We start from the raw sequence: 72,089 nt of genomic DNA on the forward strand, positions 1-72,089 counted from the left end.
CAAGTCTACAAAAACCTATCTCCCTTTTTAAACAGGTATTACCAAAAGTGAGATATGTGCATGTCTTCACAGCCTGTTTTTCGGACTGTGTAAAGTCTTGTTTTTGACATCTTTGTGCAGAGAATATTGTGAACAACTGGAGCTGAATTTTGGGAAACTGAAGGTTTATCTCAAAAATATACTTATATACAATAACCTCTTTCACGTTTTACATATATATCTCAGATTGAGATATACAAAGGTATCAATGCACCCCAATGTTGCAGAATTGCTGGAGCAGAATGCACAAAGAAAGGATGCCTCATCATCAATTAAGAGTTGCTATCAAATTCGAATTTATCTTCTTTGTCACCATAAATCCATAAAAATAGTTCCAAATAGATTCTTTGGCTTTGGATGTCCTTTATTTAAGTTCTATTAATGTAAAATAGTTTGAGATATTTGTAAACCAATCTTCATATCTTTTCAAGATATTTCAGTTTAGAAATTGTATAAATACTTCTTCATTTGAAGTATTTTGTGTGCATTCAAAGACATTTCTGTAGACATTTCATATCAAGTCAAGGATCTATTGTAGTCAAGACTAGATTGGCTTCGTGGATCATGGAATAAAGTTAAAGACATTTAACAGGGTTCTTGTGCGCAGTGGAAATCAAGTAAATATTATCTCTTCATTTTATTATTGTTTTCTCTTCATGTTTATAAATATTCAGATGTGTCTCTATGAAATCTGAATGGTAAACAAGGAATAATATTTCAGAATTAGCTTTATTGCTCTCTGTCTTAATTGTTTACTTTCTCACTATTTTCTGCCAAACTATCTTCGGTCCATAGTAAACGATTCTTAGTTGCCCTTTGCTACTGATATCCTTCTGTTCTTCATATTGATCCTAGTTTAAGGATTCTTCATTGCCCTATCACCCTAGTTAGGACTACATCATCCATTTAAACCTGTAGATTTTCTTTTTGTTGTGCTAGCCTACCTTGTGAACTCTTCCTTTAGTAATTGATCAGATTCAGTTAAGCCCCTCTTTGATTGACTCCATAGCCCAATGGCTTGAAGGCCTGCTCTGTCCATCTATTCCCAGAATTCCACCACCTAATCAAAATCAAAACCTCATGAGCACTAAGAACTAGCCTAAAATCCCACCCAAAACAATGTGAAATTATAAAGAGAGAGCCCTCTCTGGACTTAGGTTGGCTAGAACCCGAGTCTAAAAGATTCGTTTATGGTTACCTCGGAAATTTCTTTCTTTAACATTTAGAAAATTTTGAGTGATAACATAATCTCAGTTATAGCAAGAAGAATTACAGTAGTGGAGTCATCCTTATGAAAGTATTTTTGTTGAGAACATTGAAATAGACTCCCATAAGCACCAAGTTGATTCAAATCCAGTTCCCAATGAAGCATTAAATTTGCATGTAGATGCAGAAATTCAGCATGCACTTCCCAAGCCCATCAACAGACCTTGAGAAGATATTGTCCATAACAAGCACATAACTGGTCTTAGATATTACAAGGATGTGTCCTTTCATTTTCCATATTAATCAATGCCCATCCAATTTCAGAGTGTTGTATTTATTTATGACAATTCATCTTCAGTTCCAGATTCTAGTGCTCTTCCACAACAACCACAACAGATTGTTAAATGCCAACATTATGACAGAGTTGGCCATGTGAAATACCAGTGTTTTGACCTTCATCCATGTAAGCATTTTCATAAAACCAGTCATTATTCAATCGGATGCTTCAAAAACAAGCCTCCTGCAAGAAAAAATATTCGTCTTGGATGGTTTGCTTTTTGGTAATGGGCTTCAACATCCAACAAGATATTTTAGTCATATGTCCGAACTTGTTCTAGTGTATTTAAAAGTCTTGCAGTTGATTTTTCTCCATCATCTCACCTTGTATCTGACAAGGGGGGAAGTGATGGTCATCTTCAAGCTTGAAAGCCACATCAAGCGAACCTGAGCTACAACTTGCCATACTCGATTCAAAGTTTTAGCCAGAGACAAAGATGCCCCTGAACATGCCTTCGATTGGTGATCATCCTTAAACCATCTATTGGGGGTTGAGACATCTCTTCAAAGAATTGGGGATACTTCCTAAAGAAAAATACTTCAGCTTGTTGCCATTTTTGGAAGAGTTCCAAGAATTGCATTAAGCATTCCAAAGTTGGTGGTTATCATTAAACCACAACAGATTGTAGACCTCCCTTTTTTAGGATGAAGGTCTCCCTCTCCAAAAAATTAGGGACACTTCCTCTAGAAAAATATTTCATCTTTTTTCCAGACTTGGAAAAGTTCCGAGAACTACACTAAGCATTCCAGTGTTGGTGGTCATCCTTAAACCATCCCCCTTATACCAACATTTTAGAGAGCACATTCAGCTTAGTGTTGCGATGAATTTTTGCATATTTTGTATTACAACTCTCTTCTTGGACTCATACATACCCGTTCGGATCAATGGTGGAGTGTTGGACACCTAATCCTAAGGGTTAGTGTGGAAGTTGGACAGTTAAAGGGAGTCTAGGAGACCACTTGGAATATGAATCCAAGGGTCACACCATGTACTATAAATATATATCATCTCAATAATATATGTACTCTAATTCTTATCTTCCACATTAGATGTTTGCATTTTGTTAGTGTCAACGAGTTCATCATGGCATCAGTGATCAAATATGCTCTTATAAGGTTTTGTTAGGGTGTCAAGTCAAATTTTTTTCATTTCATTGAATCTTCAAATAAAAATTTGGTCACTAGTTGTTTTGTCTAGGTCACCACTGCTCCCTTCACTTACTCATGGTCTTCATCACTCATCATAATCATTTTCTTCTTCGAGGTATCATTTGTTGGCATTATGATACATGTGTTGTCCTTGATGGCAACTCACATAGATGATAGTTCATAGTGCAATAAGTTAACAACAAAGGATTACAGATCAAACTCCAGAGATTGAAGAAAGAGAGGTATACGTTGTTCCACTTTTTCAAAGTAGCATATACATGCAGGAGCACAGAACAAAAAGAGTGTCTACACATACATGCAGTTTCATAGAAGGAAAAATGCGTATGGGATGGAAAATCAAGGTTTTGGTCCAAGGTATTCGTCCGAGGTATTTGGTCCGAGTTATTGGTCCAAGGTATTGGTCCGAGGTATTTGGTCCGAGGTATTGGTCCTAAGTGGTTTTGGTCCAAGGTGTTGAGAAAGGCCTAAAAATATATAAGGAGGAGAAGATCATTAGGCCATAGTGTGCAAGTGAATGGGTTTCTGAGGAACACTTCTGATGTATATGTTACATTGCAGGGGCTATGATTATGAGATGATCTAAAATATTTTGTGCACCTTGGAAACAATGTTATATCAGGATCATAAGAACTGAAACGACTTATCATTGCATGATCTGATGTTGATTGGGCTAGATCTGATTTCTTATGCATGATTTATTATGTAAATGACCAGATCTCGATAGACTGAAGTCTGGAATAGTTGTGATGTTTTAATTTAGTATTTGCAGATTTGTACGCTGGTTCACTTTGAAAAAAGCACATATACACACTGGTTCGACACATTGAAGTAGCGTATACATTATGAAATATGATGTTTGAAGTTGCACTTGGTTCTGGTGGTTGATGCAGAGTTCTGGGTTCTACTTTGTGTTCTCGTGATTGTGTTCTGGTGATAGGGTTTTGAATGTTCAGATTAATTGATTGTGTTTTTCTTAACTGATGATGGGCTTTCAGTGATTGTTTTTATTGCAGTAGTGATTGATTTTGAGCTTCAATGTTTTTGCTGGGTCCAGTATGAAAATTTGATGAAACATGGCCTTTAGATTTTTGTGTTGTGTTCCAAGAGTATCGAGTCTAAAAATTAATCAAACGTGGTCCCTAAGGAATAGAGAAGGTCGTAGTCTTCTGTAGGCCTTCACCTATGTATTGGTAAACATATTGGCCAGTACAAGAGCCAGGGGGTGTTATAGACATATTTGGGCACTTCAACCCCAATATTATATGTCGATAAACTAGGGCTCTTTAACCCCTAAAAGTGTTGTTTCATACCCTGAAGTATCATGATCAACTGATTACATCATTCCCGAAAAGTTCCACCGGAAAAACCATCCAGAACTGGCCAAAACAGGACCATACTGACTGCTCCACTATCAGGGTACGATACATACTGACTCCTACACTAGCCAGGTGTGATGCATACTAAAGAGGCCTTATGTAGGGTGCGATGAGCGAGGATGGACAAATGTCTGAGATAGTTTGCTAAGTGGATGCTAATGGAATCTTCTAGAAACATATCATATGACAATTGCCTCTCTAAATTCAGCCAAGGATGAGTAAGAGATCCAAGAAATCTCCAAGTGGAACCAAAAAAACAAGTGGAATGACACTAATCAAAACCCTAGAGATGACTCACACCCTTGCACACATCTATAAATGGATCCCTCATCTGAGAGATCTATGGGCTGGAATTTTGTAATTTGCAAGGAAGTGTTGATAATTTGACGTTGAGAGAGAGCACTATATTGTTGGTGTGGTCTTGCTTTTCATGAGGTGAAGAGGGCTTTGATGTTGGGAGGATGATGCTAGATCAGACAGTTGGGTTGTAATTCTACCTTCTATTTAATAAAGTTCTTTGAGTTTTCTTCCATACGACTGCGCAATTGTGAATGTCATTGTATGTTCATTGTATTTATAATTTTGCAATGCTTATGATATAATAGATCAAGATGCTTTAACGGTGTTTTGTTGTTGTGTTTCTACAGGTATTCTCTAAGTGGGATAAGTAGGAGAGGATTTGCAAGCTCTCTCGAGGGGGAGAGAGATCAAGCAAGGAGTCAAGTGGAAGATCCAGGTGTTGTAGGGAAAAGTATCCGACTCGGATGACCCTATCCCACTCTAAGGGTGACAGTTCCTTAGCAACAACTGTAAAACAAACTACTTAAGGTTTTCTTCTTTATGAAAGCAAAAGAGAATGGAGAAATGCACTAACCGTTGCCTTGCGCTTAATGTCGAATCCAAACTCTTCTCTTTGGCCACTTACTCCTAGCTCCTTGTCCTTTTGCTTGCCCAGCTACAATGAGATCCTGCACAATAACAAAGAAGGAAACTACAAGAGGCATGCAATCATAACTGGTTCATGGATTAGTGTAAACCAAACATGTAATCATCACAATATATTATTGAAACAAGAGCACATAGAAGAACCTCAATAGCTTTTATTAATGAAGAAGTAAAGGTTCTGAGAGTATTACAACCATTGAAGGCTCCAACCCAGCAACACCTCCCAGCAGAAAGAATTGCTCTTATTCACCTCTCTCAAACAATCACCCAATAACTCAATAATGAAACCAACAGCATATCATTACTTTGCACAAAATTCCAGCCTCCTGAGCTCATAGGAGAGAGCTCAATATATAGATGAATTGAGAAAGGATGAGTCAGCTTGCAACTGATGTGTAGCTGCCTTGTGTCCTCTCTCTCTTCAGTTAATCTTTAGTTGATCTTCAGTTCTTGAGTCCACTTGGAGAACTTTGCTTCCACTTGGAGAAACAGAGCCTCTGACTCATCACAAGGCGAAATACCTGATCCAAGTGTCATTTTTGGAAGATTCCAAAGCAATGACTCATTGTGCCACTTGTCCCATCTCGCTCAGCGTAGGTGGCCTTTGTCCCACTTGCTTTGCAACGCAGGTACACCATGGAGCAACTGAGTTTCAGCGCAGAAACCTAGTGGAGCACCTGCTTTGATTTCAGGATTGCTTGTTTTTGAGTGTTTTCAGGTGGAGAACTGATCTGAGAGCTGTTGGTTTGCTGACCTTGTTCCTCTAGGGGTAGGAACATCATGCTTAGGGAACTTTGGATCCCTTGGATTATTGACAATTCATGCTTGTTGCTGTAAGGCACAAAATTGTCTATAACAGATGCCCCCTAAAGTATGAGGTCGTTTATCGGGTGAAATGCTTTATTGAGAGGATCCGAAGTTCATTCAATCTGCTGAGAAGTGTCCTGTAATAAGATACAATACAATACATTATTTTTCATACATTTTCATGATCTAGCTGAGGCGGGCATTCCCATGCTCAGCTTTATAAATACATTTTGGTACATAGAACAGACGATCGTCTGATTGTAGACTGATAATTCTCTGCTGAAATTATCATCCTTTGAGAAGGATGATCATCTGCTGTAATGATGTACATATCAAATGTCTTTATGTCCTGAATATATATCGCAGCCCGGATGGATGAAACTAGATCCGGGGTCTTCAATCTCTTCCGATCTTCACTCGATGTACAAGTCGATCCATGTGAGAATTTCTTGAAGTCGAACACGGAAAGACATCGCTTGATTACCAGTCAATGATGTAAACTGTTAACAAGCGCGAGAGGAATCACCGATAAGGATGATGACCCTCAAGGTATGGCAGTACAATCCACATGGTGGGAATAAAGGACTTGGCGTCGACCACCATGCGAAATCTTCTGGTCGAAGGTCATTGATGTATACCTGTCGCCGGAAGTGAGAAACTTGCCATTGAGGCATGCAAGCTTCAAAGTACTGAAGGGGGTGTTCCTAGATCAACTCCTTGGATAATGAGCTGATGTCGACAAGGAGCGATCCGTCAAAGGAGGGCCTTAATGAATCCCACATCAGTGACACGGAACGGAGCTAGTGATTGTGATGAGGTGAAAACAAACTGTGATGTATGATTCAGGGTGGCGGTCATGAAGTGGATGAAGGATAATGTATGGTAGTGGGTGGAACACGGTTGACTCTTTACAGAACCACATCTCTTGAACATATAACGACACTGATGTGATGGATTGGTAGCATTACCCCAATTGTGGATGGTGTGGCGAGGACCATGGTTATGAGACCGGTGAATGAAACAACCCAACCCGATGTGATACGGAGGACAAAGTGTCATGTTCAAGAGCGACTTGCTACCATTAATGCTGTGAGGTTCTCCCAATTTTTCCCCAATCATTGCTGACCAGTACCTCTTTATTTTTGTCAAGATTGAGGAGGATAACATATGCTTGTTCTATAACCTGCCCTTCGGGCAAGCCCATCGCTATGTTTTAACGAGCCTAGCGATAGGGAAACTCGTTCTCGTCTAAAGACAAGTTTGTCGCTATTTAATCATTTTAACGAGTCTAACGACAAAGAAAACTTGGTCCTTTTCATTTTTAGAGAGTCTGAAAAGGTACGAAAAGTTAACTCCAAAATTCCTTTTTCGTCTTCTAATCCCTTAAGTCCGAAAAAGTATAAAATAATACAGAAGGGATGCATTTTCGATTTCTTTAACGAGCCGAACAAAACAAGCGCTCGATCTTTTTGTGTAATAATCCCTCAGGTCCAAAAAGATTAAAATCTAGAGGAGGGATAGCTCTTCTTGTCCTTTAACGAGCTGGAAGGCCAAAACCCGGCAAACTTTTCATATTTTACGAGTCAGTGAAAAGAGCTCAAAGAAGACTCGTCTTTTGAGGAACGAGTGATGAACAGGGATAGCAGCAGATTCCAGGTACAGGTTGGAATTCTCCAATCACGGCAGTGTCACAAGGATGGCTAAGTGGAATCACTCTTCGCAGCTGTTCCTCAAAATGGGTAAACAAACATATGGAGGTGAACGATTGGCCAAATGAACGGATGGAGGTGATGGCATATAAACACGACCAAGGGCTTTTAATATGGCTTTCAAAGGTTACATTTCTCGAGGTTGTTTACCGGTTCATTTTTTCTGGGTGAGCTTGAACTGTTAGGGAAAGATTGCTCACAATTTATGTTTATTTTTTAACGAGCATGAACTCTACACAAAAACTGCTCGATTCTTGCGTTTATTTTTTAACGAGCATGAACATTGCTAAAACTGCTCGATTTATACCAGTCTTAATACAAGGAATGCTTTAGGTGAGGTAATCTTATTTAAGGAGCGATACCTCACTAATTACTCCAATTTGGCAGGTTTTAACTTTTGCCCTTCATCCTTTCTTTATGCAAGCTGGAAACGGCTAATCCTACGAGTTTAACGGGTTAGACCTACAGGTTTAAATGGAGGACCTAAAAATTTAAAAAAAATAAATAGTCGTCCCGTGCTTGCACTCCAAAAGGTTTGCATGCCCCCAGGTATAAAGTATAATTTCGAGATTCTGTCCTCTTACTTATTATCCGAAAAATGGTTTTGTTTGCTGCCGCAAACTAAACTCTCTTTTCGGCGATGTCTATCATTAGGTTGCTAAGGATGGTGACTACTTGTTGCAGCAATTTCCTCTCTTTCTTTGAAGACTGCCCCTACTTCTCTTTTAAAACATATTGTTTTAATGGGTGAGGCTTGACATTCAAAGATGGTGCCTTCTTGCTGCCACAGATAGATCCCCTCCTTAGGAGAGCCCACTTCTTTAGACAAAGGGAGCGATTCTTCCGCTTCAACATAACTTTGACAAAAGAATTTTATCCTAGAACAACCCTCTCTTCCTTTTTCGGATGGGGTACGGACTAGTCCATTCTTCTGCGGAAATTAACTTTATACCTAAGGTTTTCTCTACCCGAGGCAGGCCAGGGTGCATGCCCCCTGGGTTCCAATTCTTTTCTTCTCGAATTACTCGCATTCATCGGGAAGTAGAACCGGGGGCGGTGGCATTCCTTGAGTGAATAGACCGTTAAGGGATGGTATTTGACTATTTGCAATGCGTGATCCTGGAAATGAAAGTTGGTCTACGAGCTGGACCATTCTTCCTTCGTGCGGAAAACACATGACTCTAAAGAGTGAGGACACTATTGCCTCCATGCAATATATATAGTCTCGTCCAAGGAGTAAGTTATAAACTAAGGGTCCTTGGATGACCATGATGTTCATATGAACTGTCTTCCCTTTCAATGTAATTGGAACATTGGGGAGAATCCCTAACGGGTGACTGGTTCCTTTATCAAAACCTGATAGATTTCTCATCTCAGGTAAAAGCGCCGGGCAACCCAGTGCTTTCCAAGCAACAGAGGAAAGGATACTCACAGATGCCCCTTCATCAATGATAGTTCCAGCCATCACCATTCTGTAGATTTGGACTATGATTTTGAATGGGATACTGGCTGGTAACCGGGGTCTGCCTAGCTGATTCCAATCAAAGGATACAACTAGGTTGCTTGGTGGTGGGACCGAATATACGGCCGGATATGACCCTGACGATGTTCCTTCCTGCGATAAAGGAATGGGCGCATTGCCCTGACGCTCATCAAAGTCTGTGTTGATGAAAAGGATATGGACGGTGTCATCTTTATCCTCTTCAGTGAGGGTGTCATTTGAAGATGGGTCTTCAATGACGGAGTCATTGGATGATGAAATCTCTGAAGGAAGAACCGGGTCAACTGCCGTTTCGACCTTTAGACTTTCGTCTGGTCTGGATTCAGTAGGTTCATTTTCAATGACCAACACTTCAGCTGACCACTTGAGCGGGTCAGCTGGATTTTCAACTATTGAGGGATTAGGCGTGAGTTTTTGGTACCCAGGAGGAAGTCGTAACGGTGAAACCGGACGATCTTCCAAAACTCTCTTTGCCTCATCTAAGAATGGACATTTGCGGATGGCGTGATCGCCTTCACACAATATACAGGGTGATCTTGGTCTCCCTCTTCGTCCTTCACTCTCGCTAGTTGACGGACTGCAATCAACATGACTACCAGAGGTTGATGCTACCGGATTGTGCAACCTTGGGGACCAGTCCCTTAGTATCCGGGGAATACAAGGACAATCACGATGGAAGTGGGCCCCTTTGCAAATGACACATGGCGATTTAGGCCCGGTCGGTGCAGTGTGTGGGTTTTTGTCAGCTGTCTTTTGCTTGCCCCCAGTCGCCTTCGCCATAGGCCCCTTCTGCTTCTTTTCTCTCTTCCTCTTTTCCATCTTCTCCATGGGAGGCTGACTTTTGCCGGCTCTACCTTGTGAAGATGAAGGATCAGAGGAAGAATTGTAAGAAGTGGAAGGCTGGTGGGTAGTTCTAGATTGGTCTGACTGTTGATTCGACTGCTCAGGATTAGTGGTGATCTGGACTACATTAGTTGAAAAGAGCCATACAGGTAGGCCAATTGTCAATCCTGGAAGTGACAATGTGGCCATATGAGGCGCGCCAACATCTCCCCAAGAGGAGAAGGGATTTGGACTTCCGCCAAGGTTACTTCCTTGGTTGGTGGGCTCCATACTTTTCAACTGAAAGATCAACGTGGGAATAACAGGTGATTATGTTCCGCTTAAAATAAATTTTATTAACGACGCTTTTAGACACAAACTTGCTTTTTCATGTTTTAAGAGTCAAGAAAAAGCTAAAGATGACTCTAGTCGCCTTCGATGTTTTAACGAGCCCGAAGTGACAAATGCTCGGGTGGACTTTTTCAGTTATAGAGTTTGAAAAAGGCCAAAAGAAACTTCTCTGGAGTTCTAGGCAGAGGGTGTGCCAAACTTTTCGCGAAACCACAGAATACGTTTTACGGTACGGGTGGTCGATCTTTGTGAATGCTGTGTTCACTGCATCGCGATCAGTAGGGCGGCCGACACGGCTTCCTATGGATAAAGGATAATTGCCTATAGGGGTCTCCCAATATATACTCGACGGTACGTGGGAGCACAAGTCCGTATTAGTGCCACCGACTCTCAGGAGGAATCACCCACCTTCGTAGAGATCGACAGTCACTATGTTTAACGACGCCGGAACACGTCTCTACCTAGACCTCTATGTGTTTGCGTTATGTTACAAAGCGTTGTTATGTAAATTGGATTTATTTTAATGTTGATCTTGCTTAGCAGTTTGCCTTTAAGGATCACCACGAGATGTATATAACAAATTCCTGAATGCAGTCTAAGATGAGAAGCAAACTTTTCAATCTTTCAACTTTGAAAACCTTAACTACTGAGGGAAAAGAAAGGCAAATATTTTCACACAGATCACAGAGCACACACTAAAATGCAATTTTTTCCTAAATCGTCAAGCAAACAGTCAAATGCAAAATGCACAATGCATGTATTTTCTTTTCCCTTTCTTAATGTGGATGGATTACAAAAAGGAAGTGGTTATATAACTTTGATTTCGATTTAGAGCGAAAACAAACAAGTTTGTCCAAAATCAAAAGACACCTTAAGATTCACTTGCTTAATCACTGGAAATACATGAAATCAAACCATACTGACGAAAGTAAAATGACTAATCAGCTATGGACAACAAACAAGCTAACTCTTTAGACCAGCAAAATGCCTAACACAGGTTCAGATCTAAGAGGCCAAAAGCAAGACTAGTTTACTCTTCGTTATGGGAAATTGTAAATGAGTAAGAAATACAAAAAACAAGTACAATTTCGTTATATAACAGAGGTAGAATGATGGCAAGTAATATTGGTTTCAAAACAAGCACAAGACTGACACCTAGCAGCAAAACTAAGTGAAAACATGCAAGAGAAAGGAGGAAACCCCAAATGCACTAAGCAAATTTGGGCCAACGCAGGTTCTGCACAGCCAAACTGGCTCTCAGCGCAGGTAGCCCCTTCGGGACCTGCGTTGCAAAGCAGGTAGCCTGTGTACTACCTGCTTTGGAAAACGAGAATTGCGTTTTCATAGTTTCCGGGTCATAATTTTCTCAAAAATGCACGGTTTTTGCTCAAATCAGAAGCAATTAGTCAAGCACACTCAAAGGGATGATTAGGAAGGTGCAAAGCTATCACTAAGAGCTTACAAGGATCCTTGTAGATCAGCTCTTCAAATCATGAATTTGCTCAGAAAATGAGCAAGAGTAGCTGCCCTCTACTTCGCTTTTGATATAGTCAAAAGCTTTTCGATTTGGTACTCTTTTGTTCAGGAAATGAATAGCAAAATACTACAAACACAATCAAACGGATACGAGTCCCCAGCGGAGTCGCCAATTTGTTGTAGGGAAAAGTATCCGACTCGGATGACCCTATCCCACTCTAAGGGTGACAGTTCCTTAGCAACAACTGTAAAACAAACTACTTAAGGTTTTCTTCTTTATGAAAGCAAAAGAGAATGGAGAAATGCACTAACCGTTGCCTTGCGCTTAATGTCGAATCCAAACTCTTCTCTTTGACCGCTTACTCCTAGCTCCTTGTCCTTTTGCTTGCCCAGCTACAATGAGATCATGCACAATAACAAAGAAGGAAACTACAAGAGGCATGCAATCATAACTGGTTCATGGATTAGTGTAAACCAAACATGCAATCATCACAATATATTATTGAAACAAGAGCACATAGAAGAACCTCAATAGCTTTTATTAATGAAGAAGTAAAGGTTCTGAGAGTATTACAACCATTGAAGGCTCCAACCCAGCAACACCTCCCAGCAGAAAGAATTGCTCTTCTTCACCTCTCTCAAACAATCACCCAATAACTCAATAATGAAACCAACAGCATATCATTACTTTGCAAAAAATTCCAGCCTCCTGAGCTCATAGGAGAGAGCTCAATATATAGATGAATTGAGAAAGGATGAGTCAGCTTGCAACTGATGTGTAGCTGCCTTGTCCTCTCTCTCTTCAGTTAATCTTTAGTTGATCTTCAGTTCTTGAGTCCACTTGGAGAACTTTGCTTCCACTTGGAGAAACAGAGCCTCTGACTCATCACAAGGCGAAATACCTGATCCAAGTGTCATTTTTGGAAGATTCCAAAGCAATGACTCATTGTGCCACTTGTCCCATCTCGCTCAGCGCAGGTGGCCTTTGTCCCACTTGCTTTGCAATGCAGGTACACCATGGAGCAACTGAGTTTCAACGCAGAAACCTAGTGGAGCACCTGCTTTGATTTCAGGATTGCTTGTTTTTGAGTGTTTTCAGGTGGAGAACTGATCTGAGAGCTGTTGGTTTGCTGACCTTGTTCCTCTAGGGGTAGGAACATCATGCTTAGGGAACTTTGGATCCCTTGGATTATTGACAATTCATGCTTGTTGCTGTAAGGCACAAAATTGTCTATAACACCAGGTTGGCCCATTTTGCCTCTCTCTTATCCATCATACAATAGAAGCAACCCAAAATTTCTTTGTTTGTTTGCTTCTAGGATAGCTGCCAATCCTAGAGGGCTATTTGATCGAAAACACACTAGTTTTCCCAGAAACAGGGGGTTGGAGCTCCCTTCCAGTTGAAGCTAGAAAATGGGTGAAGGTTGGATCCTTCTATACGTTGGCGCCTACGTACTAGTAAATAGATCGGCTAGTACAAGAGCTAGGGGGTTGTATCTCCCTTCCAGTAGAAGCTGCAGAATGAGAGAAGGTTGTAGCCTTTTGCAAGTGGGTGCCTACTTACTGGTATGAGTCTACACTAGTACAAGATTGTAAATAGATTTTTCTTATATTAAAAGAAGACAGAAGCAGGTGGTTTTTATCCTGCATTTGGTTTCCACCTTAAATCTTGGTGTTCATGTGTGTTGCTTATTTGTTATGGTTTATTTTGTTATTACTGCACATGGTTACTATTTAATGTTTAATAAAGTACTGATGCACTGATTAAAGATCAACATATGATGAAGTAATTGAATCATAAGTTCACTGGATATATGTTGCTTGCCTTAAGAATAGTTGTGTGCACACACAAGTTCCCTTCTCTAAAGTAGCATATATAAATATGATTATGGAAATGAAAGAGTTATTGATTTGTAAATACTGATTCACCCTCCCTCTCAATATTATTTCCAATAATTGGCATCAGAGCAGGTCCTTTGGTAGAAACTTGATCTCTTGAATGAGATCTATAGAAACAATGGGAAAGAAGCTAAAGAAGAAAGCATCTCAGAAGAAGAAGACAACTCAAAGGAACAGTGATAGCAGGAGAGACAATTGGCCATTAGGTGGAAGCAAGTATTCAGATTCAGGATCACCTCGGATTGAAGATGAACTAGAAAAAGAGGTATCAGGTACAAAGTTTTGGTCTTCTAGTGATACTTTTCTCTATTTAAGCAATGTTGACGATATTTAAAGTGATCATGAAAGAAACATAGAGGCAGAAGTTAAAAGACTCGCAAATAAAGTCAGAGACCAACAAGATCTATTTAAGGAAAGGGAGTGTGCCTTCAGAGAAGAAGTTACTAGATTAAAATCTGAGTTGGAGGAAGGAAACAAAGTAAGGAAGAAGTACAAGGAAAAGGAATATCAATGTCAAAAGTGGCAGGATGAAGTGACATCATTAAGAAATGAAATAAATGAAAAGAGTACAACAATCTAGAGACTTAAAGATAGATCTAGTTACTATGAAAGTCTTGAAGCTAAGATCCTCTCTCTAAAATAAGATCTTGAAAAATCAAATAAGCAGATTGAAGAACTACCTCAAGCAGATGAAAAACAAGAAAATGAGATTCTCAAATTAAGGCAATAGGTGGAAGAAGCAAGAAAGGCTGGAGAAATCATGAACAAGAAATATCTTGAAAAGGAAGAACAATATTAGGTTGAGGTAAATATCTTAAAAGATAAATTAGAATAAAAGGATAAACTATTATGCTTTCAAGATAGTACTAGGACTTTGGATAATATTCTCAGTAGTCAAAGGTCTCCTACCATCAAAACTGTTCATGGTTTCCATGAATCTATTGAAGGTGAATCTAGCTGTAATGAAAAAACTGAAATGCTCAACAAGGAGATGAGAAGTCAACCCCATCAACAACCAAGGAAAGAAAGTATTCAAAGAAAATCTTTACTCCTAACTATGGAAGTGATAGTCAATTATTTCCTCTGATGAATAATGTTGAATGTTTTATATGCCATAATTTTGGACATGTTGCAATGAGATTCATAAGTAGAATGGTTCAAGACTGTCACATAGAAAGATCATCAACTTCCAGGTACTTTAAAGGATATCGTTTTTCTTGCAATATGTTTGGTCACAAAGCCATTGACTGCTATAGAAGAAATACGAAACATGTAAGATGTTATGCATGTAACAAGTTTGGACATATAACAAAGGAATGCAGGAGCAAATTTCGAGAACCATACCAAAAGGAGAAAACATCGTCACACTCGAAGATATGGAAGAAGAAGGAAGTACAGTTAGAAAGATGTGGCATAGCACAGTGTATAGAAATAACAGACTCAGGGGGAGCTGAAAGTGCGAAACTGCAGTGTTCTAAATCTAATACGCAATTTTCATGAAGACAAGTTGCGTATATGTGCGAGTTCAAAGCTGCATAGTTTCATATATGTTGGTTTGAGGAAAAAATAGTGGGGCAGACTCATGAAATGGGTCCGATATGGTTCAGTCAGTTATCAAATATTTACTCTGTTATGATTGATGATGATTACAGTCTGCTGATAATATGTATAAGTGCTCTTGGCCCTCATAAGTTGTTAATGACTTGATGTATATCTGATTGATGATGATGCCTTGATTATTCTTACTGATATCTGCAATGATCAGATTTGACAGTGAACAACTGTTGGCTTGTTGGGGCCTGACCTAGGTTCAAAGTTAATTAGCCAAAGAAATCTCGGTATTATTGGCCCTTTTGGCAACAGTCTACGGAACGCGGACTGAGGTCTCACCAGAAGTAGTATGGGAGGGTGCTAGAACTAGGTTTCCACACCCTGGAGATGTCTGATCAGTTCACCTAGTCCATATTTTGTCCCTGCGTGCAGGTTGCTTCGCGCACTTTCCCAGTCCTCACAGCGTGATATATTGCCTTTGCACAACCCTACCAAGGAGATGTGCACCGTGCTCTGCATTATTATCCAAAACCTTGCTTATATCCCAATATTAGTTAATTATCTTTTCCTACTTGAGTGCTTTAAGGTATACTTAACAACATAGGAACTTCATGCAGCTGTGTGCAGTAAATAAACAATATATTTGCAAATTATATCAATCATGCATTAAACCAAGAACAGGTACACAAAATTATAGCAAAACTTATCTTTATTGATTATTCCCCAGTTAGAGACTCGACTTGCCCTGCGCACTCAACCAGAGGGGTCCATGCACTCATTTGTGGACTACTAGGCCTCTGCGCACTCAGGTGCAGAGCCTCTCCTACTCTACAACCCATAGACAAACTCTACACTTTGACTCCACCACTTAGACTTCTCATTATTCCTTCATTATTCGTTTTTCTTCTTTTACACTTAGAGCCTCGCTCTATTTATACAATCCAATGGTCTGTGGACCATGGGTAGGTCTATCCAGCTGACATTATATTACAAAAGTAGGGCAGAAAAACCTATGACTCTATCATACTTTTGCACCCCATGCCCACAATTTGTAGAGCTTTACAACAAGATTTGGTCAAAACTTGGGCTTTAAGCCTCAAAAAACACATATTTCATTAAATTTGTAATTAAATAGTGGATTTAGAATTTCATAATAACCAAGTAACTCAATTCTAGTTATCTCCTTGTAATAAAAAAATTCCAATTTTAAGGAAATATATGTTAAAACATGCCTTGGGGGGTTTCCATGCCCAACAGGCCCCCAAAACAAACATCATGACTTGCCCTTGAGTCACTCTGTTGGCGTGACGATCTTTGCGTGGAGTCCCTCCAATTGTTCTCGAACTCCAGCAAGGTTAGAAGGACACTAAGTCGCTACTTGCTGGATCTATTGCATACACTATTTTGAGACCTCCATGTTGGGAGTGCTTCTTTGCATCAGGATGTGCATCCCCTGAATGTGTGCGAGATTTCCTTCAATTTTTTTCATGATGGTGAAGGCCTCGTCGATCCAAGGTTGAATGCACACCTTCAGGACTTCTTCCTTATGTCGTGTCGTGACCACCTACTCCTTCAATGCTTTAGCTTGCTGTATCTGTGCAAGCCTCTGAGTGAGGACCACCGTCTACACAGTTCCTCAGACACTGTCATAATGCTATTGGAGTTCTCGTGCCTCTATCTCTTAGTGTTGGATGTTGGGTACCTCCTACAGATTTGTGAGGACCTCAAGTGATACTTCCAACATAGTGGTGTTGTCTCACACTACACCGCCAATCTCCTCCAGTCCCGTTGTGATAGCGCTAGCGCACTATGACTTCCGGGGGGGTGGACGGTTGTGCCTTCAATTGTAGCTTGGCGATCTAAAGGTTCAACTCTAGTTGAACCTTTGTCATTTCTTCCCTTGCCTCGCAGACCCCTACTACTAACCTGTGGATCTGCGTCTCTGCTGGCATGTCATTGGGATTGTCAGCTCCAAGATTCTTTGGCAAGCATCATCTCTCACTTGTACCAATTATTGATTCTGTGACACCACTTCACCACGCTACAAGCTTAGTTGTTATGACTTTTATTTTTTGCTCACTGAGGACTTGGAGTGTGTAGCTCTTCTTAGGTTGCAGCTCTGTATTTATCCCATCCTACAACACATATAAGGTCTCGCACTGGAGTGCAGCTATATTGATACTGAGACCTTTCAGCACACTGAACGAAGGCCTGTCGACCTCATTTGTTGTGAGTAATGACCCTTCCAGTAGCACTATGGTGTTCGTCATCGATGTGTGCAACATTTTCTTTGCTATCATGGAGGCGACTGCGAGATTGGTCAAAATGGTACCAACTTGAGGAGGGCGCTCCCGTAATTCCTACAATTATGCTCTGAGGGCCCCCAAAACAATCTGGTTCTCCTGCATGAAATATTGGAGAGCCTCATTGGTGACATCGCGCACCATCTCACCAATGTCATGTAGATCACCCTTAGTTAGGGTGATTGGGTCAATAGACAACTTGGATACCTTGACATTCTTACATGACCCTGCCTGCTCTGCTGGGTGTTGGCACTCTAGCTATATCGACACGGTTCATGGGTCCACACCTCCCTCTTCTATCTCTGCTTCCTCTACTTCATGCCCCTCCAAAAGTGTTGTTTGGCCCTTACCCGCCTTCATGGCTGCTTCCTATGCGCTGCTACTGCTGCGGCCTTTTCCTGCTCAACTGATTTCTGTGCCACATCCCACGCTGCCCACACGTCTACTACCGCTGCTTCCTTCCTTGGTTTTTCGTCCAACTATGCGATGCGCAGCTTGACCTCATCTTTCTTTCTTTGTGTCGTCGACTTCTCGATCTCTTCGATGTCTGAGGTGTGCCACTCTGGTGGTCATGCCTCCAGTACATTAAAAATGAAATCATCGGTGGCTACGAAGGGTAGCTTTACCCACTACTTGGTTGGGTCCTTGCGTACCCTATAAATTTTATGCATGTCTGCTTTGAATTCTGCAAAACTCTGCAGAGTGTTGTAGACAGTCAGTGACAACTGCGGCTTGTGGTTGATCCACATTCTGAGGTTCATTTCCATGAAAACCTAGAATGTTTTACTGTCTCAGATCCTCTTAGCATCCTTTGTGGCCCAGAGCGAAGTGTACTTCGCGGCCTCTGGCAGATCCCTGTCAATTATGGGGAATTGACCCAGAGCGAAGTGTACTTCACGACCTCTGGTAGATCCCTATCAATTATGGGGAATTGACTATCCTCTGGTAATTCCCCTGCCACGAGCACTATGGAAAACAGAAGCCATGCATAGTGGAACATTTTACCCTATTCTTGAGCTTTGCGACAATTTTCTAAAAACTCGTTGCAGAGGAACTCAGAACAGTTAAACTAGACCCCCTTTGTGCACTACTCAGCCAGTGCTACCACCGGTGTGGGTACTTTGTTCGTGCGGCACTTGCGCATGACCTTTCCTACCAAGATTTTGGTCACCATGTGCACTGCTTTCTCCTTGATGCTAGAGACGGCGTAGCCCCTCTTCTTTTTTGCTAGCTTGTACATTTTCTTCATGGCTTCCACGATGGCTGATTCACTCCCCTTCCCTTCTGATATCTCCATGGGGTCCTCTCCTTTACATGGACGTCGGTAGATGTGGTGAATCAGGTCTTCCGTGATGGGGATTGGCTCCTCCAGCCACAAACACCCATCATGCACCAGGTAGAGCAGCTTCCTGATGAAAAAAATGGTTTTTGGTGTGCGGTGGAAGTGCGGCACCTAGAGAAGATTCAGGAGCCCAGCATTTTCCACTTCGTGCAACCACTTCCGCAGTTCTAGCTCTGTGACCCCAGGTGCGGTGTTCTGCTTGGGCTTCATGAGGTTCCTGGTCTCAAGGTAAGGGAGCTTCTCATGATGAGCGAGGTCCCAAACTTCAAATTTCAGGCTCGGAACGCATCCTAAGTGTGTGCCTTCAAACATAATGTTGTCTTGGAGGAGCGGGGTTTGGAGAGAGCTCTTGGTCTCGTCTAGGTCCTTGGGCACTTTAGCCTTCCCTTTTCGCCAGGAAACATAGGCAGGAAATTTTGTCATAGGGTGCGTAGGCTGAGTGTCCTCTTCCATGCCTTCATCCTCCTCCTCTCCAATGATAAGATCCTCTAGATCTTCTTTTTCTTCATCGGTCTCTATGGTGACGACTTTCCCCTTCTCCTCCATTGACAGCTTGGTGTGCAGCGGGTTTCATGGGGACACATGTATGGGGACCATTTCTTGTTTTTCCTTCTTGGGTCTTAACATGCGCAGTGATTTCGGGATTTCTGCCACAATCCCAGCACCTTCCGAAACATCCCCCACAGTCAGTGCCTGCGCGACCTCCTCAGTGGTTATTTTTGTTATCTCCATAACATCCTTAGTTGTTGTCATTTTATCTGTGCAGAAATCTATCACTCGCGATCTCAGGGTCTCAATTAACGCTCAGCACTCGACAATTAGGGCTTTTCTCAATAGCTCAATTCACAAATGACCAAGTTTTGTTTGTTGGGCAGCCCTTTGTAATTTATAGTGCTTTTTGAATTTGAATTCAACCATTCCCCCCAAATCTAGTTCATTAATGCTCCCTTGGTGGTAGATTTTCCCAAATCTTGCCCATAAATCACGTCTTAAATGCTTACCGCCCACTCCACTTGGCCTCAAGTCAAGCATCCCGTCATGAATAGTGACTTCAACAGTCACTTTCTACTCAACTCGCATGGTAGCACAACCCCCATGCATGGTCGCGAACCTTGTGACTGTTTGCTTCTGCATGTAGCTCCAACATTCCATAGGTCTTGGGCAGAATAGTATATAGTCTTGTGCTCGCTTTCAACTTCCTAGAGCGCTCAGACTGTTCCTCCCTTGGCTAGTCAGGTGGTCGGGCCACCTGTGTGCAGTTTCCTCTGGTCATCCAACATTCTTCTTGGGAAATACCTACCTTTTACTATTACCAGTAGTGTCGCGCACCTTATCATCTGTAGCGCATCAACCTGGTTAATTCTCTTAGTAATATGCGGTCCAAGCCAAGGCATCAGATTGATCAATTCACATTGATAGTGATAAAACTTTTCAGCATGATCATGCACACCCTATTTTATCATTGTGGTCTTCTTATCGAGAAAATAGTCCCTTATCTCATCTTCCAACTTCTTGACTTCGGCTTCTACCAAAGCGCTTTTCTTCCTTAATCGCACCCTTTCTTTTTCAAGTTCTTGGAGCCTAAAATTTCCCTGTTGTATTTCTGCTTTTAGGTTCCATGAACTATCATTGCTATTGGTGCGATCATGCGTGGTTTAAGTTCTCCAAGTACTAGAGGGCTTACTTCAGTTGCTTCATAATCTAGCCTTGGTGGCACCTACACGGTCAAGGTTTTGCACATGATCCTATATGCCAAGAGAACCGATAGTATGTGCAGGTCCCAGTCAACCCACTTCACCCACTGGATCGTGTTGAGTGCTTCATGTACTTTTTCAAAAGCTTCTGCGTGAATATGCTTCTACATTCTTGGTCTTACCATACTTCCTGGTCCTAAACAGAGGGGTCATTTACGCCATTGTCTTTACCGCACCTGCGTCTTGATCATTTCTCCTACTGCAATTACTGTGTGTATCCTTGCAAGTTGCATACCATATGCTTGTACCTACCTGGAAAGGTGGGCACGCGGGTCGTTTTTTCCATCATACTTGTCTTTTAACTACATCTGAGGCTTCCTAAATCATAGGTGCATCATCCTTTAGTAGTCGTGCTAGTCCTCAAAACTCTTCTGGTGCGTACCCCACCACCTTGTAGGCGTAGCACGCAGTACCCATTTCAGAGTGCCTAAACATTGTTGTTCCAGCACTTCTTTTTCAAATTTGTTCAAGAAATCATCCACCTCGCCCAACTTGTCATACGTAGGTAGGTGTCTTACCTATATTGCTACACAATGCAACGACCATGTCATCATGTTACAGTTAAGCGTGGTTACCTTGAGTAACTGGTTCTGCCATCGCTCTTCCCAAGAGATTCATCCATCCACATTTAGATTTACCCAATCTTTCACCCGCACAGTTATCTTGTAGATGCAGTCCATATCATTGTCATTGTCATTTTCGTGCACTGGTTCTATGTAGCGTGATCCTTCTGCAAGGTCTAAAGGTACCACTATGCGCAGTGACTTTTTCTCAAAGATCATCTTACGCTTCTTTAGATTTATTACTCCATTCATGTCAGTGGCCCAATCTATTCCCAATAACGTAGGATAGGGATTCCTATCATCCACAATCTCTATCACTTCGAAGTCTACTAGCATGCTCACTCCTTCAATGTCTACTGTGATTCCCCACAATCTCCCCATAGGTAGGATCTTTTGCTAGTTCACCATTCACAGTTAGATAGGACACCATTGCAGTGTAGGCCTGCCCATGTGCTCCCATGTCTACTTTGGCAGGATGTTTGCTTATGATCCTAGATCCAAAATCACTTGATCCATCTCATATTCCCCAATCTATGCGGTCAATCGCATCTCCCTTCCTGTTCATGCCGTGTGCTTCCCAAGCTTCTGGACTACGTACGATTCTCCTAGTGCAGTCCCAACGCATCTAGTTATGAGTACTTGCAGCCCCTTTACAGCCTTGTTGTCACGGAATAGCTTCATGCATGTCTCCAAGAACGTAGTGAGCATAAATGGGTCCATTTCTAGCTCTAGTCTGTCTTTACTTCCTGAAGTGGAGGCATCTACGAAGCTCCTCTTAGCTTCCATGAATATCTCCTTAGTGCGCTCCAAGTCAAATTCTAGTTCCTTAGTTGGAGTCTTGTGAACCTAGGTACTTTCTTCGAGCTGTTTTCCTTTGTCCTCCTGTGTCACAAGACCACTTCGGAGCACGATATTTACATTGGGGTCTTCCTCGCGTGGCTCAGACCTCATCATTTGTAGGTTCTAAGTCGGGGGAGACTAAAGTTCTCCTTTATCGCGCAACCTCGCTATCAGTGTGGGACAATCCTCTGTCTCATGATCAAACTGTGTGCAATATAAGCATGATGGTCTCATTGGATTTGTACAATCATGAGCATAATGCCCCAACCCTCCGCAATTGTAACATATCAGCTATCCATGACCTATTCTTGGTCCCATTCCACCTCGACCTCATCCGCGCCCCTGAAATCTAGTTCGTGCCATCCCTGCATTCTGGTCAAGGGGTTGTGTTTAGGCCTGAACTCTATAGGTAGGAGTTTGATCCATCATCAGCTCAATTTCTATAGGTGCGCTCATCATGGCCTATTGATCTACATAAATTACAGAACAAATGCTATGAATTCTGCGTATACTTTTGTAATAGATGGCAGTTATCTATAGCATTCTTTCCTCCTGTTTGACAAATCATGCACCATAATTCTAGCACCGCACTTGGTCCTACTTGTGCCTCCAGTCTTAATGGCATTGGTCCTTCTCCTACGAGGTAATTCACGAACACTAGGCAGTTGTCCTTGTCGTGCCCTTGGCCCTTGCACTTTATGCACCATACCTCGTCATCCACTTATGGACAAGCCATCCTATCTTGTTTCAAACTCTGCATCTCAAGGCACAAGTTTTTCAACTGCATGTGAATCTGTTGGACTCCCAGGTTAGGATCTTGTATCAGAGTGTCATGCAATCTCATCGCAACCTCCAAAGCCTCAACCTAATTGGTTAGCCTTTGTTGTGATAGTGCGTTCCGTAGATGCGGTGTTAACAAGGCTACAAACCATTCGTGGTGTTGCTTGTCTGTTAAGGTCATGTTCACTTCGCGAATTTTGCACTTCATTCTTTGATCCAACTCCCACAGGGTTACGCCTGGTAGCATTGAGATTTCCTGGAATCCAATGATCGACTGCGTCTCCAAATTTGGCTTGCTAAATTCTTTGTTTAGTGCAGTCTGGATATCCACTATCCTCGCATTCAAATTAATAATGGAATGCTTAATGTACCAAGTCAGTGCCTGATCCTAAAGAGCATTGACCAATGTTGCCTTCCTTATATTTTCATTCATGAAACCATGTGCTTCCCATACATCTTTTATCATGAACCAAAACTGGTCTAGATCTTCATTCCCTACTCCCTTGAACACTGGTAGCTTTATCGCGCTGGCCATACTACTTCACGGTGGTGGTGGAGGTGGTATGCGTGAAGTCAGGGGTGAATATAGTGGAACTAGTGGTGGTGTGGGTGCGGGTAGTATGCATGGAATTCTCTACCTTATTAGGTTGATCATACTTCTTGGCGAAACCTTCGTGATCTCTTCTTCTCCCCCTCGCAGAGGTGATATCAAGGGGCTAGTTTCTAATTCTATGCTACCTTCATTTCTATAGATTTTCCCACTCCGTGTAGCCCCAAACATCAATTTATTCACATAACCTGCTTTTCACACAGTAGCAGTTTAATCCAAGTTTTCAAAGATTTAACATACTTACCTCGCGGTCTCTTGAGGAAGCATCATTTTGCCTTACTATAGCTGACTAAAGTATCTACCGTGAATTGAGTGATGAATCTTCCTATGACTCTATCCAACTAGTGATTGACAGTGCACACGATCTTATCTTCTGATGCTTCCAGTTTTTGCACCAATTATGGAGTCCACACAATAGGTTTGTCGAGTTTACACCTTCCTTGGCTATCTACTAGCTTCGTAATTCACTCATACAACTCAGTAGGTAAGAATGCAAAGAAAATTTCATGGATTTCCATATATAAGTAGCAATCTAACCACTCTTCCTTCGATAATCACAGATTCTTGTTTTCCTGCGCTGCGAAGTCGTGAACCTTTCTATCTAACCCTCTTCAATTCCTTTCTTTGTCGGATTCTAGTGATAGGACATCAGACATATCTATGTAGATCCTGGTCCTGGCAACGAAACCATTTGTTGGCTTGTTGGGGCTTGACCCAGGTTTAGAGTTAATTATCCAAACAAATCCCAGTATTGTTGGCCCTTTCGGCAATAGTCTGTGGAGCGCAGACTAAGGTCTCACCCCAAGTAGTATGGGAGGGTACTAGAACCAGGTTTTCGCACCTTGGAGATGTTTGATGAGTTTGCTTGGTCTGAAGTTTGTCCCTGCACACAGGTTGCTTCGCGCCCTTTCCCAGTCCTCGCGGCCTGATATACTACCTTCACGCAACCATACCCAGGGGTTGTGCACTATTCTCCACGTTATTATCAAAAACCTTTCTTATATTAGAATATTAGTTAATTATCTTTGCCTACTTGAGTGCTTTAAGTTATACTTCACAACATAGGACCTTCATATAGGTGCGCATAGTAAATAAACAATATATTTCCAAATTATATCAATCATGCATTAACCCAAGAACAGGTACACAGAATTATAGAAAATATTCTCTTTATTGATTCTTTCCCTAGTTACAGACTCGACTCGCCCTGCACACTTAGCTGCAGAGGTTCGCGCACTTAGTTGTGGACTACTAGGCCTGTGCGCACTCAGCTACAGAGCCTTCTCCTACTCTATGACCCACAAACACACTCTACACTTTGACTCCACCACTTAGACTTCTCATTCTTCCTTCATTATTCATTTTTCTTCCTTTACACATAGAGCCTCACTCTATTTATACAATTCCATGGTCCACGGACCATGGGTAGGTCTATCCAGTCAACTTTATATTACAGAACTAGGGCGACAACCTTGTGACTCTATCATACTTTTGTGGCCCGTGCCCGCAATTTGCAAAGCTTTACGACAAGATTCAGTCAAACCTTGGGCTTTAAGCCTCAAAACATGCCTTGGGGGAATTCCATGCCCAACAACAACTGGCACGGGTTCAGGGGGAACATATGCTTCTAATAATGCATTGTTATCATTATGGTACATGAAGATAATTATATTTCTTGATCCACATAGTTGTTTAATTCAGGTGAATCTTTTGATAATGAACGTATACATGCTATTGATCTTGATGCTGCTGATAGATGTTGATGGTGCAGATCATATATGGTGTATGATAGTCGTTGATGAGTATCACGGTCTTGTTTAGATTGTTCGTCCATGTTATAAATGTCATGAATATCATTTGATATAAATGTCATGAAAAGACCTAATTTGTAACCCCATTATCCATGGGAAGGATGATGTAATAATTTCTATTTCAGTCATGTATAAACATTTGGTATATCCCCACTTGGTTGGGTGGATGAGTAAAAATTGGTGTATCCCCACTTGGTTGGGAGATTGATGTATGTATGAGTCATTGGTGATAAGAAGGTCATACTCACATAGCTGAGTTATAGAGTCATGATTTTCTTTTGGAATTTTTTTTTTCAAAATCTACATGCGATCAGGGGGAGAATGGATGGTTTAGTTCATCTCATCATGTACAAAGGGGGAGCTTAATCATAGAATTTAGCATGTACTCAAGGTGAGCATGGACAACATAATGTATATCAAAGGGGGAGAATATATTGGTCTACCCTTTACCCTCGATGTCAAAGAGGGAGAGTATCTTGGTGTTGTGGTTGCCATCAAGTCTAAAGGGGGAGATTGTTAGTATTATGATATAGGTGTTGTCCTCGATGGAAACTCACATAGATGATTGTTCACAGTGCAACAGGTTAATAGCAAAGGACTACAGATTAGACTCTAGATATTGAAGAAAGAGAGGTATAAGCTAATCCACTTTTTCAACGTAGTGTATACACGTGGGAGCATAGAACATAAAGAGTGTATATGTATACACACAGTTTCACAGAAGGAAAAGCACACATGGGATGGAAAATCAAGGTTTTGGTCCAAGGTATTGGTCAGAGGAATTTGGTATGAGGTATTGGTCCAAGGTATTTTGTTCGAGGTATTGCTCTGAGGTATTTGGTCAGAGGTATTGGTCCTAAGTATTTTTGGTCTGAGGTAATGAGAAAGGCCTAAAACTCTATAAGGAGGAGAAGATCATTACGCCGGAGTGTGGAAGTGAATGGGTTTTTGAGGAACAATTCTATCTGAAGCATATGCTATGTTGCAGGGGCTACGATTATGAGATGATCTAAAATATTTTGTGCACCTTGGATACAATGTTATATCAGGATCATAAGAACTTAAATGACTTATCATTGCATGATCTGATGTTGATTGGGCTAGATCTGATTTCTTATGCATGCTTTATTCTATAAATGTTCCGATCTTGGTAGACTGAAGTCTGGAATAGTTGTGATGTTTTAATTTAGTATTTGCAGATCTGTATGTTGGTTTGCTTTGATAAAAGTGCGTATACATGATGGTTCGGCACATCGAAGTAGCATATACATTATGAAATATGATGTTTGAAGTCACACTTGGTTCTGCTGGTTAATGTAGAGTTTTGGGTTTTTCTTTGTGTTCTGGTGAGAGCATTCTGAAAGTTCAGATTGATTGATTGTGATTTGCTTCAGTCATGATGGGTTTTCAGTGATTGTTTGTATTGAAGTAGTGATTGATTTTGAGCTTCAATTTTGATGATGGGTCTAGTATGAAAATTTGATGAAACTTGGACTTCATATTGTCGTGCTGTGTTCTAGGAATATCCATTCTGAAAATTAATGAAACATGGTCCCTGGAGGAATAGAGAAGGTTTTAGCCTTCTCTAGGCTAGTGCCTACGTATTGGTAAACATATTGGCTAGTACAAGAGCCAGGGGGATGGCACTCCCTTCAAGTAGAAGCTGGAAAATGAGTGAAGGTTGGAGCCTTTTGTAGGCTAGCGCCTATGTACTAGTAAACAGATCAGCTAGTACAAGAGCTAGGGCGTTTTAGCTCCCTTCCAGTAGAAGCTGGAGAATTAGAGAAGGTTGTAGCCTTTTGCAGGTGGGTGCCTATGTACTGGTATGAGTCTACACCAATATAAGATTATAAATAGGTTTTTCTTATATTAAAAGAAGACAACAACAGGTGGCTTTTGTCCCACATTGGGTTTCCACCTTAAATCTTGTTGTTCATGTATGTTTCTTATGTGTGATCGTTTATTTTGTTATTACTGCACATGGTTACTGTTTAATGTTTAATAAAGTACTGATGCACTAATTAAGGATCAACCTATAATGAATTAACTGAATCATAAGTTCATAGGATATACATTTGTTGCCTTAAGAACACACAAGTTCCCTTCTCTGAAGTAGCGTATATAAATATGATTATGGAAATGAAAAAGTTATTGATTTTTAAGTACTGATTCACCCCCCTCTCAGTATTATTTCCAACATCATATCTTCATTTAAGTGTCTTGGGTCATGAAATGGTTAAATTCCTCATTTTAGGTCATGGTCTAGGGTTTCACTCCATGTGTCATCATGATAAAATATGTAAAAGAAAAACATGTCCATCATGTAATTCAGTGGGTAAAGGGAGTTAGCATCTTAGGGAAAGAAAAATAAAGGTAAAGGTACTGTTTTATTTCAAATAAGACAATGTTGCAATAAACTACCTCGTCTCATCATTCCTCACAGGGACATTTTTTTCTTAAAACTATGTTTATGATCAAATGGAGAAGAATTCTACAAAAGTGAAAGATGTTTTTGTCAATGATAGGCCAAGGAACAAAAAACTCCTTCTGTTTAGGCACAGGTATTATGATTTGAAATAAATGCCCAAAGTACACTTGGTATGGGAGAGTTGTTGTACTTTTGGAAATCTTTCCTTCAAGACCATTTTTTAGGGGTTTGGCACAAGTGTTGGTAGCGCTTAAGGACACTATTATGTAGCCGACATCCTAAGCTTTCCCATGGTACCTTAAGATCATGATTTGGATTAGTGGAAGGAATCCAAAAGTTCTCTCCAAGTTGTCACTGTGCTTTTGTCAGAGACACCCTAGGTTTTTGGAGTGACTTGGGGAAAATCCATTTTTCTTGCTAATGGAGTCTCCAAATTACATGCTCGAGGAGTTCATCTTATATCAGGCTTCAAGAGATTTCCAACATGATATCAAGTTATCCATTTGGAGTAGTTTAAGGCCACCAAAAGTGGTTTGGAAGATGGTACTGCACTGAGAGACACTTCGTTGCACTTGGGAGGCCAGCGCTACGCTCAGGTATACTACACTGCGTTTGGGCTACAGTACCTCAAACTTGCTCGAAACTCACCTAAATTGAGTTCTTAAGCTTTCTCACCTATGTTCTTGCAATCCTAAGCTCAACAATAAGTAAGTACACAACCTTACTCACGTTTTCATTTTGCAAGATGAATTCAAGCCAAAGATTTCTTCATTTAGGGTTTCTAGTGAATTTGTCATGAAATGATAATAGGTTTGATGATGGTCATTTGGTTTTCTTGATTTTAGACATGTAAAATATTATCTACACCTTTAAACATGTCCAATATGCTATATGAACCACTAAACCAACCTCAAATCATTAAATTACTTCACTAAAAGTGAAACCCTAGCTCATTCCAAAAGAATTTAGACAGTTGTCCTAAAACCTCTATTTTTCATTTTTTACAAATACTCCTTTCCTTCTTTCCACCTCATTTCATTTTCATAAGTTTCTCACTATCCATATCCACCTCCTAGAATTTCCCTTGCAGTTTTTTCCTCTCCACCTACCCATCATTTCATTTTTCACTCATCCCTCACTGTTTTTCCCCTTTCCTATCATCTAGGGTTTCAAAAATGAAATGATATTACATCACCAAGCCATCACCAAGGCACATCAATGCAACCTATGGAAGTAGGGTTATCAAACAAATCAAAGGAGATTCCTAAAGCACCTAAACCTGAGGTGACTAGGATGTACAAGAGAGGAAAGAGGCTTGTTTTTGCTTCTCATGGTGAGAAAGGGGCAAGCCTTCTACATCAGCAAAACAAGGACCATCAATGCAGGGTAAGGACATGGTTGAGCATGAGTTTGAGTTGGTTGACCTGGAAGCAGAAGATGAGACTTATAGCATACAGCAAATGATCAAAGAAAAATATTATAAGATCAAGGAACTCACAATCAATATGGCAAGAGCAAGATACATCATATCATTCCTAGAACAGGAAAATAGTCAATTGAAAGCAGAACAATTGATCATGGAGAAAGAGAAAACCAAACTATTGCAACAAGTCGATGAGGGAAAAGCATTCATGGAGACAAACGAGCCTAAAGGAACAAAATGTAAAGGCAAGAGAAAAAGGCCAATAACTAAAGGGCTTAAGAAAGAATTATAAGAAGAAGAAGAACACATTTTACTGAATGAAGAGCTAGACCTAGAGGACCTAGAGCTAGACCTTAGAGGTGAGTCAAGACAAAGAGTATTGGCTGAACAAGGTCAGTCAACATTTGGAGAAGCTTCTAGAGAAATCCAATATAGTCAATCAGTTGCTAAGGCACATGGCACACCATTACCAAGCTCAGAATATGATTTGTAATGTCAAGGTCAAGAAGCTTGAAAACAAGCTCAAAGAACCCCAAAATGACCAAAACTATGAAGGAAACTTAGAGATGATTGATGAAGAATATATGAGGGTTTAACAGGCATTATGTTACATCTCTTGGCCAATTTTGAGGAAATTCTGATCAGTTTTGGTTTTTTGCAAATCTTGATGCCTAATTCAGAAAATCAATTGTTCCAGGAGTGCAGCACCTTGGTGTTGCACTTCATGAATCCATTTCAGGAAAACTCTACACTTTTGGAAAGCTCTTTCCATCCTCTAAAAGCCCATTTTCTCATATTTTCCATAGGAGGCTCACATTTTTACAAAAGTGGAAAAAAGTGGCAAAAACTAGCTTTCTAGACCCCTTTTTGACAGGCGTTGCGCTCCTGGAGCGACCTTGGGAGAATGGATTTTTGAAGGCCTTCCCATGGGTCATTTTCAAAAATTAAATTTTTTCTAGAAACTAAACTTGAAAATATAGTTGTTCGTTCTCTTAGATCTTCATTTGGACCTTAGGAAGGCACCTGAAAGTGAGATCAATGTCGGCAATACGCTTCTGTAATTTCCTATGTTTTTAATTGTAAATTTCACTGTGTAAATTTCTAGTTTTCCATTTGGCTTAGTCAAAGTCAAAACTCTTTATGTAATGGAACTTGTTTCGAGGCTAGGTTATGTGGGCATGAATAAATGTATATGATAGGTTGTGTTTTATGTTTAATATGCCTCATTAAGAAAGAAAATGCCTAAACAAACTCTCCAAGAAGTGCTTGAGTTTCACCTTCTCACTCTCACATGTTGGTTGAGAGAATCTTGGAGTCAATTCCACCACATAGGAATTAGACTCCTGAAGCTGGGCAAGTGGTCTAAGAGAGTCTATATGTATCATTTGTCTTTCAGAGAGAAGGGTTGGAATTTTGTGGAGGAGGCTTGCATGAAATGATCTTCTCAGCTAATATAGAGACAGTTGCAACTATTTTCAAGGAACTCTAGCCCAGTGAGTTCATGGTGTTTGTTATTCTTTCTATCTATATTCTAATGGTTAAATCATCTTTATCCACATGTTTTTTTTTTCTATGGATACCTTGCAGTTAAATAGATATGATTCTTGATTTCGAGTTCTGTTTATATGGTTTTCACAGTTGTGTTTATGTCTTTTAAAAGCTAATGAACTCATATTTGCTTATTCTCATTAGTCTCTTCTAAAATTTGTATTCTATACTAAATTTCAAATATTCCAAGTACACCATGGACTTCTGTTACCTAGCTCCTTTCTATATTTTCTTCTGCACTCCTAAAACCTAGACCTAATCATGGGCTCCAAACCCTAGTCCAGAAAACCCTAAAATCTAAAATTCACCAACGCACAAACAATCATACATATCTAGCCTAAAAAATTGGTTATTTAAAGCTATTCATTGATTAAAAAACTTTGAGAGATCCCTCTTTGGCTCAGTAGGGCTAGCTACTGTGCTGAAAGTGGTTCGAGGTTACCCTTATCGATCTCCTCCTCAGCCTAGGAAATTGTAAGGGATAACATTTTTTACGTTGTTGCCGGGGAACGAAAGATCATATCTTCCTTGGGAAAGTACGACAAGGATCAGATCTGATTCTTGATGGTGAATAATGATCAGACACAAGAAAAGTTATGAACCTTTCACCTGGTGACTCTAATGTCGAAGTACCCAAGGTTCAGAAATCTCATGGCGACTCCACTGTTCAAAAATTAGTGGTTTGAATAACATTTTTGGTGACTTAACTATTTTCAAAATGGATTCAACTACTCCAAGGTATGCTCCTATGAATCAAGCTCATATTCCTGGTTTTCCAAATCGTATTCCTTGCATAGATTGGCAAATAGGGTTGCCAAAGTTTAAAGGCTGGGACATATAAATGTTTAAAATTTAAAACACAAAATTAAGAAATAAATAAATAAATTTTAGTTTAAAATGTCTTTTTCTATTAAAACCTTAAAAAAAATAAAAAAAATAATAATAAACATAAAATAAAAAACCATAAACAACCCAACAAATATACAATAAAATAAAAAATGAATAAATAAAACATCATAAATAAATTAAATAATAATAATAATAATAATAACACAATGCAAAACCCACGGGGTTTCACTCAATGAATTTCTAACATATCACATGGGTTCGTGGCATATTAAACAATACCCTTAATTTGAATACATATTGGAAAATACCTCTAAAAATCACATTATTTAACCCCCTACCAGTGCGAACCCAATACACCTTCCTAGTTTAAAAACACCTACTTTCATTAGATATTGTAGGTATCCATTTTTTCATTAACATTTTTTATACCAATTTATATTTTTTCATTAACCTTGGGCTCCAATTTTTATACTTTTCAATATAAAAACCTTTACCCCCTATATATCCCCCAATATACTATGTCATTTTTTCTTCAATAAATGTCCCCCAATATGAATCCACGTGGTATGATATTGCTCCCATAGTGAAGCCCCATGGCAAAACTCTAGCTTCAGTCCTCCACTTCTCCCTAACACCATGGAAACCCATGTAGAGCATCATGGAAACCCATGTATAGAAAAAGCCACTCTTCTATGTAATGTGGTATAGTATTTCTCCCACAGTGAAGCCCCCATGGAAAAACCCTAGCTTCGATCCTCCACCTCTCCCTAACACCATGGCAACCCATGTAGAGCATCGTGGAAACCCATGTAGAGCATCAACCACTCTTATATGTAATGAGTTGCCGTGCTCCAAAGGGGTAGAGGGATGGGAGTGGGGATTTAGTTGTTGGCATCACCCCACCCTTTTGCATTTTTTGAATTTGTTTTTTTTAATTTTTATGGTATAATTGTTTAAGGTTTCTTATTTCAACTTAGGGTCGATGAGGATCTGTTTCAACTTTTTTTATTTTTTTAATCGATGACCTAGATTAATTTTTCAGGGCAATATGCTCAACATAGGCTTGCAAAATGGTCCATTTTACAATAAGATGTGAACACATGTTTTTTCTCAAGTTAATTTAGATTCACATGGCTCTCCACCCACCAATTTCCTAGGGATTTGAGATTATTCCTATTCTAATAAGTTCATATTCTAATTAGATGGGGAAATTAATATATAAGCAAAATTTATTTAGCAAAATGGTCGATTTTACAATAAAGTGCGTAATTATTTTTTTCTTGACTCATAATCTTTTTATATATACTTAATCAGGTAAATGTGTGCTTTGGTAAGAAATTATTAGTGTCACAATAAAAAAAAATTGTTATATTTATGAAGTCTTTGGCTATATCAACCACATTAATATTTTTAATGTGGTTGTACTACTTATTTTAAATTTCCAATTTAATTAATTTATGTTTTTCTTCTTAACTATTTTGATTGTTATTTATAATTTTTTAATATTATTTTTAAAATATATATATTTAATTTATTTTAGTTTATTTTCTAATTATTATTTAAATTGTCTGTGTTTTTTCTTTTTTTAATTTAGTTTGTACAAGTCTTTTTTTATTTTCTTAAAATTGTGTTTCTATTTTTTAAATGTCTTTTAAATGGTTAGTTTTATGTTTTTTAATTTAAAAAATTTAAAATACAACTATAAATTTAAAATTTACATTATACATGTCTTTTTTGTTTGAAATGTTATATTTTTATATTAAAAATAAATAAAATTTATGGGGCAGCTTAATTGACAATCGCCATGTTATGAAGTATTTAGGGTTCAAATCTTCATGGGTCAAGCCAACCAAAAAATATTAAAAATAATAAATAAATAAAACTTTAAATGGCATTACTTTCCCATTTAGAAGCTAGCTTTATGTTTTTATTTGAGATGGTACCCAAAATTAATGCTACAAGTTCAATCAATTAGTAATTTTAACCCTAAAAATAAAATTTGTAGTATGTTTGACTTGCATAAAATATCAGAAGTGTGAAATATGCTAGAAACCAAAAAAAATAGCACAATGCAAAGATAGAAAATGGAAATATTCTATTAAGATCCACAACAATATTTTTCACTTGCCTCTTCAAGGGGGCAACCTCTAGTAGAGTTGAGCTCAATTACATAACACAAGACAAGGCTTCCCTTGCTATCTATGACTATATATAGTTTCATAAGATTGAAAACCCTAACTACTTATGGTCCCTTGCATAATACAGGTTAACCACTTTATTTATTGGCTATGGCCCGTTTATTCATCATCCTTAACTAAAATAATTAATCATAGTCCCTTTTTTTGAACAACCACTTACAATCATCTTTAATGTGGATAATTGTCATGTCCACTAGCACAATTGGTTGAGGATGGGCCTCATTAGCAAGGTGACCCACAATAAAAACTCATGAGCGGTAGTTGTGCCTTGTGTTAGGGGGATGAGACATGCTAAAAAAATCCAGTCAGCTGAGGGCTGGTGTGTCCCAGGCCAGGTGCGATACCTAGGTGATTTTGATAGCTTAGATGCCCCTAGATCGCGGCTCCTCAAGCCAAAGGTCAAGCCTGAAGGATCACAGACAACTTGACAAAAAAAATAAAAATCATTAATGTGGATAATTTTTTATGGGCTTTGTTTAGTAGACTAACTAATCATGACTCTTATGGGGGCCATTAGGCCTACTACATTAATAAAGGGGTTAGTGTCAAACCCTAACGAAAGTGATGCTACCACTAGCACCACTTTTTAATTTGAAATTCAATTTTGGCTAATTTTTAAGGTTTTCTTAGTAGTAGTGATATTGGTCTTTTGTTGAGTCCCATGGGGATACACGAGTTCGTAATCACATTGTGGTGAAGTTCGTTTGCACGGCGTGCTCCGTACTAAAGGTCACGGGTTCAAATCTCCCAGACTAACCCGGAGCTATGGAGAAGGGTGAGCGCAGTCTCCCAGGGGTTATAGTGGTGGCGACCAGAATTGAACCCATGTTACATGAGTTGCAAGGCTATCCCAGTTGCTGATTCCCCTGTCAACAAAAAGAAAAATATTGGTCTTTTGTTGGTTTTTAATGTCATAGTTGAAAAATGTTGTAAGTTTGACCCTAAATGATTTGGATTTAAATAGGAACGCAACAAATTATAGAGATAACTATAAACAAAAGGATGCAGTGGAAATAATACTTCATTTCATTAATGTAAAGTACTGAAATATGCTTACAAACAACAATCGAAATAAACTAGCTAGGGCAATGGTAGCTTATCTCTGAGAAGATATGTGGTGGCTACATGCCTCTGAACTGTATTACAATGAGGCTCAGAGGCCTATTTATTGTTGAAAAATAATGGAAAACCCTAAACATCCAAAAACCTAACTCTAGAAGATGAAATGCCAAACTGTGGGCCCCATTTTGGGTAAATTGGTACATCAACTTCTCGGGGTCGTAACTTTGGCACCCTAACTCTGTTTCATGCGTACAATAGCTCGTTGGAAATATCTATCCGAGAACTATTACTTCAAGAAGAGAAACATCGGTCCATGGACTCATGTTGCTCCTATATTTCCCAAAAAACGTTGTTTAGAGCTCAAAATGGCTCTGTAAGTTCAGGACCCAAAAAACTGCTAAAAATAGTAAATTGTGCTACAATTAAGGAAACTGAAAAACTGAGAGAGACAGTTGTGGGGGTCCAATAGGGATAGGTGGGTTGCCACCAACATCCACCTGGATAATTTCTCCCCCTTAGGATGCAATGGTCCCCATTGCATTGAGTTCCTCCATTCGCTGAACTTGGTCCTTGGTGAGTTGTTCTGCAATCTCTAACGTGTCCCGTAATGGTAGGAAGCATGGTAGAGGGCTGTCCACATTGAACACTTGGTGCGCGAAGGAATGGGGGAATGTTGTGCTCCAAAGCATTGTTTCCCACAGCCTTGGTAATGGTGTAAGGACCATGTCAAAGTGGTCTGAGCTTCTGATGGGTTTTGGTAAGGCGTTCTTTCTGCTGATGCAACCAGAATTTGTCCCATAACTAAAACTTGTGTGGTACCCTTGTGGGTGAGGAGAAGATGCTCCTGTGTTCTTTCATGACTGTATCCCTCTCTTGCTGTTGTTTCTACATGGAAAAATCCTTCGTGGGGGTCATAGATGTGGCTACGATGTTCCCCTTACTTTGCAAGCGAACCAGACATAAAATGAATTTCCTAGTTTGGGAGATGAGCTTGCTTCCCTTCTTAGCAGCAATCAAAGAGGTGGTGGTAGGTGGGGCTACCTCCGGTATCCTGTATAATCAATTATCCATAGAAATAATAATAGCGTGAGGCCTTGACTCATGCACAGCATGTCACCTCCATAAGTATGGATGGCCTAATAATACATCACAAACATCCAGAGGTGTAACATCACACAATACCTCATCTGTGAAGCCCTTGATGTTGTAGGGAAGGCAGCATTACTAGTGTACTTGAAGATCTCGTCCTTTGTGAAGCCACCCGATACTGTATGACTACGAGTGCGGTGTAGTCGGTAGGCCCAACTGCTTCATGACCTCTGCTGAAATGATGTTCTTCTAGATCCCAGTGTTAAAAATGAATTGCAACGATCAACCTTCACCCACATTTGTGAGTGGAAAAGACGCTCCCCCTCCTCTAGTTCTTCAGGCTCATTCTTCAAAATCATGGTGGTGGCAACAGTGATGTTGGGCTCTGCATCAATGATCTTCTTCCCTTTGCCATTCCCCTTGTTGGGCTCTAACTCAGGGTTGAAACATGCATCTGATTCTGAAGCCTTCAACTCAGCCACTAGCGACTGCTTGGTCCGACACACTCGTGTTGTGAGTGGGGCTCTTGTCAAACTGACACCACTTTCCTGTGTCCTTTGACCTCGTGGTGTTGTTATTTCCTTGTAGCTTCGACGGGTTGTCTTGGATCACCCCGCCTTGGCTTTTTCCTTTGGTCTTTAGATTCAAAGATCCAAAGTCTCGCTTCTTTTATTTAAACTTCTGCTTGATTTTGACAGCATAATGGTACATCGTGCCGAGCGACGAGATGTTCAGGAACTCCATATCTTCCTGGATGTATCTATGTAGGCAGTTGTGGTATTGGAGACCCAAATGTAGCTCGGAATCCTTGATACCCAACTGCATGCGAAGGGTATGAAAAATGTTTGTGAACTCCAGCACATCCTGGTCCCTTCCCTGCTGCAACGTGGTCCACTTTATGTATTTTTCCTCATAGATTTTGATAGGGTAGTACTGCTCCTTGATGGCATCACAGAATGAATTCCAAGTGGGTGTGGCTGAAAATAGTGAGCATGTACTTTCATCCTTCTGCTCGGAGTAGGTTTCCCACCAGTCCTTGACATGGGGGGCGGCTTTGAGAAGAGAGAAAACAATCTTTTCTTGACTCAAAAATTCATGAACAGAAAAATACCCTTCTAGTAGATTTAACCATTTATCTAAAACATTGCATCTATTTGACCCTAGAATATGGGTATTTAAAAATTAACTTGTACCTTAAATGGTGTGGTGTTTCCAGAGTAGCTGTTGGAAGCCAATGCGTTACCTCTGGGTAGTCGCTGAAGGATCTGGGCAAAGTTATCCATCATCGTGTTCCTTTGTCACTCGAGGGCTTCTTCGAGAAATATTTTGATAGGATCTCTTTCCCCCTCTTTATTTTCATCTACCATGGGAGGCCATAAGAATTTGTGAGGCTGGTCTTGCAAAGGTTCAACTAGTTCAAGGCCTAACTCCATATATCCCGACCTCGTTGGGGACATGCAAATAAAAATAGAGAAAGAGTAGACTGCTTTGATACCCCTAATCCAGATTTAAACAAGAATGCAACAAATTACATTGATAACCATAAACACAGAGATGCAGCGGAAATAATACCTCATTTCATTAATGTAAAATACTGAAATATGTTTACAAACAACAATGCAAATAAACCAGTTAGGGCAATGGTAGCTTATCTCTGAGAAGAGATGTGGCAGCTACATGCCTCTGAACTATGTTACAATGAAGCTCAAAGGCCTATTTATTGTTGATAAATAATGGAAAACCCTAAAAATCCAAAAACCTAACCCTAGAAGATGAAACGCCAAATTGTGGTCCCTGTTTTGGGTAAATTGGTACATCAACTTCATGGGGTCGTAACTTTGGCACCCAATATCCATTTGACACGTACAATAGCTCGTTAGAAAGATCTATCTGAGAACTATAACTTTGGGAGAGAAAAATCAATCCATGGATCCATGTTTCTCCCATAGTTCCCAAAAAACAACCTTTAGGGCCTCAAAACAGCTCTGGAAGTTGAGGACCCGAAAAACTGCTAAAAATAGTAAACTGTGCTACAATTAAGGAAACTAAAAAACTGAAAGAGACAGTTGTGGGGGTCCAAGTGGGATAGGTGGGTGGCCACCAACATCCACCTGGATCGCTAAAAAACAGTGCTACTAGTAGTGCCACTTTGTGATTTAGGGGTTGATTTTCATGTTTTTTATGTGAGAATATGGGCTTCAAGGGCTAGAATTCTCATTTTAACATCGCAAATCTCATTAAGTTGGTAAATTTATTTTTTGTTTACAAATCCATAATAGTGAAATCATGTAAAGGTAACTCTAACCAGTATAAAAGGTATAGAGAAATGATAGACAACCTTAAGATAACTAGCCAAAGCCTTATGAAAACAGGGATAGTAACAAGTCAAAGAAGGACACTAGAATGTGGTGTGAATTCCATAAAATGCCCTAGGACAACACTGATGAATGTCTTCTAAAGTGGTCATTAATGCCCAAGAAGAAATATTTTGAGCTAGACTGTAGCTCAAACTCTAATATGGAGTGTGATAATGGAAATTGGTTGACCAATGCAAGACCTAGTATTACCATTGCTACGTTAAAGATCTAAAACAATGCCTAGAGGCACTTAAGAAAGGTAAGCACTTCTTACACTCATAGATGAGGGAGAATGAGACTCCATTATATTTCATTGTTGATAGTGATAGCCAAGAAAACTTAATCTTAATTGAGTTTATCAAGAGGATGAATTTATTGGCAATGTCACACCCCTAGCCATACACCATTGACTGGATAAGCCAAGGACGAGGCATCTGTTTCAATTATTAATGTGGCCTACCATATGGCATCATGCTCTTCAAAGATGAGGTATCATTATTATGCTTCCCACTAGAGTTTTGTGATGTCATTTTAAGGCAACCATAATTATTGAAGAATTGTGTTGTTTGTGAGTATAAGACTTATAATGTCATTATTATTTTGGGAGATCAACTTTATATGCTGTCATAGGTAGTTTTAATTACCACACTCTCATTCATCTCAATGAAGTGAAGTAAAAAGCTAATACCTTAGACCAAAATCTTTTTCCTTTTCATGATTTAGTCATAAGATGCATATAAAATCACTACAACCACCATGGCCTCTACAAGATTTTATTACATAGGAAAATTAGGTGGAAAAGGGAGTGCCAAAATATAGTTATATATTTACTTTACCTCCAAGGGTGTATATACATTAGTAGGGAAAGAAATTAATTGATTTAGCACCTGGATCTCATGTGTCTAATGGCTTAGTGTTAAATTATTCCTTCTTGAGAACGAAGAAATCAAATTCTATATTCGAGACCTCATCAAAAAGGGAAACATTCATATGAGATCCTAACCTTGAAAGAGCCCAACTATGCTAGATCAAAACAAGGATGGGACATGATGAATCTGAATTGATAACATAGCTCTAAAAAAAATCATATTTAACAACCAATATCCAATTGCTTGGAATAACAACGTTCTTAATCCATCCAAGGGTGCCAAGTTTTTTTTGTATGATTTATATGAAGTCAAACTACCACCATGTAATGTTTGAATAAGCTAATTTACAAAAGACATTAAACCTAATGAAGACCTTTTCAAGTAGTTTCACATGCTTTTTGGATTAACTAAAGTACTGAAAACATCTTGATGGTGACAAATGATTTCTTGTAGTTACTTATAAATGTTGTTATGTTTGTCTATTTGGATGATATCCTCATCCATAGAAAAACACATGAAGAACATATTAAGCACATTCAATAGGTCCTAAGACGCGTCCAACAACACAACTTACATGTTAATATAGAGGAATGTTCATTTAAATGAAGATATTTTAGTATCTATGATACATCATATATGATTATTGCATGCATATGGATCAAGAAAATATCTAAGTCGTTCACAATTGTTTAGACTCAACAACTCTAACAAATATCTATATTTTCTTAGTTATCACCAGTGGTGAGCACCAGTAATGTAGCAATAATGTTGCAACTCCTAGGCTGCCTACTTTACTCTTATCAACCCAGTAGTTCGTAACAAACTTGGAAGCATCGATGTTGTATGCACAAGTACTAGTTCTTACTGCAAGTTGTCACTTGGTCAACTGGCACAAGATCAGTAGAAGCTCAAGCCAACTTCTATGAATTCCAGAAGAAGCTCTATATGTGATGAAAGGAGACAAAAATTACTCTACAGATGCTACTCTAATTGCAGAAAAGAGAAAGACTGAAATGTAAAGAAAACCTAGTAAACCCTAATTAACCAACTAATCCTACTTTTGAAAAAAGCACTATGAAAACCATGAAAGGAATGCCATTACCTACTCAAGGAAGTAAGCAACATCTAGCTAAGATATTTTTCGAACTAAATAAGCAAAAAAATCTTTTTGGATTTTTATGTATTTTTATGTGAATTTGACATGCATGTAATTTATTGTGTGTGAATGTGGCAGTGAATAGGTGGCATTGGAGGGTGGGTTTGGGACTCGAGAGGATGTAGGATGGTGTGGATGGGTCCTAGGAGGTCTCAAGTGATCTTCTAGAGGCTTTTCCCACATTCAGCCTTCAAAATAAAGCCTACAAGAAAATCTACAGGAGGACACAGGAAATCTAAAAGAGGAAAACAAGGCAACTACAGGCGGCCTACAGGAGGAGGTCGAGAGAAGTTTTCACTGCTTTTAGGGTGTAAGAGTGGGTGTAAAAGGTAGATGAAGGTTAGAATGAGGTATTAGGGCACCTAGGGTATACCAAGAATCACTAGGAGAGAGAAAGGTGAATGGGTTTGCTCAAGGAGAGAGGAAGAAGTTCTATGGAAAATGTAGGAAACTAAGGCAGAATTGAGGGGAGACTTGGGTGACATGTAGGGAATGGATAAGATGGAAGATGGGATGGCTGATAGGATGGCCTACTGCTAGAAGAGATATGCTGCATAAAAAAATTGACAGTCAACCAAGGAAATCAAGCAAGCAATTAAATGAGTGCATCTAGGAAAACAGAGTTTTGCATCAAAATAATCTAAACTATGATATATGAAAGGAAATGCTGAGAAATACTGCAATAAGGGAAAGCATGAAATACGACTATTGCAAATAAAGAAGTGAGCATGATGGAGAAGATATAAAGCAAAGCAGAACTAGACTATTAACCTACTAAAAAGATGTAAACACTAGAAGTCCTATGAAGGAGGAAAATCTGTGTTTTTGGGGCAGCAAGAGGGTCTTTGCCTCAAATAATGGTCCCAAAGGGAGGAAGAGAGGATAAGGCACTCTTGTTAGCCTTTTGAATCTTCTTTTTATCATTTCTTGACCTACTATAAAAAGCACAAATGGAAGCAAACTACTGAATCATCAAAAGCAACCTATTCTTAACCATAAAAGAAATACATCTGACAGCAACCTAATCTACAAATTGAAATAAAACATACAAATAAAAGTGAAGAGGAGCTTGGATGCTTGGATTGGGCCCTAACCCAAGAGATTTAGCCCTCTGAGGTAACTCAATGCTAGCTCAAAGGGGATTCCGTCTTTATTTCCAAAACAATAGCTGGAATACGTGAAACTGTCAGAAAATAATAAGCTCGAAGTTGGAGCAGAGTTTACATAAGAAGGAAATGCAACAAAAATTCGAACCTAGTGAGGGCCTAGGAATCTCTACTTATACAAATGAAGCTACCAACATCTTCCTTAAAATCATGGAGGCTTGGCTCCCAAAACTCGAGATAATCATCAATCATCCTCCACTTGCTCGGTTGCCTTCTTAGTGCATGATTCGGCTGTTTGTACTCCGAGCTGAATGAATGGGAATTCAAAGTGAGGGGTAGTAAATGAGTGGCATTCCCTCCTATAAGTCCTCTCCTTTGTCCACTTTGAGTTATTTCTACCATTTTTCCACTAGATCCTTGACTTTGACCTCAAAATTCATCAATAAATTGCATTAAACACATGTTAAACCACATGGCATCATAACTAACTCAACTCACTCCATAATAATAAATATAATTAGAAAATCATACAATAAGCTAAGAGAATGGTTGATTTGACTAGGTTAGGACGTAAAATGAGCCCATATAATTACCCATTTATGAGGTTCATCATCACCCGCCTACTAAATGTGTTGTTCATCCTCTGAGCAACTTAGTCCATCTCCTCATCTTTATGGCCCTGGTGGCCTCCCTAGCATCCCAAGCTTCTGATGCGGTTCGCTCTTCCTTGTCATAAAATCCTGCCTTCCTATCTATCTCTTCCCACTGCTCCTCCTCCTCTTCTTCTTCTCTTCTGCCTTCCATCATGCCTAACAGCAATGGGGGACTCAGTTGGAGGCCAATCCAGTTGACCTTCAGCCTTTGCATGGAGCTCTTGTACATTGGCACTCTTCTTAATGCCTCCTTCATCCTCATGGGGGAATGATATTCACTGATCTGCAGACTATGTGGTAAGCTGTTCCATCTCCTCATGCATGCATGCACACAGTCATCCCCAAGTAGCCTTTACATATCCTCAAAGTGTGAAATGGCTTGGGCTTGATATTATATCTAGGGGAAATCTGAGGATTATTGGCAAGCAGGTTGTGTGTGCTGATGAGTGCCATGCAATCTAATGGCTTAGCTCTTATCATTAATGGCTCATTCTGCTCTTTTATCATCAATCTTCTTATTTTTGTTGCCCTCAACTCTTCAAGGTTCATCGATGTGGCCATGGCCATTAGTTGCAGGTCCCCTAGCCAGCATTAGGGTCCCACACATTCATGTCTGTGAGGGCCATGTTATGTAGGTAGAATTCTTCCATCTTTGCATTATCCTCTAATGTGCTATGGTCACACAGATCCATAGACTACCTGTAATCTTGGAAAGACATTGTGCCTCTTTGTGCCAAAGTCTTTATTTGGAATTATAACCATTGGACCTTGAGATAGAGGCCATAGGATTTTGCTGATGTTCTACATTCCAATGCCTCCATGGATAAGCTAGCCATGCATGCCAGTTGGGTCTCTTTCTCTTGCAACTGCCTCCTTAGCAACTCATTTTTAGTTTCAAGGTGGCTTCTTGTAATTGCTTCCCTGTGTTTGATAGCACTCAACTCTCTACCCATTTCTCTGAGTTTTTTTTCCATATGGCCAATATCCTCAACTCATTTGGATTTGGCTATTTGCATCCTCCTATGTGTTCTTATTCTCTCTTTCTCTAATTCAAAGAATAGTGGAATTGCAAATTTTTGTGGAATTATCCTTCCTCCCTCCAGTGGATTGTAGTAGGAGGCAAGACTAGGCTGGGGATCAGGTTCTTGTAGCTTTGTTTCTTCCTTCTTTACCTGTGGATATCCTTCCATCCTTTCCTCAAGATTTTGTGTCTCTTGTAGTTTTGACAATGTCTCCTATAGAACTGTCTTAGCCTCCTATATGACTGTTTTTGGGTCCTGTAGTTCTACCTTTTCTTTCCATGTGGGAGATATAGGAGTCCCCCTTTCATATGTGATAGGTGCCTTGGAAGGGGATTCTTTCCCTTTAGCAGACGGTGAATCTTCAATTGTAATTGGCACTTTTGAAGAGGGTTGAGGTTTGCCTGTTTTGATTCCTGTGCTCTTCCTATCCCTGAAATACATGGAGGCCTACCTTTTCCTCTTTTTCTTTGGCTTGATTGGTGTACTAATGGTAGTGAGGGCAGCTACTACATCCCTTTCAGAGTCTCAATGGAACCTTCTCCTTCTTCTGCCTTTTTTGCCTCTTTTTCTCCTCCTTTTGTCTCTTTTTCTGTCTCTTTTTGCTCTGTTTCTTTCTGCTCTCTTTCTTCAGATTTCTCCTCCTCTATGTTAGTTTATTCCTCTTTCCTTTCTTGTTCTACTAAGTCACCAGTGGCTTGATCCAGATTTAAACAGGAACGCAACAAATTACAGAGATAACCATAACACAGATATGTAGTAGAAATAATACTTCATTTCATTAAAATACTGAAATATGTTTACAAATAACAATGGAAATAAACCACCTAGGGCGATGGTAGCTTATCTCTGAGAAGAGATGCAGTGGCTACATGCCTCTGAACTATATTACAATGAGGCTCGAAGGCCTATTTATTGTTGAGAAAAAATGGAAAACCCTTCACATTCCAAAACCTAACCCTAGAAGATGAAATGCCAAATTGTGGGCCCCGTTTCTGGGTAAGTTGGTACATCAATTTCCTGGGGTCGTGAATTGGTCATATTATCTCCGTTTGACGCATGATAGCCCATTGGAAAGATCTCTCTGAGGACTACGATGAAAAAGATGATCTTTTGACAAAAAAATCGCTAGAGGTAGATTTCCCAAAAAACGTCGTTTAGGACCTCAAAACGGCTCCGGAAGTTCACGACCCAAAAAACTGCTAAAAATGGTAAGTTGTGCTACAATTAGAGAAACTGAAAATGCTGAGAGAAACAATGGTGGGGTCTAGTTGGACTTGGCAGGTGGCCACCAACATCCACCTGGATCATTCCTCCCCCCTTAGGAAGCAATGGTCCCCATTGCGTTGAGTTCCTCCACGAGATGAGGAAACTTTTGCTGAACTTGGTCCCTGGTGAGCCTCTTGCCCTGGTGAAGGAGTTGGCCTACCTTGACAACTCGATACAGTTGGATATTCTGTTGGCGAGTGTTCTCGATTTGTGTATCCATGATCAGATCAGTTGCATCTTTTTCCATGCAATCTGGGTTTAATTCTGTGGGTGTGAGCTGTTCTGTAATGTCGAATGTGTCTAGCAATGGTGGAAAGTATGTCCGAAGGTGGTCCACATTGAACACTAGGTGCAGACCAAGGAGTGGGGGAATGCTAAGCTCAAATGCATTGTCTCCCACAACCTTAGTAATGGTGTAAGGACCATATCAGAGTGGTCTCAGTTTCCGATAGGCTCCAGTAAGGCGTTCCTTTTGCAAATGCAAGAAGACTTTGTCGCCCACCTGAAACTTGTGTGGCACCCGATGTTGGTCATGTCGCTGCTTGTACTTGGCATTTGATTTCTCCAAGATGTCATGGACCTGCTAGTGAATATGTTGGATGTGCTCAATGAAGCTAGTTGCCTTATCTGTTTCGGACTAGTCATGAGCCGAATCTATGTGAGTAGCTGCAAGTGGTATGGCCACATCAATGGGCCATAGTGGCTGGAATCCCAAACCCACCTGGAAAGGGCTGTGGCCTGTCAAGCTGTGAAGAGCTCGGTTGTAGCTGTGCTGAACATAGGGGAGGCTATCGTCCCATGTGCATAGATGGTTTGAGTTGCACATGCATATAATGTGCACAATCATCCTATTGACAACCTCTATCTGGACATCAATTTTAGGATGGAAGGCTGTGGACTTAGTGAGTTTGGTGTCCAGCATTGACCAGAGACTGGACCAAAATGTACTGAGGAAATAACTGTCCCGATCTGAGATGATATACTGTCGGATCCCAAAGTGCACCAATACTTGTTCAAAGAAGAGTTTAGCAGTGGCTTCTGCTGTGATATTCTTCTTGCAGGCCGCCATAATGGCCATCTTTGAGAACCTGTCGACGACCACAAAAACACAGTCATTTCCATGCTTAGTGGAAGGAAGGCCTGACATGTAATCCATGGAGATGGATTCCCAAGGTCGACTAGGGGTAGGGAGCTAGGCATAGAGGCCTTGCTTCTTGATGATCAGTTTGGCAATGGCACAGGTAATACATGATCTGATGTACTTCCCAACATCTTGTCAAAGATTCGGCCAATAGAAATACTTTTGCAGTACTGCCACTGTTTTCTCGACCCCGAAATGCCTAGCAGCCCGACTGTATTGTGCTTCCCAAATCATCTTGGCACGCTCGCTTGAAGGAAAACAAAGGTGACCCAGGTGGCATAATAGGGCACCCTGTAGGTGAAAATATGGAACGGAGGTGAAAATATGGAACATGCCGACCCTCCAAGAGTGTCTGGTATGTGTGGCTAAAATCTAGGTCACTTTTGTAGAGAAGTGGCCAATCAGAAGTCTCGTGCCCACAAGAGTTAAGCATGGTGGTTAATGCCATGATCGATGGTCAACTGAGGTAATCTACAACATTATTGGTGCTACCCTTCTTATACTTGATATTCAAATGAAATTGTTGTAGGTATGTAGACCACTTCTAATGGCGATCATTCTGCAAATTCCCTTGGGTCTGTATGAATTGCAGGGGTCGGTGGTCTATGTGGATGACCGTTTCCTTCCCAAAAATGTAATGCTTCCATTGTTGGTAGGCCTACACAATGGAATACATCTCTTTATCATAAGTGGGATACTTCCGGACTGTGTCTAAAAGTGTTTCACTGTGATATGCCACTAGATGCCCGTGTTGAGTAAGGACTGCCCCAATAGCATAGTTAGAGGCATCTGTCTCGACCTCAAATGGCTGTTGTAAATCTGGTAATGGGAGCACTGGTGTCGTGCAGAGGCGATCTTTCAACTCTATGAATGCCTTCTGTTGAGATTCAAACCAAAAGAATTTTTCTTTCGCTCCTCCCTTGGTGACTTGACTCAAGGGCCAAGTAATATGAGAAAATCCCAACATGAACCTGTGGTAGAAGTCGGCAAGACCTAGAAAGATGCGGAGGTCTGTCAGAGTGGTTGGAGATGGCCAATCCCGAATGACTTGGATCTTGGCTGGATCCACATGCACCCCCTGTTCATCAATAATGTATCCCAGATACTGAACCTGGGTCATGCCAAAAGTTCATTTCTCCAAATTGGCACATAATTTGTGTTGTTGCAGTGTTTGGAGAACCCGTCGGATGTGGTGGAGGTGCTCTTCCCAACTCTGGCTGAAGATCAGAATGTCATCCAAGTATACCACTACAAATGAGTTGGTGAATAGCCACAAGATGTCATCCATTAGCCTCATGAAGGTTGCAGGAGCATTCGTCAATCCGAAAGGCATAACCAACCATTCGAAAAGGCCCTCCTTGGCTTTGAAGGCAGTCTTCCACACATCAGAGGTTTCGATTGGTACCTGGTGATATCCTGACTTCAAATCGATCTTGCTGAAATATTTCACCCCCTTTAGTTGGTTCAAGAGGTCATCAATCCTCGGGATCAGGTACCTAGACAGTGATCTTGTTCAGCGCCCGATAGTCAATACAGAGTCTCCAAGTCCCATCCTTCTTTTGTACCAACACGATCGGGCTCCCACAAGGCGATGAACTCGGACGGATGTGACCTTTCTGTAGGAGCTCCTAAATCTACCTCTTAATTTCATCGTTCTCCAGAACGAAGCTCCAATAAATGGGTCCATTGGGTAGTGGCACACTTGGGGTCAGATTGATGGAGTGCTTGACCTGACAGTGTAGAGGAACCCCTGCGGGGGAGGTGAAGATGTCCTTGTACTCCTCCACAACCTTGTCCATCTGTAGTTGTCATGCGAAGGGGCCCTGTATGGAGGCCGTGGCCACCGTCTTCTTCTTTCCTTGAGGGTGTATCATCAGGAAAACAAATTTCCCGATTTTGGAAATGAGCTTACTACATTGTTTTGCAGTAAGAAAAGAGATGGCGGTAGGCGGTGCTACCTCTGGTATCCTGTACAACTTATTTCCCAATGTAATAATAACAGCACGGGGCCTTGATTCATACACAACATGTCGCTTCCACAAGTATGGTTGTCCTAATAATACATCACAAACTTCAAGGGGAGCAATGCCACACAATACCTCATCCGTGAAGGGCTTGATGTTGTATGGAAGGTGACACTGCTAGCTCACGCGAAGATCTCGTCCTTGGGGAAGCCACCCGATGGTGTATGGTTGTGGATGTGCTGTGGTTGGTAAGCCCAGCCGCTTCATGACCTCTGTCGAAATGAGGTTCTTTTGGCTCTTGCTATCGACAATGAACTATAGCTGGGATCCCTTTACCCACATCTGGGAGTGGAAGAGACACTCCTCCTCCTCTGGATCTTCGGGTTCATTTTTCTGGATCTTGGCGGTAGTAACAGTGGCGTTGGGATCTGCATCAATGATCTGATTCCCTTTGTCATTTCCCTTGTCGGGTTCTGACTCAGAGTCGGAACATGCATCTGATTCTGAAACCTTTAGGTCAGCCACTAGTGACTTCTTGGCCCGACACTCACTTGTGTTGTGAGTGGAGCTCTTATGGAACTCACACCATTTTCCTGTGTCCTTTTTCGGCTTCGCGGCACTATTCTTTTCTTGCAGCTTCGGTGGGTTGTCTTGGGCTGCCCCACCTTGGCTTTGTCCTTTGTTCTATGGTTTAGGGGCACCTTTCCCTTGCTTTGGATTCACAGATCCAAAGTTTCACTTCTTTTGTTTAAACTTCTGCTCGACCTTGACGGCATATCGGTATGTTGTTCCATGCGAGGAGATGTTCAGGAGTTGTATTTCTTCCTGGATGTACTTGTGCAGGCAGCCACAGTATTTGAGTATCAAATGCTGCTCTGAATCCTTGATACCCAACTTTTTGTGAAGGGTATGGAAAAGATTGGTGAACTCCAGCACGTCTTGGTCCCTTCCCTGCCGCAGCATGGTCCACTTTATGTATTCATCCTCATAACTTCCAACAGGGTAGTACTGCTCCTTGATGGCATCCAAAAATGAATTCCAGGTGGGTGCAGCTGAAATAAGTGAGCCGATAGTTTCATCCTTCTGCTCACAGTAGGTTTCTCACCAGTCCTTGACGTGGAAGGTTGCTTTGAGAAGAGCGAAAACAATCTTTTCTCGACTCCAAAATTCATGAACAGAAAAATAACCCTCTAGTAGATTTAACCATTTATATACGACATATGCATCTATCTGACCCTCGAATATGGGGATTTCAAAATTAACTTGTACCTTAAAGGGCGTGGCGTTTCCAGAGTAGCTGCTGGAAGCCGACGCATCGCCTCTGGGTAGCCGCTGAAGGATCTGGGCAAAGTTGTCCATCATCGCGTTCCGTTGTCGCTCAAGGGCTTCTTCGAGCAAGATTTTGATAGGATCTCCTGCCCCCTCATTTTTCTTCTCATCTTCCATGGGGTCATCGGGATTTGTGAGGCTGGTCTTGCAAAGGTTCGACCAGTTCAAGCCCTTACTCCTTATATCCCAACCTCGTTGGGGACATGCAAAGAAAAACAAAGAAAAAGAAGACCACTCTGATACCACTGATCCAGATTTAAACAGGAACGCAACAAATTACAGAGATAACCATAACATAGATATGCAGTGGAAATAATACTTCATTTCATTAAAATACTAAAATATGTTTACAAACAGCAAAGGAAATAAACCAGCTAGGGCGATGGTAGCTTATCTCTGAGAAGAGATGTGGTGGCTACATGCCTCTGAACTCTGTTACAATGAGGCTCAAAGGCCTATTTATTGTTGAGAAACAATGGAAAACCCTTCACATTCCAAAACCTAACCCTAGAAGATGAAACGCCAAATTGTGGGCCCTGTTTCTGGGTAAGTTGGTACATCAACTTCCCGGGGTCGCAAATTGGTCATATTATCTCCATTTGACACGCATGATAGCCCATTGGAAAGATCTCTCCGAGGATTACGACGGAGAGGATGATTCTTTGATAGAAGAATTGCTAGTGGTAGATTTCCCAAAAAATGTCACTTAGAGCCTCAAAACGGCTCTGGAAGTTCACGACCTGAAAAGCTGCTAAAAATAGTAAGTTGTGCTACAATTAAGGAAACTGAAAATGCTGAGAGAAACAATGGTGGGGGTCTAGGTGGACTTGGCAGGTGGCCACCAACATCCACCTGGATCATGGCTTCACCTTCTCCCACTTGTTTCTCTTCCTTCTCACTGCCAGCAGGATTGATATCATAAGTTAGAGCCTTTATGTCATCCTCAACTGTCATGTTTCGGACAACTTCCCATGCTATAGGGAGTGTAAATGTATGGAGGGCTTCTTCCACTAGGATTTTGATTAATCCATGTTGAGCTAGATGCTCTGAATTCCCTACTTGAACTTTAGTGCTGGAGTCAATGAGGGACTACAGGAGGAAGTAGGTGATGCTGAGGTTCTGAGGTGCTGGAGTGTCCATGCCATACCTTAATTCATGAAGGATTCTAAAGTGATAACCATAACAATGTTGTACCTCCCTCACAGGAAATGTATTTGATTATTTGGTAGCTAACCTCATCAAAAGGATATGGTATGCTAGCCCTTATAATGCCATTTTTATCCTCTATGGGGGTTTCATTGTTTCGGAAAAAAAATTCTTAGCCGCCTCGCCATTTGGTTTCTCATCCTTACTCCAAGGCAGCCCAAGAGGAAGGGTAGTGACCCTACTGATAAATTCAGGGGTTATCTCCATGGAAAGACCTCTGAAGGTGACAGTGGCATGGTTTCCTGTGTGGGGTACCAGAGAGAGCAAACTCTTGGGTAATCTCCTGATCAAACCCTTGAAATTTCTCAAAGAAATTCATCCAATTTGCCCTGGTGAAGATGTCCACCACTTGTGGATGTGCATGGAGCCTAGTGGAGTTAGTGGGCTCCTTTCTCATAAACCGTCCTATCATTTTGTTTATACTTTTTTTTGGGAAACCAAATGTGGATATGGAGACAACAATTTTTTAGAAAAACAGAGAAATAGAGGAGACTGTGTTTTTATTTTTATTTTTATTTTTTATTTTTATTTTTTATTTTTACTTACATAAGCAGAATTTTTTTATGTATTTTCTCCTCCTAAAGACTTTATTTCTTCCTCAAATTGAACCCACTTCTTGCATATATTGATATTCAATGGGGGCATGTATGGAACCTACCTCCTCAAACCGAAAATTGTGCTAAAATTCATGTTTTCTCCCTTCAAAACAACTCACTACCCCTCCTGTAGAAACCTGATGTCCCTCCCATAGAATTCCTGTAGGTGCTTCTATAGAACGTGTAAGTGCTCCTGTAGAAAATGTCGAGAGTAGGAATATGGGAGAGATCAATGGAGGATGATGGTTACGAGGCTGTGGGGGCACAAGGAGACTACTGTAGCTGAGTTACGAGGAGAGAATGAAGGAAAGGGTGGTGAGAGTGCTCGGGGAGGAGTAATTATTACCCTTTATGGATATTTCCAGTGATGGGGGGTGAGCTCGAAAAGTATACGTTGGCCATATTTAGACCGTTGGTCCCAACCTACCTTATCATCATGGACCCTCCTCATAATCATCCCTCATGATTGCATCAGATTTGACACTTCCTCCACTACCTGTCCTTGACATCTTTTTCTTGAGTTGGTTGTGCGCACGTGTGGGTGACATCTTAGATGAGTGGAGTCAACTAAATGAAGGTGGCCAAGTTAACTGGCCACCTTTCCCATGTTCAACCTCAACCATCTTTCTACTTTTTCATGACCTCTTATTACACAAATGAAAATAGAGGATCGGGTTAGTTACTTACCTATGATCCGAATGTATTTGTTGTGAGGTGCTATGGCTTTCTCTCTGATGCATGCCTTTATTTATTTTTATGCATGCTGTCTACTTGCTGATGTGTGGCTGTGTCTTGTGTGGGTTCTTCTCTGGCTGGATCTAAGCTTTAGGTGCCTTCTCAACCTTTACGTGTGCATTCTCCTACTGTTCGTGCTAGGTTTTAATCGGATTAGCTGCTACATGAGTTCCTACAGGAGCTCATGTAGTTGTTTCTCCCCTTCAAACTTCAGCTTCTTTCTATGCTTGGAGCTTTAAAGAGGATGCTAGAGATGTAGATAGATATGGAGAGGTAATATGTAGGCTTTAGGTGAGGTGGATGGTGTTGCTTCCTCTCTTATTTTTTGTTTTTTTTTTTTCTTTTCCTGAAAAACTGTTTTTTCCTGTGTTTTCTTGGACAAGAAGAAGAATGATGCTTGGGGTCTGATGCAGACTTGGAAATGATGGCAAGGAGGTTTGAAGACTGTAGGAGGGTTTATAGGTTCCTCATGAAGCTTCCTTATCCCTCAAACTGCCTTTTATATCCATTTCTGGCTCTCTATAATTCCTACAAGAGCCTCCTGTAGAAAAAACAAAGCCTCCTATAGAAAACATAGTTTTTGAAAAAGAAGCACAATGGGGTGAAAGAAATGCCAAAAATGATGGAGAAAAGTGTGGGAATGTAGGATAGGTACTGGTGTGGATGTCAGGGCTCCCTTGACACCTTCTTCTACTTCCTTTAATCCTCCTGTAACCTACAATGCAAATGAAAATTCACTTTTCTTTTTCTCTTCTCTTTTTTTGAAAACAACTAGGACGCCTTAGGGAGGTTTTCACCGTAATTGCCTGCCCTAGGCACCTCCAAGGGATGTTTTCAGCCAGGGATCTTATTTTTTATCTTCCTTTTTTTTTTTGACATCACTGGGCCACCTCAGAAGAGGTTTTCAACCCAATGATGGGATTCAAGCACCTCATGCAGGTTTTCACTTGAGTCCTTATTTTTTTTTTCTTTTTCTTTTTCTTTAGTTAGTGGGTGAAGTGGAGGCTAAGACATGCTCCACTACCATCACTGTCTTATTCAAATCTTAAATGGACTCTCGCTTGAAGAGGGGTTCCTTGTAGACTTTCAACCAGTGTCCACTAACAAGCATGGGGATGGCTTCATCATCAATGGTTCTGATCAGAACTGAACCATTGTCATTGCATTTCTCCACAGTGTAGCGTCCCAACCATCTTGTCCTTAGCTTGCCTTTGAAATATTTGTATCTTGAATCATAGACTAGTGCCCAATATCCCTCTTGGAATTTCTTCTCCTTGATATTTTTGTCATGCCATATCTTTCTCTGAAGCTGAACTACCTCTGTATGGAGAAGGGCCTACAATCTATGTTCATCCAATCCATTGAGTTAAAGTAATCTTTCTTTCTATGCATGGCTGAGGTCTAGGTCTAGCTAAGCTGCCATCCTTAGGGTATTGAATTCAAATTCTATTGACAACAAAGCCTTCTTCCCATAGACAAACTCATAAGGTGTGAACCCTGTGGCGATCTTCCATGTTGTGTTGTAGGTCCAAGTGGCCTCAACTAATATGTCCGCCGAGTCTTTTCTACTACTACTCACTACCTTTGTCAGGATCCCTTCTAATGCTATGCTAGTGACCTCCACCTACCCATTTGCTTGTGGATGGTAAGGGGTCGAAGTCTTGTGCTTGATTCCATAGTGTATGAATAGGTATTCAATCAAATTGGAAGTGAATTGACTACCTTGATCTATGACCAACTCTCTTGGATACCCGAACTTGTAAAATATTTTTCTCTCAAAAACTCAGCTACTTTTTCCTTTGTCACTACTTTAATTACTTTTGTTTTTGCCCACTTTGTCAGGTAATCGGTGCACACAATATTGTATTGTTTCTGCTTTGAAGGAGGGTTGATAGGACCCACAAATTCCATGCCCCACTTCTCAAATGGCTCAAAGATCACTTGAGGTTGCATTGGCATCTCATCCTTTGGAGTATGTTTCCCCATCCTCTGACACCAATCACACTGGCTGGTATCTCTCCTCACATCCTGATGAAGAGTGGGCTAGTAGTAGCCTGCTTGCAATATCTTGAAGGCAGTTCTTTCTGCTACAAAATGACATCTAAAGACCTGTTATGATAGGTTAGGGGGATGTCAAATACTTCCTCCTTCCTGACACATCTTCTCAAGATCTGATCTGGGCCAAGTTTGAAGAGATTGCCCCCAATCCAGGTGAAAGGGGCACTTTTCCTTACTATCTTTCTCTTCTCTTTTGAGGATAGGTGTGGTGGGAATTGTGCTGAAACCGAGTATTTTGCTATATCAACAAACCATGGAGAGAGTACTTAGACAGCAAACTGATGTTCATTTGGCATTTGGTCATCCACCAATCCTTATTCACCTGCAGGCAAATTTACTCTAGACAAAAAGTCAGCAACATTTTATTTACTTGGCCTATCAATAATGGTCAAATCAAACTGTTGCAATAAAAGCATCCATCTAATAATGCGAGCATTTACATCTAGTTTGTTCATTAAATATCTAATTGCAGCATGATCAGTGTGCACAAAGGTTTCATAGCCTGTGATATAATGTCTGAATTTGTTTAAGAAATGCATGACAACTAGGATTTTCTTCTCGGTCACTGTATAGTTTAACTCTACCTTTGACAAGTTTTTTCTTATAAAGTATATGGCATAAGGTAACTTTTCATCAATTTGTCCTAAGGATGCTCCTATTTCTTTTTTTGAGGCATCTGTGTGAATGTGGAAAGGTAGGGCCCAGTTTAGGCCTCTCAGAATTGGGGTAGTCATGATCTTGCTCTTCAAGGTATTTAGGGCTTCTTGATAGTTTTCCAACCATATGAATTCGACATCTTTGCCTAAGAGGCCAAACAAAGGAGAGGCTAGCTTGCTGAAATCTTTAATGAATCTCCTGTAATACCCAGCTAAGCCTAGGAAACTTCTAACATCTCTCACCTTTTGAGGAGGTGGGACCCTTTGGATGATGGCAAGTTTGTTGGGTTCCACCTATAGTCCTTGTTGAGATATTGCATGACCTAGCACAAACCCTTCATTCATAAAAAATTCACATTTTTCAAGACTAAGGGATAGGTTCATCTCAAAACACTTGTCTAGAACTTTTCTTAGGTTAGATAAAGCATCCTGAAAGTTAGAGCCATAAGGAGAAAAGTCATCCATGTATATCTCTATTGCATCATGAACTAATTCAAAAAATATTCTCAATACTGCTCTTTGGAAAGTGGCTGGAGCATTGCACAAACCAAAAGGAAGGACTCGGTATGCAAAAGTTCCCCAAGGACAAGTGAAGGTGGTCTTATCTTGGTCTTCTGGGCTGATTTGAATCTGATTGTACCCGTTGAACCCATCTAGGAAAGAGAAAAGTGTTTTCCCTGCGAGGCTGTTTAACACTTGATCTATGAAAGGTAAAGGAAAATGGTCCTTTTTAGAGGCTTTGTTCAATTCCTGATAGTCAACACAGATTCTCCACTTACCATTTTTCTTTGGCACTAGCACCAAAGGAGAGACCCATTCACTGTCAGAGATGGGATATATGAATCCTGCATCAAGAAATTTCTGCAGTTCTTCCATAACAATATCTTTAAGTGCTAGATTCATCCTCCTTTGAGGCTACCTGACTGGCTTGCAATCCTCCTTGATGTATATATATGATGGGTACATACTGAAGGGTGCACTCCCTTCATCTCCTTATAACTCTAGGCGAAGGCATCTAGCTGTTTTCTCAGCAGGCTACACAGTTTCTATTCTTGGGAAATGGATAGGGATGGATTGATTTTCAAGGTTCTTTCTGGGCCAAACTCTATATTCCTAACACGGAGAGAAGTGGAGTTGGCCACACAGAGATCAATTGAGGGGTTGTTTTGGGTTTCTTTACTATGTCCTCTAATGGTGATACAATGGGAGGTGGATTCTGAATCAAATTTTCAGTCATATCATCCTCATCTTGTTGTTTCCCCCCATGGTGATTTATAATGCACAAAGCAGTGCAAAATAGACTTCATCCACATCTTCCTCCTCCAACCAGAGAGGTAGCTCATGTTCTAGCAAGGGTTAGGCAAGAGGATATAGGATTAACTGCTTGGACATGTGCCCATTCTTTAAGGTCATGTTCCCAGCTCAACAGTTGATGTAGGCATCGAAGGTAGCCAACCAGGGTCTTCCTAGAATGAGAGGATACCCAATGAGCTTTGCCTTTGGTAGGTCAAATAATAAATCAATAGGGTAATCCCATGAATCAATAGAGACCATCACATTTTCCACAATCCCCTCAGCGGTCACGATGGAGCGATTTGCTAGCTATAGCACAGTCATGGTCTTCCTCAAGGATCCCTAGAGGTTACGTTTGAGCATTGTGTCCTTTTTCATCACATTAATGGCAGCTCCTAGATCAATCAAGGTGTGTGGGATCATGGTGCCATTGATGTGGACATCAACTACTGGGCTTCCAGGGTCTAGATATTTTGGACAGATTACCTACCCTAACATCAGGTCGGACAGTTGCCCTACGACATTGACGGTTGGGGAATCTCTCTTACTCCTTCCTGGATGCCTAAAGCACTTCTCTTTGATCAACCTATCGTAGATAGGCACATCTTTTATGGCTTGGAGAAGTGGTATCTTCACACATAAATGTTTCAATTCTCCCAAGAGTTTAGTTTCTTTTGGGGTAGGCTAGACTGTCATGGATGGTCTCTTGGGAAAGGGTGGAATTGCTTTTGGTTCACTTTCCTCTTTATCTTCCTCAACCTCCCTGGGTGGAGGTTGGCTATCTCGGGGAACTTTCCTGGATCGCAAGTTAATTTCCTGAATCTCCATAGCATAAGTTGGCATGATGGTTCCCCACTATACACTTGTTGAGCCTATCTGTTGTTCGGGTTCAAATTTGGATGGGCAGGCATTTTGGGTTGCTTTGGCAGAGTAGGAGGTAGCAATTGTGGTTGGGCAGGTGGTGGAGGTTAAAGAGTAGGAAGGGAGTTGTATTTGGGCCTCCACCCCTGATGAGGTGCATTCCACTAAGGTTGTGGCTGAGCATAGGATTGAAATGAATGGGTAGCTGGTTGGGCATGGTATTGAGATGTGAAGGACCAAGGAGGAGGCACGGACCAGGAAGGATGACCAAGGGGACCCCAAGAAGGTATGGAAGTAACTTTCTTGGGGTTGTAGTATGCCTAAGATGTCCCTTGCACCCCTTGCTGGTATGGTCTCGGTCCATGCGGCCTCCTTTGATTTATGTAATAGAGTTGTTCAATGACTCCCTTAGTGCCTTGATATATAGCTTTAAGTCCGAGTAAGGAAGGGCACTTATCTGTAGAATGATTTTCTTCATAGACTGAACAATCCTCTATAGAGTCCAATGGGCATTCATTCCTAAGATGCCTCCTGGTGCATCTAGGGAAAAAATGACCAAATCCCTCTCTACTTCCTCTTGTTTCCTTTTGATATGTAAGGTATCCATTTGCATGGTAAGAGTCTGCAACATCTCACTCTTGAAGACTTCCAACATGTTTCCAATTTCTCCTTTAATGGATGAGTTAGAGGAAGTGGTACTAGCTATGGGTTGACTCCCCCTACCTTTCTTTCTAGCTACTCTAGAATGGTTTCCAAAAACAGTCTTTATGTTTTCGTAGGACAGTTGGTAGATGTCTCCCCCAACCAGTAGATGGAGGGTGTCTAAAGGATCTTCCTGAATTCCCCTGAGTAGGACCAGATTCAGAGACTCAGGGTCAAGTGTACACCCGACCCTTTTATAACAGAGCTAGAACCTCTCTTCATAGTCCTCCAGGGACTCATCACTTCCTATGGTCATTCGGAAAATTTATTCTTTAGTATCTTTTGACTTGCAATAGTCTCGATACTTGTTGTTAAAGGCTTGCTGCATCTGAGCCCAAGTTGTGATGCTATTTCCAAGTAATCCCATGAACCACCACAATGTTGCATCCTTGAGAGTAGAAGGGAACAGTTTCAACTTTTTCTCATCTTCTGCATAGTCACAGGTTCAACAAATAACAACAAACGCAAACGAAAAGGTGTCAGGATCTTCTGTACTCAAACCATGGAAATGAGGTAGGGTGAAAGGTCTTATATTCTTCATTTTGGTGTCCCCATTGGTCTCCCGAATGGGAAAGGTACCTTCTATTCTCTCTCCATTCGCCCTAGCAATTATGTGTTCATCCATTGGCTCCAAAGGAATGTTTTCTTCTTCTTCTACACCTATAGGTTCTTCAAATATGTCTTGTTGTTCACCTAAGGGTTCTTCTTGATCGCAGCCACCGAATAAGAGAGAAGGTTGGCCGTCTGAAGCAGTGGGGACGTTGGGAAAATTTTCTCCTGAGTGATATCTATTCCCACGAGGCATGAAAGGAAATTTTTTTTGGTTGGTTTTTGTTTCTTTTTCGCCGCACTAATAGTACATGCAGAAACTAAAATTGATTGAAAAAAACAAATTGCAACTAGATGAAATGAACTTGCTCAAATGAAATTTGCAGAATTGAAGAGGAAAGCAAGGAAATGCAAAACTTGAAAGAAGAGAAATGACTAGTCTACTTTTGTTGGAATAAACTATTAGTAGAATTTTGCAATAGAAAATAGAAGAAATCAGTAATCACAGAATACTCTTACGTTTCCCCAAAAATGGTGCCAAAAAGTGGTGAGCACCAATATTGCAGCAATAATGCTACAACTCTTGGGCTGCCTACTTTACTCTTATCAACTCGGTAGTTCGTAACAAACTTGGAAGCATCGGTGTTGTATGCACAAGTACTAGTTCTTACTATAGGTTGTCACTTGGTCAGTGAGCACAATATCACTAGGAGCTCAAGCCAACTTCTATGAATTCTAGAAGATGCTCTATATGTGATGATGAAAGGAGAGAAAGATTACTCTACAGATGTTATTCTAACTGTAGAAAGGAGAAAGACTGAAATGTAAAGAAAACCTAGTAAACCCTAATTAACCATCTAATCCTACTTTTGTAGAAAGCACTATAAAAACCATGAAAAAAATGCCATTACCTACTTAGGGAAGCAAACAACATCTAACTAAGCTATTTCTGGATGTAAATAAGCAAAAAACATCTTTTTGGATTTTTATGTATTTTTATGTGAATTTGACATGCATGTAATTTATTGTGTGTGAATGTGGCAGTGAATAGGTGGAGTTGGAGGGTGGTTTTGGGACTTGAGAGGATATAGGATGGTGTGGATAGGTCCTAGGAGGTCTCAGGTGGCCTTATAGAGGCTTTTCCCACACTCGTCCTTAAAAAGAAGCCCTACAGGAAAATCCATAAGAGGGCACAGGAAATCTATAGGAGGAAAATAGGGCAACTACAGGAGGCCTACATGAGGCGACCGAGAGAAATTTTCACTATTTTGAGGGTGTGAAAGTGTGTGTAAAAGGTTGATGAAGGTTGGAATGAGGTGTTAGGGCACCTAGAGTCTACCAAGAATCACCAGGAGAGAGAAAGATGATTGGGTTTGCTAAAGGAGAGAGGAAAAGTTCTATGGAAAATGCAGGAAACTAAGGCAGAATTGAGGGGAGACTTGGGTGACCTATAGGGCATGGATCAGATGGAATATGGGATGGATTATATCCTAGCCTACTGCTATAAGAGATCTACTGCATAAAAAAACTGACAGTCAACCAAGGAAATCAAGCAAGCAATGAAGTGAGTGCATTTAGGAAAACAGAGTTTTGCATTAAAATAGTCTAAACTATGATCTATGAAAGGAAACGCTAAGAAATTTTGCAAGAAGGGAAAGCATGAAAGAATACTATTGCAAATAAATAAGTGAGCATGATGAAGAATATCTGAAGTAAAGTAGAACTAGACTATTAACCTACTGAAAAGTTGAAAACACTAGAAGTCCTATGCATGAGGAAAATCTGTGTTTTTGGGGCAGCAAGAGGGTCTTTGCCTCAAATCATGGTCCCAAAGGGAGGAAGAGAGGCCAAGGCACTCTTGCTAGCCTTTTTAATATTCTTTTTATCACTGCTTAACCTGCTATAGAAAGCACAAATGGAAGCAAACTACTGAATCATCAAAAGCAACCTATTCTTAACCATAAAAGAAATACATCTGACAACAACCTAATATACAAACTAAAATAAAACATACAAATACAAGTAAAGAGGAGCTTGGTTACTTGTATTAGGCCCTAACCCAAGAGCTTCAGCCCTATGAGGTAACTCAGTGCTATCTCAAAAGGGATTTCATCTTTATTTCCAAAACAATAGCAGGGTTGCATGCAACTGTCACAAAATAATAAGCTCGAAGTTGGAGCAGAGTTTACATAAGAAAAAATTCAACAAAAATCTGATCCTATTGAGGCCCTAGGCCTCTCTATTTATACCAATGAAGCTACCAACAACTTCCTTAAAATCAGGGAGGCTTGGCTCCCAAAACTCGAGATAATCATCAATCATCCTCCACTTGCTCGACTGCCTTCTTAATGCACGATTCGGCTGCTTGTACTCTGAGCGAAATCAAGGGGAATTCAAAGTGAGGAGTAATAAATGAGGGGGATTCCCTCCTATAAGTCCTCTCCTTTGTCCACTTTACATTATTGCTACCATTTTTCCACTGGATCCTTGACTTTGACCTCAAAATTAATCATTAGTCTGCATTAAACACACGTTAGACCACATGGCATCATAACTAACTCAACTCTCTCCATAAGCATAAATATAGTCAGAAAATCATACAATAAGCTAAGAGAATGGTTTATTTGACTAGGTTAGGTGGTAAAATCAGCCCATATAATTACCCATTTATGAGGCTCATCAACTAGCTTGTATCACTAGTTCATGATGGGGTTATATCATATCACTTGGGCACTAAACCATGTGACGAAGAGTCGAGCCAAATCCAAGTTGTTTTGGGCTAAGTCATAACATAAACGATTCAAGGATCTAATACATCACGCCTTTTTGGCACCAATACTCACTCTATCAAACCCTTAATAGCTCTTTGAGATAGAGATAAATGTTTCAAATTGGGGTTTTGATGTAGTCCTCACTATGGCATGGGCATCTAGTGATCAATCATATTCAGACACTCTTTGATGCAGCTCAAAAGTGACCCACTTATGAAAAGGAGATATAATCCATTATGCAAGCCTACCACTAATGGAAGCATTACATTCTAGGGAAGGAGATGTTCATCTACATTAATCGAAATCTCCTATGATTCATGTAGATGGAAGGAAAATTACAAAATGACCACCATCAAAATTGATCCATGTAACTACAATAATTCCACCTAAACATTACATACAAGAAGGCTAATAAAAATCACATTTTGGATTACCTTAGCTAACCTTTAATTTTGGCATTGATCATAGTCCTTAACGCTTGTGGACACGACACCCATAAGTGGCCCTAATTGTATAAAAATGAAATTGATTTGACTACTACCTATTAAAAATTGGATAAAAGTGAAATAATATTAAAATTTGACCACCAAGACAAAATTCTATGCTATTAAAGGTATAACACCACAAGGATGGCCTATTTTGTAATGTACATATCATGTTTAGGCTAGTTAGATGGGAAGTGTTTTGGGGCATGTGTTCCCATGTGTGTGCATGTGCATTTTTTTAAGGCCAAAGTGCCTATATGATTGTAGGAAGGTGAGCCTATGTGCTAAAAGGCCAAAGAATCTAACTTTATAAATATGTAAGCTATAAAATACATCATTGTCGTAGACCAAGTATTAAAAGAGAGTATGGGGGATAGGACTCCATGAGTGGGAAAAGGGGATATGAGACAAGTGATGAGGAGGCTTAAGCATAAGGGGGGTAAGCCATTATTAAAATATGCCTAAAGTAAAAAAGTGACATTGCTTTTAATTCTAAGTCCATATAGTGACTTCATGAAGTGTTACTTTTCAAAAAGGATACATGCACATAAAAAGGGGAATTTTAGTGTTGTACTATTCATTTTACAATCGTTTAATTCCATCAATATAACCATGAATATTTATTAGAATCCCTAAATAGGAGAAGAGTGTGAACCTATTATTTTGTTACCCTATAAATTTTAGGTGGATTTGGGGGATATGGGGATAGGTTTCCCTATTGTGAGGCTAGTAAGGTACTGAGAGATTCCTACAAACAATTTGAACTCCTAGAAGCCACAAGGCTGGAGAATCCCTATCCATCTTGAGTTGGGAACTCTAAAAGTGTAGTGGCATAGCCTGTTGGACTACAGTTACAAACAATAGGTGCACTACCTTGGGTTGCTTAAGATAATGGGGGACAATATACTATCAATTGGAGGTTAGTGGACTCAGGTACCTTGGCTTGTTTCATTTTTAGTGCAACTAAGGACCATAGTTGACTTTAGATGGCCCTTTTTCCTTGTGGAGTCATAGCCCCAACTTGGGAGTGACCCATTCCTAAGAAATTATGAGAAACACATTTTATGGCTGGGTGGAAATTCTAAGGTCTATAGATATTTGGTGCTTCAAATATAAGATAATTATTTATTATTATGTTTATGTGTTTTTTTGTTGTGATCATTTCGTTTATTTACACATGCACCATATGGTTAAAAATTTAATATACATCAATCATGATTTTATGTTGATGTGCATTTGTGCATTCCATGATTAATTGATTAGACATGCATAAAATAATTCATATTAATATAATTCAACAAAAAAATTTAGAGGTTAGGTCACAGGGATGGTAATATGCGCTAATGGGAGATGATGGGTGTTACAAAGTCATATCAAAGCCTAGGTTGCAACTTTGGGCTTCTATGGGTGAAAGATAGCAAGTATAAGTGATAGTTATAGAGTATATCTACAATTTGTTTGTCTTCTCTAGATAAGGTTGTTGATTTCCTTAGGTTCGTTCATCAATAAGTGTGATCTCATTAACATGTATATCAAATCCTAGTGTTGTAAATTTCTCTTGCAAAAATTAAAATTTTGGTGAAATTTTGATTATAATTTGTTGTGAAACCAGCTCAAGAAAAAGATATAAAAGATAGATCAACGCCTTATAATTTAGCCTCTTCAAGGGGGAAACCTCCTTTACATTACATAAATGAACAATTCTTGGATGATTCAAATGACAAAACCTCCTTTCTATATATAGGAGTCTAAGGAGTCACAATATAACCTAGCCGACCTAACAATAATAATATAAAGCCAAAAAAATAACAATAGAGGGATTCTATGAGGCACAGTAACAACAATATGGGGACAATAGGGGCACAACAATATTAATAAGTGATACAACTACAATAGTAATGGGGTAATCACTAGTATTATAGAGACCCAACATGCCCCTCTCCTTCAAAAAAGTGTTGTCCTCAATGCTTGAGTAGTTCTGGATGCTTCTGTATAAAATTCTCATCCTCCCATGTGGAATCTTCAGTGGATAAGTTCTTCCACTTGATAAGATACTCCGAAATTGATCGATTTCGTAGCTATCGAGTTCTTGTTTCTATGACTGCTTCTGGTTCCAATATAATTTTCCTTCCTCGTCAAGTTCTGGCAATATTGTTTGAACTGGGAGCTTGTCGCCTATAACCTTCTTTGAAAATGAAACATGGAAAATTGGGTGCAATCGAGAAGCTGCAGGAAGCTCCAATTTGTATGCCATAGTACCAATCTTTTGCAACACCTTGTACGGACCATAATACTTTGGTGATAATTTATTATCCTTCTTAGCTTGCTTGAGGGACATTTTCTTATATGGTTGTAGCCGTAGGAATACCCAATCACCTACATCCAAACTTCTTTCCCTCCAATGTTGATCTTCCTGTTGTTTCATTCTATTCTATGCCAACAAGAGGTTATCCTTTAAGAGTTGGAGGACTTGTTGTTGATGTTCGATGTGATGTTACACTACTTGAACCTTAGAACTTTCTCTTAAATATGATGTGATGGATGGTCGCTGATATCCATAAAGTGCCATAAATGGGGTCATTTTTGTTGTTGTATGGAAGGAAGTGTTATGCCACCATTCAGCCAGAGGCAACCATTTGACCCATTGTGTCTATTTATCAGATACAAAGCAACGAAGATATCCTTCCAAACATTTGTTTACTATCTCAGTTTTCCCATCAGATTGAGGATGATAAGATGAACTATGAGCTAACTGAGTACCAAGACAAGAAAATAATTCTGTCAAAAAATTTCCAGTGAAAATGGGATCTCTGTCACTTACAATAATCTTTGGATTTCCATGTAGCTTTTGAATTGTTTCCATAAATGCAGTAGAAATTGTATTGGCTTTAAATGGATGTGATAATGCACAAAAGTGTGCATACTTGGTAAATCTATAAACTACCACCATGATGACACTCTTTCCCTCAGACTTTGGTAAACCTGTGATAAAATCCATTGAAACCTCCTCCCAACGTTTGCTTGGAATGGATAAAGGTTGTAATAGACCCGGTGTCTTAATTGTTTCAACTTTATTTTGTTGGCAAACCAAAAATTCCGCCACAAACTTTTGAATATCCGATTTAAGGCCATCCCAAAAAAATTCCTTCTTAATCCTGTGGTAAGTTTTTAAAAATCCTGAGTGCCCTCCTAAGGGAGAAGTTGCAATTCCATAAGAATCTTTTGTTTTAACTAGGAATTCTTATAGAGGTATAAGCGATCTTTGTACCATAATGAATCATTTTGCCAGCTAAATGTATCAGATGTACTGGAATCTTATTGTAACTTTCGAATAAGTGCCCACACTTCTTCATCATTCTTCCATTCCTCCCTTGCTTCATTTATCCAATCTGGTTGGATAATAGAAATGGCACACAATAATGCTTCCACATCCTCATCCTTTCTTGAGAGTGCATCTCCCACCACTTTTTGCTTCCCTTTTTTGTAGATGATTTCAAAGTCATAACCCAACATCTTTGTGACCCACTTTTGTTGCTCCTCAGAGGATAATATTTGTTCTAAAAAGTATTTAAGGCTATCATGATCCATTTTTACCTTGAAGTGTCTTCCCATTAGGTAGGGTCGCCATTTCTTAAGTGCATGGAGTATTGCCAACATTTCCTTCTCATAAATAGCTTTGTGTAAAATAATTCCCTTGATTGGACGACTTTCAAAAGAAATGGGTCTTTCATCTTGCATTAAAACAACACCAATTCCATTTCCTGAAGCATCACATTCCACAATCTGGTGTAGCTAAGACTGGTGGTTGGCACATTGCCTCTTTAAGATGTTTGAAGGCCTTTGTTGCTTCTGGAGTCCATGAAAATGCATCTTTCTTCAATAATGTTGTTAGAGGTGCTGTATTCTCAAATAATTCTTAACAAACATGTGATAATACCTTGTCAACCCAAGAAATCCTCACAGATGCTTTATGGATGTGGGGATTTTCCATTCCTTAATGGCTTTAATTTTTCTAGGGTCTACCTTAACTCCTTCGTGAGATATAATGTGACCCAAATATTCCACCTCTTGTACTCCAAAGAAACATTTGGATATTTTTCCATATAATTGTTTCTCCTCCAATAGTTGTAGCACCCTGTCAACATGTTCAACATGATCCTTCCAAGACTTGTTGTAGATTAGTATATCATCGAAAAATTCTAACACAATTTTTCTAAGGAATGGTTTGAAAATGGAATTCGTCAAACCTTGAAATGTTGAAGGTGCATTGGTAAGGCCAAAAGGAATGACCAAAAATTCATAATGACCCTCATGAGTTCTAAATGTTGTTTTCAGAATGTCTTCAGTCTTCATTCTGATTTGATGATATCCTGAACGAAGATCCAACTTGGTGATGTAAATTGATCCATGCAATTCATCCAGTCATTCATCAATGACAGGAATGGGAAACTTATCTTTAATAGTGAGCTTGTTGAGCTCCCTATAATTTAGAAACATGCACCATGATCCATCCTTCTTGTGCACCAATACTACTAGAGAGAGAAAGAATTTTGACTCGGTTGAATTATACTAGCCTCTAGCATTTCTGCAACCATACGTTCAATTTCACTCTTTTGGTATAGGGATATCTGTACGGCCTGATGTTTGGAGGAACACTTCCTGGAATCAGATGAATAACATGATCATGATCATGAATAGGTGGGAAACCTTTGGGAGTCTCAAATACCTTGGAATGATTGTCCAAGACTTTTTGGAGATCTAGAGAAATAGATGATTCCAATGTGGAAATATCTAGCAAACATAATTGTGCAATTACACCTCTTTGTTCCTTTTTTAGAAGCTTTGTCATACCGTTAGAGCTGATTATGTTGGCATTATGAGACAAGTGTTGTCCTTGATGGCAAATCACACAAATGATAAATTATAGTGCAACAAATTTATTTGATAAATTATAGTGCAACAAAGTTTCCTTCATGTAGAGAAAAGTTCACGCACTTTTATGCAGAGAAAAGTTTATTCCATGTAGAGAAAAGTTCATGCAATTTTATGCAGAGAAACGTTTATTCCATGTAGAGAAAAGTTCATGCACTTTTATGCAGAGAAACGTTTATTCCATGTAGAGAAACGTTCACGCACTTTTATGCAAAGAAAAGTTTATTTCATGTAGAGAAAAGTTCACGCACTTTTATGCAGAGAAAAGTTTATTTCATGTAGAGAAAAGTTCACGCACTTTTATGCAGAGAAGAGTTTATTTCATGTAGAGAAATGTTCACGCACTTTCATGCAAAGAAAAGTTCCCTTAATGCAAGAGAAAAGTTCACGCACTTTCATGGTTGGTTCATGGTATTAGTCTGACAATTTTTGATCCTATGGTTTTGGTCTGTGGTATTGCATCCAAAAGTGTTGATCTCATGCACTTTCATGGTTGGTTCATGGTATTATTTGGACAATTTTTTATCCTATGGTTTTGGTCCATGGTATTGCATCCAAAATTGTTGATCCCAAGTATTGGGTCCGTGGTATTGTGTTATTATGGTTTTGGACCGTGGTATTGTGAAAGGCCTAAGACTATAAAAGAGGAAGGAGATCATTTGGCAAAGCATCATCTAAATTATTGAATATCTAGATCTGGAATACTGTGATTGGGTTTTGGTGCAGATCTGGATCTGAGCTAAAGAGGGATCTGACTGGTTGATGGAGAACAAGATCTAAGGATAGACCAGGATCAAATGGTTTGAAATGAACTATCTCTATATAGTTGATTATGCTTATTCTAGATCTGTATATTGACGCTTGTAATGATCTGAACTGGGTATAACTTAAGTTTGAAATCGCTGCAAGTCATGATTGAATATTTATAGATCTGTACGCGGGTTAGCTTTGGTGAAAGCATGTATGTACGCAGGTTTGGTTCACTGTAGTAGCATATACCATTTGAGCGATGATGTTTAAAGTTACAGGTGGTTCAGGTTGTTGATGTGTTCTGATGATTGTTTAATGGTGTCAGTATTCTACATATTCAATTTGATTGATTGTGTTGATGGATGAGATCTAGTAATGGATCTAATGGACTAGACCGGGTTGCTAACACTCATATTATCCTTGTATATGTATTGATCTGGTGATTGGGTGATTTAGAAGATTGATTCATTATGTCCTTCAATGATATTTATGTGTCCAGTATGAAAATTGGATGAAACGTGGGCTTTGAGATTATGTGTTGTGCTTCAGGTGTATCCAGTCTGAAAATATATGAAACGTGGTACCTAGAGGAAGAAAGAGAAGGTTGTAGCCTTCGGTAGGTCCGCACCTACGTACTAGTACATCAGTTAGTACAAGAGCCAAGGGGGTGGTAGCTCCCTTCTAGTAGCAGCTGGAAAACAAGTAAAGGTTGGAGCATCTCAGCAGGTTTACATCCTGCACAAAGGGGGTTGTAGCTCCCTTCCAGGAGAGTCTGGAGAACGAGAGAAGGTTGTAGCCTTCTACAAGTAGAAGCTTGTGTACTGGTATAAGTCTGCACCAGTACAGAACTATTGTAAAAGGTATTTCTTATTAAAGAAGATTGAGACGACTTGCAGCAGGTGGTTTTCACCCACATTGGGTTTCCACATTACATCATGGTGTTCATGTGTGCTTCTTGTGTGTGATGATCTGTTCTATTTTACTGCTCTGGTTTACTGCTCATATGGTTAATAATGTTCTGATGCACTCATTAGAGATCAACTAACTGAATCATATGTTTAATGGATATATACTTGTTGCATCACATATGAATCTTAATATGGAAAGAGAAAAAGTTATATTGATCTGATAATACTGATTCACCTCCCCCCCCCTCTCAGTATTATTTCCAACAATTGGTATCAGAGCAGGTCCTTTGGTAGAAGCTTGATCGCTTGAAGGAGATCCGTGGAACAATGGGAAAGAAGCTTAAGAAGAAAGCTCATAAGAAGAAGAAGACATCTCAGAAGAACTATGACAGTGGGAGAATCGATTGGGGATTAAGTATAAGAAGCTCTTCAGATTCAGATTCAGATTCGAAATCATTTCAGAATGAATATTAACTATCACGTATGAATTTGCTATCCTCTGATGTTCGAGCTATCTATCCATTTGGAAAAGATGGAAGTGATAACGAAACAACTGAATGTGCTCTTATGGGTGAGGAAGAAGGATATCAAATAGAAACAAAATTTAACAGGCTGACAAACAAAATTATTGAAGAAGAAATACTTCTGAACATAAAGAGTGGTGCCCTCAAAGAAGCTGTTACTAGACAAAAGGCTCAACGAGAGTTATTCAAGGAGAAATATCAAAAGTTGCAGGTTGAAGCAACATCTCTAAGAAATGAAGTCAATGAAAAGAACACAACCATCAAGAAACTCAGAGATAGATCCAGTTACTATGAAAGTCTTGAAGCCATGATCCACTCTCTAAAGGAAGATCTTGAAGAATCAAAGAAGCAGAATAAAGATCTAGTCCAAGATATTGAAAAACAGGGAAACGAAGTTATCAGCTTAATATCTCAGCTAGAATGTGCCTTCAGAATTCGTCAAATGCAACAGGATCTAAATGAAGAACAAGAAAAGGAGATTCTCAAGCTAAAGCATCAGTTGGAAGAAGAAAGGAAAGCTGAAGAAGACATGAAGAAGCAATATCTAGAAAAAGAAGAACAACTTCAGGTTGAGGTAAATATCTTGAAAAGTAAACTAGAAGAAAAGGATAAGCTCTTACGTTTTCAAGATGGTACTAAAGTCTTGGATGATATTCTTAATAGTCAAAGATCTCCTGCTATCAAAACTAGTCTTGGCTTTCATGAATCTGTTGAAGGTGAATCTAGTTCACAAGGTGAGACAAGGGACTCTACTACAAAATCTGAAATGCTCAATAAGGATATGAAAGGTCAATCTCATCATCAACCAAGGAAAGAAATTCTTCAAAGAAAATATTTTACTCCTCCTATGAATAATGTTGAATGTTATGTATGTCATAATCTTGGACATGTTGCAGCGAGATGTAGAAGAAGAAGGGTTCAAGACCATCATGCAGAAAGATCATCACATTCAAGGTACTTTAATGGATATTGCTTTGCTTGCAATATGTTTGGTCATAGAGCTGTTGATTGCTATAAAAGAAATATGAGACATGTAAGATGTTACACATGTAACAAGCTCGGACATATAGCTAAGGAATGCAGGAACAAAGTATGGGCACCATACCAAAAGGAGAAAACATCATCATCACACTTGAAGATGTGGAAGAAGAAAGAAGTATAGTTAGAAAGAGGCGGCACAGCACAACATACAGACATAACAGAATTAGAGGGAGCTGGAAGTGTAAAACTTCAGTGTCCTAAATCTCATACGCAAGTTTCTTAAAGAGAAGTCATGTATATACGCGAGTTGGTTATGGCATAGTCGCGTATATGATTGTTTGAGGAAAGGCAGTAGGGACAGGTTCAGGAAAAGGATCAGTCATGATTCGGTTTATTATTTGCGTTGTTTGATAATGGTTACAATTTGCTGATGATGTGTGTAAATGACTTGATGGTTAGAAGTGTTTTGTTTCTAACTTGATAATGATGATGTATTGATACTTCTTGCTGATATGAATGATCAGATCTGACAGTAAACAAGATGGCGCAGGTTTAGGGGGAGCATATGCTTTTAATGCATTGTTGGCATTATGGTTAATAGTCCTTGGTGATGATGCTTATATGGATAAATGATTCATCTTGCTATGATATGGTTATGAGTTTTTCAGATGATTCTTGGGGTTACATAGTTGATATTTAGATCAGATTTGTGGTTGATCCTCTAATGGTGCTTACATGGTGATCTTCATAAGGATAAGGAGAAGTACATAGCTTGAATTCACATCTTCTTTACTTGATGATGAGTCACTCATATGTTGTTGTCGTCATATGCATAAAGATCATATATTACAGTTATGATGCAGGATTCCTATTGTTCTTGGCACATATATGGATGAGGATTTTTGGCTGGATACATGGATGATTATTCAAAGTTGCATTGTTGGAGACTTGATGATGATGAGTTCTTACCTATATGATGATAGGTTGTTTCGTACATATGTTGATTGATATTCCCAATTGATGATACTTGGTCCATGCAGATCTGGATGGCTATGGTGTTTCTCACATATGATAGAATGATTATGTATATATAGAATTCTGTTCAAAAGGATGAGTTGATACAGACATTCCTTGATGATTCATGCACTAATACAAGTTGCTGGTGACAGATGCTATGGAGCAGATCATTCAGTGTCGTTGCTGATGTTTATCATGATCTTATTTAGGTGTTTGGTCTCTGTTATAAATGTCATGTATATCATTCGATGTAAAGGTCATATCAAGACTCATGATGTAATAGTGTGTCTCTATCTTTTCTAGTCATTTGATGAGATCTCTTCAGGTCATGTAACGGCCTATGCTAGTTTCCCCACTATGCCTGGGATGAATGATGTTATTCTCTTATGTTATCTGTAAACTTTTGGTATATCACCATTGTGATGGGAGATAGATGTAAGTATGAGTCTTTGGTGATAGGAAGGTCATTTATGATGTATAGAGTCATGTACTTCTTGTAGAACATCTTTTTGCAGACCTTGCTTAAAATTCAGGGGGAGCATGAACAAGCATATTTCAGCAGAGCAGAGATTTCAGCATGTTCTCAGAAAAAGCATGGACAGATTGGTGCACCATGGCATATACAAAGGGGGAGCTCATTCAGAGATTTCAACAGGTACTCAGGGGGAGTATGAACAGTGGAATGCCTTTCTAGGAAAGAGAATATCTTGGTTCGTCCTTTGCCCTTGATGTCAAAGGGGGAGAGTGATTTGGTATTGTTGCCATCAAGTCCAAAGGGGGAGATTGTTGGCATTATGATGCATGTGTTGTACTTGATGGCAAACAACTCATAGAAGATCAACTCACTTATATATATCTAGATGAATCTACGGAAGAGATATCAGATGACAATTCTCAGTATGACAAGTCCAAAGGGAGAGATTGTTGGCATTATGAGACAAGTGTTGTCCTTGATGGAAAATCACACAAATGATAAATTATAGTGCAGCAAATTTATTTGATAAATTATAGTGCAACAAAGTTTCCTTCATGTAGAGAAAAGTTCACGCACTTTTATGCAGAGAAACGTTTATTCCATGTAGAGAAAAGTTCACGCACTTTTATGTAGAGAAAAGTTTATTCCATGTAGAGAAACATTCACGCACTTTTATGCAGAGAAACGTTTATTCCATGTAGAGAAAATTTCACGCACTTTTATGCAGAGAAAAGTTTATTCCATGTAGAGAAAAGTTCACGCACTTTTATGCAGAGAAAAGTTTATTCCATGTAGATAAAAGTTCACGCACTTTTATGTAGAGAAAAGTTTATTTCATGTAGAGAAAAGTTCACACACTTTTATGCAGAGAAGAGTTTATTTCATGTAGAGAAATGTTCACGCACTTTCATGCAGAGAAAAGTTCCCTTAATGCAAGAGAAAAGTTCACGCACTTTCATGGTTGGTTCATGGTATTAGTCCGACAGTTTTTGATCCTATGGTTTTGGTCCGTGGTATTCCATCCAAAAGTGTTGATCTCACGCACTTTCATGGTTGGTTCATGGTATTATTCAGATAGTTTTTGATCCTATGGTTTTGGTCCGTGGTATTGCATCCAAAATTGTTGATCCCAAGTATTGGGTCCGTGGTATTGTGTTATTATGGTTTTGGACCGTGGTATTGTGAAATGCCTAAGACTATAAAAGAGGAAGGAGATCATTTGGCAAAGCATCATCTGAATTATTGAATATCTAGATCTGGAATACTGTGATTGGGTTATGGTGGAGATCTGGATCTGAGCTAAAGAGGGATCTCACCGGTTGATGGAGAACAAGATCTAAGGATAGACCGGGATCAAATGGTTTGAAATGAACTATCTCTATATATTTGATTATGCTTATTCTAGATCTGTATACTGACGCTTGTAATGATCTGAACTGGGTATAACTTAAGTTTGAAATCATTGCAAGTCATGATTGAATATTTATAGATCTGTACGCGGGTTGGATTTGGTGAAAGCACATTTGTACGCAGGTTTGGTTCATTTTAGTAGCATATACCATTTGAGCTATGATGTTTAAAGTTACAGGTGGTTCAGGTTGTTGATGTGTTCTGATGACTGTTTAATGGTGTCAGTATTCTATATATTCAATTTGGTTGATTGTGTTGATGGATGAGATCTAGTAATGGATCTAATGGACTAGATCGGGTTGCTAACACTCATATTATCCTTGTATATGTATTGATCTGGTGAGTGGGTGATTCAGAAGATTGATTGATTATGTGCTTCAATGATATTTATGGGCCCAGTATGAAAATTGGATGAAACGTGGCCTTTCAGATTATGTGTTGTGCTTCAGGTGTATCCAGTCTGAAAATATATGAAACGTGGTACCTGGAGGAAGAAAGAGAAGGTTGTAGCCTTCGGTAGGTCCGCACC

The sequence above is a fragment of the Pinus tabuliformis genome, chromosome 5_1 (genome assembly GCF_031772625.1).
Source record: "Pinus tabuliformis cultivar Carrire ecotype Pingquan chromosome 5_1, CPIR1, whole genome shotgun sequence".
Classification (NCBI taxonomy): domain Eukaryota; kingdom Viridiplantae; phylum Streptophyta; class Pinopsida; order Pinales; family Pinaceae; genus Pinus; species Pinus tabuliformis.